At 44.0% G+C, this 60,948-nt stretch overlaps 7 protein-coding genes and 1 long non-coding RNA gene across 8 annotated transcripts in view; 7 read left to right on the top strand and 1 right to left on the bottom strand.

The window, feature by feature from the left end:
• Positions 1–9,788: 9,788 nt before the first annotated feature.
• On the bottom strand, positions 9,789–18,616 carry LOC147983467 (uncharacterized). Its single transcript, XR_015614971.1, has 3 exons — positions 18,236–18,616; positions 10,303–10,421; positions 9,789–10,026 (listed from the first exon to the last, which is right to left on the bottom strand). It is a non-coding gene; the product is annotated as an uncharacterized LOC147983467 (long non-coding RNA).
• LOC147983468 (uncharacterized) lies at positions 15,542–17,248 on the top strand. The gene has a single exon (XM_087545652.1). It carries the CDS (start codon positions 15,542–15,544, stop codon positions 17,246–17,248), a length of 1,707 nt encoding a protein of 568 aa, XP_087401778.1.
• Positions 18,617–18,860: 244 nt separating the features above from the next.
• Positions 18,861–24,421, top strand: LOC147983466 (uncharacterized). The gene is made up of 17 exons (XM_087540738.1): positions 18,861–18,914; positions 19,337–19,462; positions 19,621–19,704; positions 19,805–19,981; positions 20,083–20,268; positions 20,370–20,522; positions 20,607–20,759; positions 20,847–21,026; positions 21,120–21,245; positions 21,343–21,473; positions 22,846–22,921; positions 22,997–23,289; positions 23,373–23,559; positions 23,627–23,746; positions 23,832–24,061; positions 24,135–24,210; positions 24,290–24,421. The coding sequence occupies exons 1-17, from the start codon at positions 18,861–18,863 to the stop codon at positions 24,419–24,421; spliced, it is 2,484 nt and encodes an 827-aa protein (XP_087396864.1).
• Positions 24,422–25,106: 685 nt separating this feature from the next.
• On the top strand, positions 25,107–26,513 carry LOC125535360 (ribulose bisphosphate carboxylase small subunit, chloroplastic 2). Its single transcript, XM_048698413.2, has 2 exons — positions 25,107–25,337; positions 25,931–26,513. The coding sequence occupies exons 1-2, from the start codon at positions 25,191–25,193 to the stop codon at positions 26,309–26,311; spliced, it is 528 nt and encodes a 175-aa protein (XP_048554370.2). The 5' UTR covers positions 25,107–25,190; the 3' UTR covers positions 26,312–26,513.
• A 3,487-nt stretch (positions 26,514–30,000) lies between these two features.
• LOC147983465 (ribulose bisphosphate carboxylase small subunit, chloroplastic 2-like) lies at positions 30,001–31,475 on the top strand. Its single transcript, XM_087542954.1, has 2 exons — positions 30,001–30,234; positions 30,856–31,475. Exons 1-2 carry the CDS (start codon positions 30,088–30,090, stop codon positions 31,234–31,236), a joined length of 528 nt encoding a protein of 175 aa, XP_087399080.1. The 5' UTR covers positions 30,001–30,087; the 3' UTR covers positions 31,237–31,475.
• Positions 31,476–33,245: 1,770 nt separating this feature from the next.
• Positions 33,246–34,806, top strand: LOC125535361 (ribulose bisphosphate carboxylase small subunit, chloroplastic 2-like). Its single transcript, XM_048698415.2, has 2 exons — positions 33,246–33,529; positions 34,142–34,806. The coding sequence occupies exons 1-2, from the start codon at positions 33,383–33,385 to the stop codon at positions 34,520–34,522; spliced, it is 528 nt and encodes a 175-aa protein (XP_048554372.2). The 5' UTR covers positions 33,246–33,382; the 3' UTR covers positions 34,523–34,806.
• A 3,394-nt stretch (positions 34,807–38,200) lies between these two features.
• LOC125535358 (ribulose bisphosphate carboxylase small subunit, chloroplastic 1) lies at positions 38,201–39,390 on the top strand. The gene is made up of 2 exons (XM_048698411.2): positions 38,201–38,462; positions 38,752–39,390. The coding sequence occupies exons 1-2, from the start codon at positions 38,265–38,267 to the stop codon at positions 39,130–39,132; spliced, it is 579 nt and encodes a 192-aa protein (XP_048554368.2). The 5' UTR covers positions 38,201–38,264; the 3' UTR covers positions 39,133–39,390.
• A 20,913-nt stretch (positions 39,391–60,303) lies between these two features.
• Positions 60,304–60,948, top strand: part of LOC125535359 (ribulose bisphosphate carboxylase small subunit, chloroplastic 2-like) — a 1,325-nt gene continuing 680 nt past the window's right edge. The window contains exon 1 of the mRNA XM_048698412.2: positions 60,304–60,520. Coding sequence (XP_048554369.1) covers positions 60,329–60,520 — 192 coding nt within the window. The 5' untranslated portion in view covers positions 60,304–60,328. The remainder of the gene's footprint in view (positions 60,521–60,948) is intronic.

Below are 60,948 nucleotides of genomic sequence, written 5' to 3'. Positions count from 1 at the left end.
TAAATAAAAAAACAAAAGAAAATAAATAATGCAAAAAACAAATCAAAAAATAGGAAAAAACTATTTTTATAGTAAAGTTAATCACAAAATAAAATAAATAAAGCAACAAAGAAAACAAAAAAACTAAAAAAGTGTTTTCAAATTTGAAAACTAATGGCACTAACAAAAAGTTTATAATTTTTCTAAAACTAATGGCACTAATAGAAAGTTTATAATTTTTCTAACCTAAAAGCAAACATAATTAAAAATTAAAGCAAAAAACAAAAGAAAATAAATAATGCAAAAAACAAATCAAAAAAACAGGAAAAAACTATTTTTATAGTAAAGTTAATCACAAAAAAAAAGCAACAAAGAAAACAAAAAAACTAAAAAAATGTTTTCAAATTTGAAAACTAATGGCACTAACAGAAAGTTTATAATTTTTCTAAAACTAATGGCACTAACAGAAAGTTTATAATTTTGCTAACCTAAAAGCAAACAGAATTAAAAATTAAAGCAAAAAACAAAAGAAAATAAATAATGCAAAAAACAAATCAAAAAAACAAGAAAAAACTATTTTTATAGTAAAGTTAATCACAAAATAAAATAAATAAAGCAACAAAGAAAACAAAAAAAACTAAAAAAGTGTTTTCAAATTTGAAAACTAATGGCACTAACAGAAAGTTTATAATTTTTCTAAAACTAATGGCACTAACAGAAAGTTTATAATTTTGCTAACCTAAAAGCAAACAGAATTAAAAATTAAAGCAAAAAACAAAAGAAAATAAATAATGCAAAAAACAAATAAAAAAAACAGGAAAAAACTATTTTTATAGTAAAGTTAATCACAAAATAAAATAAATAAAGCAACAAAGAACACTAAAAAACTAAAAAATTATTTTCAAATTTGAAAACTAATGGCATTAATAAAAAGTTTATAATTTTTCTAAAACTAAAAGCATAAAGAATTAAATAATAAAGCAAAAAACAAAAGAAAATAAATAAAGCAACAAAAAAACAAAAAAAAATGCCACCTATTGGGCCACCACGGCCTGAATACGACTAGAAACCCTACCATGGGCCAGGATTCAGGCCCGCAGCAGGCCCAGTAGGCCCACAGGCATTGCAGTGACAGATTAGGCCCGAAAGCCTGCAGTTGAGAGGAGCTCGGAAGGAGGGCGCAGCAGCGCTTATAAACCACTCCCGAGCCCTAAAAAAGTGTTTTCAAATTTGAAAACTAATGGCACTAACAGAAAGTTTATAATTTTTCTAAAACTAATGGCACTAACAGAAAGTTTATAATTTTGCTAACCTAAAAGCAAACAGAATTAAAAATTAAATAAAAAAACAAAAGAAAATAAATAATGCAAAAAACAAATCAAAAAATAGGAAAAAACTATTTTTATAGTAAAGTTAATCACAAAATAAAATAAATAAAGCAACAAAGAAAACTAAAAAACTAAAAAATTATTTTCAAATTTGAAAACTAATGGCATTAATAAAAAGTTTATAATTTTTCTAAAACTAAAAGCATAAAGAATTAAATAATAAAGCAAAAAACAAAAGAAAATAAATAAAGCAACAAAAAAACAAAAAAAATGCCACCTATTGGGCCACCACGGCCTGAATACGACTAGAAACCCTACCATGGGCCAGGATTCAGGCCCGCAGCAGGCCCAGTAGGCCCACAGGCATTGCAGTGACAGATTAGGCCCGAAAGCCTGCAGTTGAGAGGAGCTCGGAAGGAGGGCGCAGCAGCGCTTATAAACCACTCCCGAGCCCTCTCAACTAGCGAGGTGGGACTAAACTTTTGGGCGCGGGGCAGCACAAGGCCATTGGTCCTGGTTGGTGGCACCAACCGGGACTAAAGGGGGCATTGGTCACGGTTCGTGTCACCAACCGTGATCAATGCCCCCCTTTAGTCCCGGTTGGTGCCACCAACCGGGACCATAGGCCTCTGCTTCCCGCCCTTTCGGCTGCTGAAAAGAGACCTATGGTCCCGGTTGGTGCCACCAACCGAGACCAATGCCCCCTTTAGTCCCGGTTTGTGCCACGAACCGGGACCAAAGGCCTGGGTATATAAGTAGCACTTGGGAAAATTTGACGAACTCATCGCCAGTTGCCCCCCGGCCTGCCCGACGAAGCCGAGCTCATCAACGCCGCCAGGCTGCCCAGATCGACGCTGATCCGCTGCCCCGCCGCCGCCGGCCGCCCAGACGCCGTCCGCGCGCTGCCCCGACGCCGTCCGCGTGCCCCCGTCGTCGCCCCTGCCCCGTCGCTGCCAGGCTGCCCCGAAGCTGCCCGCCGCCCCCGCCGACGCCGTCATTGTCGCCCGCACCGACTCCGGCCGGCGACCTCGACCCCTCCCGCGCTGTGAGCCCCTGCCTCCTCCCCTTTTCCTTCTCATTGCCGTCCCCGCACGTTATCCGTAAGCGCGCGCCACCGCCAACCATCGTCGCCGTCGCCGTATAATGCTCATGTATATGCTCACTGTATGTATGTATGTATGTATGTATGTATGTTCACTATATAATGCTATGTATATGCTATATATATAATGCTCGTTTTTGCATTTTTTTTGTTACCAAGAAAAAGGTCTATTTTTTGTTGATATGTATGTTCATATGCTCATTAATATTTAAAAAGATGTTCATATGCTCATTTAAGAAAATGTTCATATGTAACATTTAAGAAAAAAAGTAAATGTATGTATGTTCATATGCAAAGAGTTATTTTTGGATGAAATGAGATGAGATGAGATGTGTTTTGTGTTGGAGAAGAAAAGAGGAAGAAAGAAGAAGGAAGAAGAAGTAAAAGAGGGTCGAGGGGGGGGTCGATATACTCCCTCCCCGATAACAATTTTTTCCATGTATATATGCAAAAGTTACATTTTTAGAAAATTTTTATATATCTAGCTAGAAAGAAGGAAGAAAAAGAAAAAGAAGAAGAGGAAAAAGGAAAATAAGAAGAGGAAGAAAGGAGAAGAAGAGGAGAGGAAGAAGGGGAAAAATAAATAAGAAAAAGAAAAAAAAGAAGAGGAGAAGAAGAGAAAATAGAATATATTCCCTCCCCGATAACAATTTTTTCCATGTATATATGCAAAAGTTACATTTTTAGAAAAGTTTTATATATCTAGCTAGAAAGAAGGAAGAAGAGGAAAAATAAGGAGAGGAAAAAGGAAAATAAGAAGAGGAAGAAAGGAGAAGAAGAGGAGAGGAAGAAGGGGAAAAATAAATAAGAAAAAGAAAAAAAAGAGGAGAAGAAGAAAGGAATAGAGGAGAAGAAGAGAAAATAGAATATATTCTATTTTATCTTCTTCTCCTCTATTCTTTTCTTCTTCTCCTCTTTTTTTCTTCTTTTTTTTCTTTGATCTTCTCCTCTAGATATTCCTTTCTTCTTCTCCTCTTTTTATTTCAGGGTCGTCTAGGGGTCGAGGGTTCTAGGGTCGTCGAGGGTTCCAGGGGTCGAGGATCGCCGAGGGGTCGAGAGAGGTTTCGTAGTGTCAAAGTATTGAAGAAATCCATGGCTTCATCATTAGCCGGAAGTAACCAGGGCATGACGAAGTCCTCGAATGGTGTCCCGGATAGGATAATTTGCCATTTTGTATGAATTTCAGCAAAGGCCTTCCAAATCACGATATTTGGAAGGTTCTTGCTGAACTTTGTACCAAAAAGCGAATTATCCTATCTAGGACTCCGTTCCAAAATAACTTTGGAGAGCTTCGTACCATCATGCACCTGTTACTTTCGCCTAATGATGAAGACATGGTTTTGTTGAATCCTTTGACACTAGGCAACCTTCCGACCCCTCGGCGATCCTCTCGAACACGAGAGGAAGAAGAGGATAAAAAAAGAAGAGGAAGAAGAAAAAATAGAGGAGAAGAAAGAATAGAGGAGTTCTTCTCCTCTATTCTTTCTTCTCCTCTTTTTTCTTCTTCTTCTTCCTCTTTTTTTATGGGGAACGAGGGTCGTCGAGGGACATATAGATGTAGTGTCGTCGTTGTCGATATATACCCCCTCCCGATAGCTTCAACACGTGGGGGGGGGGGGCGTCGAGGCCACTAATTAATATATATGATTCCTTACTATGATTAGGTAGCTAGTTCTACGTTTGGCACTAATATATCCATCTGTCATGTTTGAATAATAATTGCCATGTTGTAAATATTTGTAGAAACTATGGACACCGCCCGAGACAAAGCAAAAGAAGCGTTGTTGAGGGACATAATCGCAGAAGGAAGTGATGCCATCTTGTTGTTTCTCAACGACACCGATGGTCTGGAAGGAGAGGGTGAAGAAGCTGGCTACGGTGACCTAATGCCGGTGCAAGAATAAGAACATGAGGACAGCTCCGGTGACCCAATGCCGGTGCAAGAAGGAGACCGTGATGACGGCTCCGGTGACCGAACCGAGTCCGGCCAGGTATATATATTAGTTAAGCCTGTGCTGACTAGCTGATTGATGCATTCATTGTTTTGGTATGTACACATATTAATTAAGTCTTTGTTCTTTTTTCTAGCCCTCCAGATCGAGCACAACTTCGGTAAAGAGACGAGGCCCAAAGAAAAAGTTGAGCTCGGATGAAAAGTTTGAGATCATAGCAATCGCGCCCGACGGCCAACCGATTGAACCCCTCCAGACAAAGAGCGCATTTGTTGCTCAGTGCGGGGTTCTGGTTAGGGACAAGATCCCGATAAGCATCTAGCAATGGTTTAAGCCGGCTACAGAAGACCCTGAGGTGTCTTATGTCAATGATATGCAGAAAAATGATCTTTGGACTGAGCTGAAGTCAAATTTCACCCTACCGCCAGAGGATAATCCAGAGAACCCAGTTAAAGAGCAATTAATCAAGTCTTTTGCTCTTAAGAGGATGGCAGAACTATTCAGGAGGTGGAAGAAAGAGCTGAATAAGTTTGTCGAAAATAATGAGACACCAGAATTCAAGGGCAGATATGAGAAGATCAGAGATCACTGGCCCGCATTTGTGGCCCACAAGACATCGGAAAAGAGTAAGAAGATGTCGGCGACAAACAAGCAAAATGGTGCGTAGAAGATGCTTCACCATCGCACGGGGTCAGGTGGCTACCTCGTAGCCCGGCCTAAGTGGGCCAAGACTGAGAATGATCTGGTTGATAAAGGGATCGAACCAGAGACAATTAGCTGGCTAGACCGTTGTCGGACTTGGTTCTTCGGGGCTGGCGGAACCTTGGACCCTGTAACAGGGAAGTGCATTTGGACGAACGATCAAATAGACCTACCAGTCAGGAAGCTTAAGCAGTATACCGAAGTAGCGCAGCAAGGGAAGTTCTTTCCAGACAGAGAGAACGACGAGCTCACAATGGCCCTCAGGAATCCTGAGCACCCTGGACGGACACGAGGCACGCCAGGCTCCATTCCGTGGAAGGTTGGGTTTCCGGACGCAGGCGGTTACAAATCCCATGAGAGGAGGAAAAAAGTGCAGCAGACCCAAATGCAGGCGCTGCAAGCAAGGGTAGACGCGATAGAGGAACGAGAAGCAAATCGCAGCAAACGTACTGCCGAAGCTTCCCCCGAAGCTACCCCGCCATCTCAGCGCAGAAGCAGCGTGGCTTCCACCGAGCTGCTTCAGCCGAAGCATGCCTTGATGGCTCCTGCCAGCTATCCCGTGGATGCTATCACGGAGTCTCAAAATTGCCACCTTATGACGCAATGGATGAATTTGAAGGTCGGCTGTTGGCTCTGTTTATCCTACTGAACCCGGCGCAACTTTTCACTGCCGGCCGATTCCAGAAGGATATGCTAGGGTGATGGTGGATGAAATAACGGAGGGATTTGAGGACCTCCAGCTTGACCACCCTACCGGTGAAGGGGAGACTCAGCTGGGGTCTGCTCTGAAGACTCCATGCCTATGGCGGAAGGAGCTCATCAACCTTCCGAACTGGACGCCTCCGCCTCCTCCTCCTCCTCCTCCGGCGAGTCAGGGCACTCCGCCTCCTCCACCGCCTCCTCCTCCGGCGAGTGACGATCAGGGCCCTCGGCCGGCTCCTTCTCCGGCGCGTGGCGGCACTCCGCCTGCGCCGGCGCGCCCGAGCAGCCAGCCTCCTCCTTCTCCGCCTCGTCAGCAAGGGCGGAAGAGACCCGCTGCCGCTCCAACAGCTGCTCCGGCGCGTCGTAGTCCTTCTCCTCCGCCTCGTAAGCAAGTAAAGAAGACAACCGCTTCATCTGCTCGGCCGGTGTCTAGCAGTACAACCAGAGTCGGGAGGACATACAGATTCGGTCCTTCTCTGAAGAGTCCACAGAAGTTACCATACGAGAGGACCCCAGAGGAGAACGCGAAGATCGCGCGAACCGAAGTGGATGACTGGTTTCAAGGGTTGAGAGCAAAGAGACATCCACCTCCGGAGGAGAAGGTAGATCCGGTGAAAGTGAAGCGCACTTTGGCTGCCCTGGCAAAACCACCCAAGTCTCCGCCGAAAGGCAACTATGAGCGCATTATTGCAAAGACATGGGCCGAAGCGGAGCGGTCGGGAAGTACAGTCAGTGATCAAAGGCTGAAAGAACGACGAGCAGCTGGGAAACAAATTGCCCAGCTCGGTGAACAAGCGAAGCAATCGTGCCCCCCCTCAAGGTGCCTAGCGACATCGTCGATCCGAGGATGGTGCCCGGTTATGGCAATGTTGACGATTACCTGCCCGACGATGTACATTATGATCCCATGGAGGTGCAGATACACAGATACGAGTAAGGGAAGCCTCTCGTCAAAGATGAAAAATCTTTAACAACGATGATGCGAAGATTACATGATTGGTACTTGAAAATCTGCAGAGAGTCTGGGGGGAGGAGTACTTTGTATGCGAGAGTTAAACCGGAGCATGACCTCGTTGGAATTGAACTGTTGCCTATTCCATTTGAGGAGTTCTATCAGTTTTTCAATCAATTGGCCCTCGATAAAACAACGATCACCTGCTACTGTCTGTAAGTACTACTACTTCTGTCATTAAGTCTCTCTATATAGCTCATCTCTTTCATTGCATGTATTTATAATTATCCTCACTATATTATGCAGAATGAAGATCGCTGAATTGAAGAAAAGACAAATCGGTGATATTGGGTTCGTTAACACATATCTCATAGATGCAACTGAGGTTGAATATCGTCCCAGAGATACCGAGGCCAACTTGCTACGATCATTCAAAAAAATGAAAACAAAGATATAATACTCTTTCCTTACAACTTCAAGTGAGTGTTACTGTCTTGTGCATATTCGGTTTCCCTTATATATTAGTCCAGGTTATAGTAATGTAATTGATGAGTTATGCATGCGTGTGCAGTTTCCACTATATTCTCCTAGAGATTAGGCTTGAGCAGGGAGTAGTAACTGTCTTGGACTCTAAACGAAAAGATCCCCAGGAGTATGCGGACATAACTGAAATCCTCAAGAAGTAAGTTAAATCGATCATTATCCACCATATCAGCAACTTTGTTCATTTCCTGATATCAAGTAATTGTTTTCTTTGTCCGGCAGGGTTTGGAGAAAATTCACCAGAAAAGTTCCGGGACTGCTGAAGGAGCTGGAATTTAGACACCCGAAAGTAAGTACTATAGTAGCATGTTCCGCGCATCTCCTAGTGATTCAAGCGCTAGTTTCATCAATACCATTTAGCATTCTTGCTTATCAGTTTGATTGACCTCTATTTCTTGTAAAGTGGTTGTGGCAGGAACAAGGAAATGATTTCTGTGGATACTACGTCTGCAAGTCCATCCGCCACACGACCTGTGAGCGGAGCGGGTACTCTGACGAACAATATGAAGTACGTAAATAACAACATTCACAATTTTATTTTATTACCATCATTTGTATTGAGTTTCATTCATTCATATATATATGTATTGACCCCCTTCTTCAAATTAGATGTTTCGGAAGCGGGATGAACTCCTAGCACCAGCTCGCATGCGAGCAATTCAAGAGGAATTGGCGGCATTCTTTCTTGACCACGTGATCGCTGAAGACGGAGAATACTATGTGGACCATGAGTCTGTATGATTATATTTGTAAGAGATAATTGTTGTATATATATGTAGCCGGTAGTGTCCGATAGATATACGAGAACTTGTTGTTCGACCAATCTCTCGGAGAAGGAGAGGTGGTCGATATCACTTCTCTCTGTATGCATATATGTTCATGACAATATTCTGTTTCCTTTGTTTGCTTACTAGCTAGCTAGCGTGTCTAGTCCTTTCTATACGTATGTATAGTACGTAGCGTCGACCAAGTACGGACATAAGAGATGACACTTCTCTCTATTAATTATAGCTAGCTAACACAATATATGAAACACCTAAATTAACCCCCCAAAACCCCCAACCCCCCCCTTTCAAAAAAACAAAAAACCCAGCTACAGAAATGCTGACGCATGGATGCCTATTGGTCCCGGTTGGTGCCACCAACCGGGACCAAAGGGTCTCCTGCTTGGGCTCCGCGCACAGGCCACGTGGAGGCCCATCAGTCCCGGTTCTGGATTGAATCGGGACTAATGGGACAGGGCATTAGTACTGACACTTTAGTCCCGGTTCAGGAACCGCGACTAAAGGCCCTTACGAACCGGGACAACAGGCCCTTTTTCTACCAGTGTGTTTAAAGATGTCTAATTATTAGATCCACTATAAGAGGTAATTGATGCAATAAAGTTAGTAATGCTAATTCTATTAAATTGCACAACGCCCCAGGTGCCTTCTCTGCATGTTGTACTTCGTGCCTTCGAGTGTTTGGTGTATTCGTACATTGATGAACTCCGTCCAAATGACCTAGTGTACTTGGCTCGTTCGAGTGACTTGGTATCGTCCAAGTGGTTTGTCAGGTCGACTACGTTTGGTAGGTGAGCATCTTGCATTAGGATCCCCATATGTTGTAGCTTGTTTGGTGCTGATGAGTCTATCCCTTAATAGGTGATCTCATCAGACTGAGGACTGCTACGATCCCCTATACTATCAATGTGCGACCATTATGTGTTGGTCGGTGTTTCGCCGCCTATCTATCCATGTATTAGGCGGCAGGTGGATGGGTACACGTCATCGGACAGTGCGTGGTATCTGTGTGGCCAACTTGGCGCGCTACTTATACAGACGTAGGGTGCATCTTCACAGGCACAGCGTTATCCTCCCCACTGCCCCCACCACATGTAGAGAGACACAAACACAAATCTTGGAGGAGTAATTTTCGGGAGCAGTAACCTTTTGAAAATAAAATAAATCAAAATTAGTGGGAGCCTTGACAGCCACACGGTGGGACCCGATTGCCACATAGAGTATGCTTTGCAAGTAGTCACGTCACTGCAAGTGGGCCCTGCGCCATGCTGACATGCCTAGTTAGCAACACATATGTATGCGAACGAGGTTTGAACCATATCTCTACTACTAATAAACAAGCAAACAAGAACTTCGCTAAGTACACCCGGCAATTTGTCCCACAAAACGCACGGAACAATCAGCACCATACAATTATACCCGCACATCTAAATCTAACAGCCATCATTCATTTGCTGCCTGTACGGTGTGGACTTAGGAAATACCCTTGACTGACCATGCTCCACCTCCAGCACCCCCCATCCACCCCCTACAATCATGCTGTTCTCCTGGTAAATAAGGAAACAAAATTAATTCGTGATCGCACCATCGCACCACGCTGTTCTCCTGGTAAAATAAGGAAACAAAATTAATTCGTCATCGCATCGTCGCACCATCGCCAACGTCATCGCCATTGTTGCCGAGCAACGTGGAGACTGTCCGCGAGCAGCGTCGCATCCTTCCCCGAGGTCGCCAGGGCAGCGACGCCACGGAACGCCCAGCAAGGTCGCCAGGGCAGCGACGCCACGGAACGCCCAGCAAGGTCGCCAGGGCAGCGACGCCACGGAACGCCCAGGACCCTGCCCTCGCAGCGTGGCATCCTGTCGGGAGATCCCCACTGGTACAGCCCGCCCTGCCCGTCGCAGCCAGCCGGATATACGCAGCTGTAAAATTCTTCTCTCCACTTTAGTCTAAACTTCTTCCGTGGCCTGCTTCTTCCTTTGACCTGTTGCAGCAATACTCGGAATTGTAATTTTCAGAATATATATAGTTCTAAAATATACACATGTGCACATCACAATACTACACATCTGTAGCGATTTCCAGCCTAACTGATACATGCATCCTATGTCCTAGACCTGGTGTGAACTAAAATAGCCATTCATAATTTAGATTACATCTAGCTATGGGGATAAAAAATATAACTTCATTGTCCCAAGTAGATACGTCAGGATAAAGAATAGAAGTTAATTTCCGCACCAATAACTCACAAATTCTGTACCTGCCAAAGCAACATTCTATGTTTGCGGCTCAACAGCAGGGCCAATATCATCTTCTGCCTTCTGTCACCGTGGAACTGAACAGGAGGGCCAACCACTGAGAGTGGTCCTGCAAGGGGACCTGTCATTACAATTTCCTATTAATAACGTAAATACAGCTTTGATGAAGCACATTATCAACTTCCCAATTTTTTATGATAACAATATTCATATGTAGGCCAAGGGTATGTCATCTCCCAAGAGTGCGGGAGTGCGCACCCCATTTCAGGATCTAAGTAACAACCGACTATTGGGTAATTATCGTCAGCCTTTTCCTAAAATGTCATACTGTATTTGTTGGTGCTTATATCCTAACTTGCGGTATGTACTTATATCCTAACTTGCGATATGTACTTATGCAGACCCCAAAGAATTGAAGAGGCAGAGGAACAGAGAGTACTATGCACGCAATAAAGATGATATCCTTCAAAGACGGCGTGAGGCCCGTGAGAAGAAACAGGCTTCAACAACACTGCTTAATGTCGATCAAAATGTACCTCATACACCCCAGCAGTTGGCCCGAGGTAGAATTTCCCTTACAATGCATTCTTCTGTATTGGTCACAAAACTTATGACATGCATGTACCAAACTAACAACAATATGTCATAGATATGGACCCTAACGAACTGCAGAGCCAACTGGTTGGGAAACAGTATTCACAGAACATGGATGGTGTCTTTGAGAGACAACATCAAGCCTATAGTGATATAGAAATGACCGGTGTGGATGGCGATGTCAATGAACAAGAAAATGAAACAGATACACCGGTGCCCATGTACATCGGTAATGCTGATCAACAAATTATATATAGCCCTATGTGTTCATACTAATTAACTTTATTACACATATATGCAGACCCTAAGGAGTTGAGGAGGCAAAGGGACAGGGAGCGGTATGCACAAAATAGGGATGAGATATTAAAACGACAACGCCTATCCCGTGAAAAGAGAAAGATTACTACTGGCCTCAACGATGATAACACTGTGTCGCAAACACCACCTACAGGACAATCCAATGTCACCCAGCTACATAAATTGACAGGTTCGGGTGTACCATGAAATATTGATTGCATGTTCACACCTCATCGAATATGCCAGAACAACTGGGTACTCATGTGGTGCTGCAATTTTATGGCAGGCTTGTCAAATATACAAATTTCGTCTCATGAACAAATCCCTCACGACAAGGAAAATTATTTAACCTACGATGATGAATCCAATTGGTTGCACAGGAATGATGCGTATCAGAGACAACTAATAGCAGGAAGCTCAAAAGGAACTATTGTTAGGCCTCAAGTACATAAAATGCAAAGCCTCCTCAGAGATATTGCACGAGGTATATTTAACTGGCTTTGCCTTCCGGTCCAGCCACCATTCTGATTGTACTCATCTTCTGTGCAAAAATTAATTGTACATGCAGGACCTCCCACCCAAATTTCTGGAGTTCAGGTACCACAAATGAGCATAATACGTGAGCCAGATTGCACAACTGAGCATGCTGGTTAGTTCGTCCGTATAGTTATGATTGGGGTGCCCAAAGTGTATATTTGATAAAAAACTCCCTGATTTTCGATTGTTTCTTCAGGTATACAACCTTTTAGCGGATCCAACCAACTTCAAAATACGCCAGAATATGATACGATCCGGCCTGTGCAACTGGATCCACTAGGTACTAATAACACTACTAATGATATGGGATTTTGAAGATCCAGCATGCTTATGCTCTACTAATCTTATGATTTTTCATAGTGTGCAATGACCAGAAAGATGATCCATATGGGATTTTTGAACCTGTTGTTGAACTAGACAATTTACAAGGTATATTGTATAATATACTATCATACACACATAAAGGTCATCATACATAAATTTGAGTCATTTCTGTATGACCAATATATTCCCTACTAGACTGCTTGGAGCCATTGCATAATGGAGAAGCTGCATACCATGAGCCTGATGAAGAAGCTAGAATTTTTATGGATCAAGGTATGTGCATTGCGTATTTTCTAATTTAGCAATCTAAAATGCACATGTTATGGGTATTTACTGATAAAATACATGTGTTGTCCTGTGCTAGATGTTGCTTTTGAATCGTACCAAATTGGACACCATCCTATCCGAGAAGTACCCGTAGAAAATACCGATGACTTCATATACCGAAACCTACCTACAAGGCACCATGTCCTAAGAAAGGTTGCGGACTGTCGCCACTGTGGGGCGTTGCGGTTTCCATTCGAGGGGCCAGCATTTTGTTGCAGAAAAGGAAAAGTCGATTTGTTTACTCCAGATGTTCCAGAAGAGTTGAAACGGTTGTTTACAAGTCAAGATGATGAGGACGCTAAGTACTTCAGAGAACATATACGGCATTTGAACTCGCACTTCTCATTCACAAGTCTAGGCGTCACCCTTGATCGTCGAGTAAGCACTGCGGCAGGAACTGGCATATATACATTCCGTGCATGTGGTGGGCTGTACCACGCTCTTGACAATCTGGTGCCGGCTGATAATGGCCCTCGGCATTTGCAACTCTATATTTATGATACATATCAAAACTTGTTACACAGGGCTAATAGGTCTCCAGATCTTAATATAGACCTCATACGGAAGATTCTGAGAATACTACAGCATAACCCTTATGCGCAAGTTTTGAAGAGCCTAGGGTCTGTTCCGAATCTTCATGAGTATAGAATCTCACTAAACACGGATATCAAGTTAGATCAGCGAAGGTACAATGCCCCAACGACTTCCCAAGTGGCAGCCATATGGGTTGAAGGGAGTGACCCACAAAATTGCTTTGACAGGAGTGTTGTTGTGCATGGAAAAACAGGAAACCGGCCACTGTATATTAGAGCATACTATGGGTGCTACGACCCATTGTCATATCCACTATTTTTCCCACGTGGAGAGACTGGCTGGAATCGTTGCATGCCATATATTCGGCCACCAGATGACACGAACCAAAATTCATTACATACTCCTGCATTGCAAGGAAACCAAGCCTCTGTCGAACATATAGGTATGATGTTCACTTTTATTTTATATGCAAGCTATTTGTGAATGATGATGACAGCTTTTATGTATCAGTTGAAGACTTGATTAAAGAAAGAAAAGAAGATGGTAATTTGGCAGTGCATGAAGCCGTTAATCATGCACCACAAGGAAACCAAGCCCCTGAATTATATACAGGTATGATGTGAACTATTAATTTATATACTTTATTTTTTCCACAATGATGCTCAAAACTTGTGTTTTCATATACATCTGTCATATATATCAGATGGGAACTTCATTAGAGAAATAGAACAAGATGGGAATTTTACACCGCATGACGCCCATGGCACTGATTTACCTTCGGGTATTAATCACTTATTCTTCAATTATTATGTTGTCGATCATTATGAATATTGTTGATGATTACAAGTCCACCCACCATATTGATATTGATCTCAAACTTGTAGATGACAATGAGGATAACCCAGATGACGAATTTGGTGACAATGAGGTCAATGCAAAACAATCCAGAAAATTTGTTAGTGCAAGGGAGTACTACTGCTTCAAGCTGCAAGTCAGGAGGAAGCTTTTTAACATCATCTTGTTCGGTCACCGCCTTTTCCAACAGTGGGCTGTTGACATGTATATCAAGATTGAAACTATGCGGCTTGATTGGTACTCAAAGCCGGAAAATCAAAAGGTTATACGCGCCGACCTCTACCAGGTATTGTTCTTGTGTTTATTTTAATACATCATAATGCAATGACATTATGGACGTTCCATGAATTTCTATAACGTTCTATGCTATTATAGGGTCTTGTTGACACCGTCGTTGTCGGCGAGTCACGCGGAGATCGAATTGGCAAAAGAATTGTGCTTCCACGTACATTTCCTGGTGGTGATCGCAACATGCAACGGAGGTTCTTGGATGCTATGGCAATAGTGCAGCGGTGGGGTAAACCGGATTATTTTATCACGATGACGTGCAACCCATATTGGGAGGAGATAACCGATAAGTTGTTGCCTGGACAACTGCCGCAGGACCGTCCAGACCTGGTGGCAAGAGTATACAAGGCTAAACAGCGAGATATGATGGCCTTACTAACTAAGGGTAAGCATTTCGGAGAAGTAGCAGCGTATGTACATGTAACTGAGTTCCAGAAGCGAGGTCTCCCGCATGAGCATATACTTCTAATCATGAAAGCAAAAAGCAAGTTATCGACACCAGATGACTATGATCGAGTGATATGTGCAGAGATACCGGACAAAGAGAAACACCCCGTTCTACATGAACTGGTCGTCAAACACATGCTGCATGGACCATGTGGCGAGTTGAAAAAAAGTTGCCCTTGCATGATTGATGGTCAGTGTTAGTTTCATTACCCGCGAGATTTTTGTGATGCCACACAACAAGGGAAAGACTCATATCCCATCTATAGGCGGAGGGACGATGGGCGTCGAATTAGGATCAGAGGAGCAGATTTGGACAATAGGTGGGTGGTCCCTTACAACCCTTCACTACTTATGCGATACAACTGCCACATTAATGTGGAAGCATGCTCGAGCATCAAGGCAGTCAAGTACTTGTTCAAGTACATCTACAAAGGTCATGATCGTACATCCTTTGCATTCGAGCAGGATATCATCAATGATGGTGGAATCATCAATGAAATCCGACAATATAGGGATGCACGATATGTATCTCCTCCAGAGGCTATTTACAGGATTTTTGGTTTTAAAATGTTTGGTGTCAGTCCATCTGTGCTACAACTCCAGCTTCATTTGCCAAATATGCATACAGTTGCATTTAAAGCATGTGAGAATCTTGCAGATGTTGTAGCTCGACCATCTTCTTCAAAGTCCATGCTTACAGAATACTTTGAGATGAACCGGAAGTTTCCAACTGCACGAAAATGGTTGTACAGAGAGTTTCCAGAACATTATAGATGGATACCTGGAAATAAGAAGTGGCAGAATAGAAGAAATAAGAGATCATAGATTGGAAGACTTGTGCATGCACACCCTGCTGAAGGAGAGAGGTACTACTTGCGTGTGCTCCTAAGTCATGTCCGAGGTGCCACTTCATTTGATGATTTAAAAACAGTAAATGGCAAGCCATGCAGTTCCTTCAGGGAAGCATGTGAGCACTTAGGCCTCATTGAGCACGACAGGACTCTTGATAATTGCATGACGGAGGCAGCCACATTTCAGATGCCTTCTGCCCTAAGACGGTTATTTGCAACTATACTGGTGTTTTGCGAGGCAACAGAAATCCGGCAGCTGTGGGACAAACACCTGGCATCAATGTCTGAGGATTACCGTCGTAATCAATCCAATGAGGCAACACTTGAGCAGATGGTCCTCAGAGATATCAGGGATATGTTGCAATCCATGGGAAAAGATATTACAAGCTATGGACTTCCGGATTTGTTTGAGCACGATGGTTCTTCTGACGGTGAGTACAAAGAGGTAATAGAGGAGAGGCAAATCAGCGTGGACAAAGAACACCTAGATTTATTTAGCAGTTTGAACAATGAGCAGCTGGCTGGTTTCAATGAAATAATGGATCATGTGATGAAACACAAAAGCCAGATATTCTTTGTTGATGGTCCAGGAGGCACCGGCAAGACATACTTGTACAAGGCATTGCTTGCAAAGGTGCGTTCGATGGGCCAGATAGCGATTGCAACTGCTACATCAGGTATAGCGGCGTCGATAATGCCCGGAGGACGGACTGCGCACTCCAGGTTCAAAATTCCAATCAAGCTCACTGACAACAGCATGTGTAGTTTCACAAAGCATAGTGGTATAGCGGAGTTGCTTAAACAAGCCTCCTTGATAATTTGGGACGAGGTCGCTATGAAAAAACGTCAAGCAGTTGAGACGCTTGATAGATCCCTGCAGGACATAATGGACTGTTCTTTGCCATTTGGGGGAAAGGTTGTCGTCTTTGGTGGGGATTTCAGGCAGGTCCTCCCCGTTGTGACACGTGGGACAAGAGCACAGATCACAGATGCTACACTTCTAAGATCCTATCTGTGGGAGAAGACCCGGAAGATACGCCTCACGCGCAATATGCGAGCACAGGCTGATCCTTGGTTCTCTGAATACCTCCTAGGGATCGGCAATGGAACAGAAGAGACAATTGGCGACGACTATGTGCGTCTCCCTGACGACATTGTGATCGGCTATACCGAGGATGAGAAAGCTATTAACACACTCATCGACAATGTCTTCCCATCGTTGCATGCCAATGCTAGATTGAGAGAGTATATGAGCACACGTGCTATTCTTTCCACCAAGAACGATCATGTCGATGACCTGAATGACAAGATGATCTCCAGGTTTCCAGGCTCAGAAAAGTTATACCATAGCTTCGACTACATCGAGGATGACTTGCAGAATAATTACACGATTGATTTTCTAAACTCGATCACACCAAATGGCTTGCCCCCGCATGTGTTGAGATTAAAGGTTAACTGCCCAGTCATTCTGCTCCGGAACCTCGACCCTCATAATGGCCTATGCAATGGGACGCGACTTATGATTAGAGCCTTCCAGGATAATGCAATTGACGCAGAGATTGTTGGTGGTCAGCATGCTGGAAAGAGGGTCTTCATACCTAGGATCCCTATGTCGCCCTCGGAGGACATCTCACTTCCTTTCAAACTTAAGAGGAAACAGTTCCCCATTCGCCTGAGTTTTGCGATGACAATTAACAAGGCGCAGGGTCAGACTATCCCAAATGTCGGTATTTACCTTCCCGAGCCAGTATTCTCACATGGTCAGCTATATGTTGCATTGTCAAGGGGAGTGTCCAGAGAGACGATGCGGATTTTGGCCAAGCCAAACAACGAGGTTGATAAATCTGGGAAAAGCACCAAGAACATTGTCTATAGAGATGTTTTGGGGAGATGAGGCAGGTGCGCTATTCCGGCATTTATTTGCACCTTGTTATTTTATTTGTAACTACTTGTGGATCTAACATTATTTATTTTTATTTGCAGGTTTAGCGAAGGAGAATAAGCAGCAGAAGAGGAGGTAAGGTGGATGAACACAAGGGTATCTTCTTCGATCGAGCAAAAGGTGAGAGCTCTGCTTCTCCATCTGACCCCCCCTGATATGTATGTAATGACCAGATGGGGTACACACATGATATGTAATAATCAGATGGAGTAGGCATACATAATGATAGTGCCTACACCTTTTTTCAGATGATAAGAGCAAAATGTATGCTACTGTGTTGTTTTTGAGCTTCCATGCAAAATATTTTTCTATGAGTATAATGTGCTAATGTGATGATGTATTGCAATATTTCAGGTTTTCAAGTTTGTCAGGTGAGAAACACTGCATGGAAAAAAGGTTGAATAGACATTCATGCCAGGAAGAGGCAGAGGACAAATTGAGTGTCGAGGTACTCCGTGAGAAAGAGGATAAAGAAAGGAGTCAGCACATGAAGAGAGGCACCCAAAGTTAAAATGATACAGTCCTAATAACATCAACAATCTATCATAGTTATTAGCTTTTGCTATTCACTTGCTGTTTAGCCTATAGTTCAGCATCAGCTAAGATTGTGCTCCACTTTTGGGCCATCAGATTTCCATGTTCTGATAATTAACCGAATGGGTTATGTTTTAATGTAACTAATTTGGGTATGCAACTGTTGATGCATATAATTCTGAAGAACACACATCATTGCTGTTAATAATATATTGTACAGGACTTGCTTCTTGATAATGTCAAGCATTATTACTACTATATTGAACATACGTCCAGGACAAAAGTTTGTTTTACCAGAAAAATTTAAGCTGGCTGAAATAACTAGCGTGTATCTTCTCATTGCAAAATTTTATTTTACACGTGATCAGCAATAATATAATAATAAAACTTAAGTACGAAACACACCACAGTGGAAATCTGCTATGTCATCGTTTTATCAGGCTCACATCTCTTGGAACAACTTAAAGCACTTCCCTGGCCCCTCCTGTCCAGCACAGCCACTGAACTAAACCTTCTGTATCTGTATATAAAAAGGTAAGAGAAGACACACAAAAAATCAAAGATACGTTCCGATGAGCTGAAACCAATATTTTTGTATTAAAATGTATTACGAAAATAACTCCATTAATTCTGTATGCGTGGTGAATAAAAAAAGAAAAAGAAAAGCATTGGGCCTGAGATAAATCAAAGCAAAAAAGGAAAAACATTGGGCCTCAGATAAATTAAAGGAAAGTGTGGGTCCTGAGATAACGCTATGGAAGTATACTTCCCGTGATTTCCACCTTCCATATCCCAATCCTCACGCTATGGAAGTATACTTCCCGTGATTTCCACCTTCGATATTGTCTACAACAATATATCTCTCGATCAGGAGCAGAAAGAAGCAATGGGTTTTGCATTGTAGGGTTTCCTTCCACCTCTCCTTCATCATCTCTCGCAAAGGACTGCCGCATCTCACACCACTCCACCGCGCCGGCCTCCTACACCGCAAGTCTCTCCAGCATCTGTCCGTGAACTACCATCGTCCTCCATGTCTGGGTCACAATCCCCGGTGGCCTGTGCGGATCAATCTGCTATCATCACGGTAATGATATCTCTCTGTAATTACATCCTATTCACGATTTCACATCTACAAGGCAACATAGTCACTAGAGGGGATCCAACAAAGTGAATCAACATGCCCTGTGTGACCCCACAAAATTGCCAAGATGCTTTGTGTGACTGTAGAAATTCTTTGGGCAACATCCACCTGATTACTTGAGAGAATATTCACGCAAGTGAATATCAAAAAGTTGATTGAATGAACAATTAGACAAAGAAACAGATACTGAAATTTTGTTGGAAAGAATGTCCTGATGCCACTAAGTTAAAGTAAACATGTCAAAATATGTGCACCCAATTGTGATGTATTCCCTCCGTCCCAACATATAAGATTGTTTTTCAAGGTAACAGAACTTAGGGGCCTAATGTTAACAGCGTGACAATAATATGTGCTTCGGTTTTCAGGAAAACATCGACGGGGGAGCCAAGAATGAGCATACCACAAAATACGAGGATATGAACACCGACTCAACAAAGGCAATAGAAGAACAAACCATCATCGATGATACAGAAAATATGCAGATTGATGAGGTCATACCCTAAGACAAGCATGCGAAACCCCAAGTCGAAAAAGGCGGTTTTTATTTTCACATGACACTATTATTTTTATTCTGCCAGGACAAAACAATATGTAATTTGTAGTATAATAATATCATGTCTACATAATATTATATTATTGTGTGTTTCAGTTAGTAAGCGAGGAAGAACCAAATGGAATAGACGACAAAGACGAAATAGAGAAAAATAATAGCATGCAGACCACTGATTGCGAAGTGATAAAGGCATGCTTTCTTTTCAACTATCCCAAATAGTTCTAATTCTAATTATATTATATCCTGCATAGGAATTATTCTTTGTAATATTTGCTCTCAGGAATTAAACTTCAAGGAAACAAGTCAACAAATGCAGCCACCTCAAGACGATAAATTAGCACAAACATTCAACACCGAAGAGGCAGAAACTATATGGGACAAGCTGGCAGAATCAAATGAAATAGCCGACAAAGGAGAAGTGGAGAAAAAGAAAAGCACGCGGGGCACTGATTCCGAGGTGATAGACGCATATTTTCTGCCCAACTATGTCTCAAATAGTTTGAATTCTAATTATATTATATCTTGCATACAAAATATTCTTTGTAATGTTGCTCTCAGGAATTAACCTTCGATAAAACAAGTGAACGAATGGGGCTAGCTCAGGATGAGGAATTAGCACAAACATTGGGCACCGAAGGGGCGGAAACTATATGGGACACTCTGGTAGAATCAAATGGAATAGCCAACACAGAAGAAGTGGAGAAAAAGCAGAGCACGCAGTCCACTGATTCCGAAGTCTCCGAAGTGACAGAGGCATCTTTTCTTTTTCAACTATGTCCCAATAGTTCTAAATCTAATTATGTTATATCCTGCATACCAATTATTCTTTGTATTGTGGCTTTTAGGAATTATCCTTTGATGAAACAAGTGAACAAATGGTGGAAGATGAGGACGAAGATTTAGCACAAACGTCCGGCATGAAAAGGCCACAAACAGTGAAGCCTATCCGACTACATAACAAACCCAAGAAAGCACCAGACTATGTGGTGGCTCCAGAAGGCACGTACAAGTCCTTCTATGCCTTGCTTTTGCTACATTTATTTTCTTCGTTGTTAATGAATGTTTTGACTTACATCATGATTGATTATGCTTGCACCGGCGATGATTGGTCCGTGATTGAAAATATCATGGCTGAACCAAGCGATAAAAGAAATTTAGTGAGCATCAACGACTCATATCTCAAAAAATTACAATTACTACGCCTTTTAACCGAAGGAGAATTTGTTGGCGACGAAGTAAGTATATGTAGCTTTATGATAAGAGGATGTTATTAACATGAGTTCCTGTTATATCCTAACCAAGGTGTGCACTTGATATTGTAGATCATAGACGCATACATACATTGCATAAGTGCTAAGCAACATCTACAGATGAGGTCAGGTGGAAGTGTGTTCTTAGAGAATGCATGCATCTCTAAGATGATAAAGGAATTTAGCTCTATACGGGATGACGCACCAAAATGGGTATTACAGAGAGCTAAAACTTATTTGGAACATGATATGGTGAGTCTCAGTTCCGTACATATTACTATAAATTCAATAGAGGACAAATGTTTGTATACATGGGACCTAAACTAACAAAAAACCTATTTTCAAATATTCGTTCCAGTTAACATTGAAGAGTTTCATTGGTACCTAGCAGTTATAAATACCGGGAAGCGATGTATCCAGGTGCTCGACTCGGTAGGCCCAGGAATGAACCGCAACGACCTCACTGCTATGGTTAGTTATTAGTCCCACTGCACCTTCTTTTGATAAGACAATTTTCTATTATTCTTCGATTGTGATGCTAATACTTTGTCATTTATTCATGCAACAGCTGAAAGGACTGGAAAATGCATTCCAATATGCTAAGCTTCAGATGGAACTAAAATCTGATAAGTGTAAAGACTTAAACATCAGTGCATGGCCAAGGGAAGAGTGTATTAAGAAGAGACTGCAGACAGATGGGTATACCTTCTAACTCAAAGCAATCGACATTATGTGTTTTTTGTGTGTCCCCATTAGTTGCATCACAAAACAAATTTTTCCACAATAAGAATAAAAGTATACAAGCTCAAAGGATACAGACTGCAGAATAAAATGAGGCTATGCACCGATTTGACGAGCGATGAGAAGGGAGGGCCCCGAGCAGCAGCACAGCACGCAGAGCTCTTCGTGGTCATCCATGGAAGGAAGGAACTGCAGATAGCGAGCTCCTGCTCCGGACCGAATCGAACAGCCAATTGAAGTTGTTATCAGAGAGCAAAGCATCTGGATCGAGGGGATAAGAGTTGAAACCGGACCTTGTTGGCGTCCCGAGCAGTGGGGAAGGGAAGTTCATGGCGCGGGAGAAGGTGGAGACGCTCATCGCGGCGACGGCAAGTGCGTCAGGAGGAGGGAGGGCCCCGGCGTCGCCGGCGCGCATGACGAGCTTGAGCGCCTCCTCGAGCACCTCGGCGACCTTATATGAAGAAGGGGCGGGGCAGATCAAGGGCCTGCGCGCCCGCCGACAGTGGTGACGAAGGGGCGGGGCAGTTCAAGGGCCTGCGCGCTCGCCGACAGTGGTGACGAAGGGCCGGGGCAGATCAAGGAACTGCGCGCCCGCTGGCAGCGGTGACGAAGGGGAGAGGCGGGGCACATCGCGGGCCTCCGCGCCCGCCGGCAGCGGTGACGAAGGGGAGAGGCGGGGACATCGCGGGCCTCCGCGCCCGCCGGCAGCAGTGACGAAGGGGAGGGGCGGGGCACATCGCGGGCCTCCGCGGCCGCCGGCGGTGCTGACGAATGTGAGGGGCGGGGCACATCGCGGGCCTCCGCGCCCGCCGGCAGCGGTGACGAAGGGGAGGGGCGGGGCACGTCGTGGGCCTCCGCGGCCGCCGGCGGTGCTGACGAAGGGAAAGGGCGGGGCGCATCAGGGCCTCCGCGGCGGCTGGCAGTGGTGACGAAGGGGAGGGGCGGCCACCACAGATCGCCGGCTGTGGATGGGGAATCTGGCGTGTGCCAGTGAAGGAGGATAGAGGGAGGGAGGGAAGAATGGGCAATCAGTGTGTGCCTGTGGAGGAGGGAGTGAGGGGGCAGTAGAAGGTTCACTAACTGAGTTTTTGTATTTAATACTACTACTTCACTAATCTCCACTGTTAAGCACGTTTAACCAAACTATATTAACTTCTTACATTATTTTTCATACATTCCAGAGAGGGATTATGAGTGAGCGCAGGATTTTCTTTATCATCACTTCTTTGTTACAGTCATGATCATTTGATGATTTAAAAGTCTTCTTATATAAATATCTATAAATTGATAAAAGAAACTATTGAATATATTAAGTTTTGTAATCATACAGGTCATCGTGTGGTTTGTGGATGGTAAATTTTATGGAGTACTTCACAGGAGAAATTTTGTCTGACTCTCCTACACAGGTATTTTTCGATGTGTATCATTATACTTACATTCTATGGTGTATCACTATTTAACTATGAGTTCTGTTTTAATAGGATCATATCACAGATTTTAGAACAAAATTAGCTGTCATTTTAGTGGACTCAGAATTGAATGATGATAATATAAGAAATCGAGACATTGAAGATGACGAAGACAACACAGATCCCACGGATTGTATGATTTTGGAAACACCCCCTGAGAACCTCAAACCATCGAATACATCGTCAGAAGTTGAGCAGGAGTCGCAATCATTTATCCTTTCGCCCTCTCTCACTCCAACAAATGATGACTTAATAGATGAACTTTGTTTGTTCATCGGTATGGTTGATGATGTCGCTCTACTAGAGTAAGCCATATATTTTTAGTTCATTTTGTATTTTAATAAATTAGTATGAATTTATTATAGTTTACATAGTTTCAATTTTACAGAAGCGAATGGGTGAAAAGCTCTGATCCTTATCCCATTAGTTTGAATTTGAGACAAATAAAAAACATATTAAATAATGATGAATGCATGGATGTTGATTGCTTCAATATGGCTGTACGGATACTAGCGCGCCATGAAGTCCAGCTTTTCAGAGACATTCCATGTCACTACATGGATCTAAATTTTTGTGTAAGTCATTATAATCATGTATTACATTTTGCCTCATGTAACTAATATTTTGTTTTTCTTATTTTAGTTCATGTCCTACTATGCACGAGACTCACGTCATCGTGGAAATATGGACATTGCTATGTTGAAATGGATGTTTGAGAGCTGGCCAGACAGTAATGAGTATCATATTTCACAGTGTCATACAGTAAGTTTTAAAATTTTAATTTGTAACAATGGTTTGTCATGTCTTAACTAATGTTTTAAATTTTTAAATGTATGCATCGTTGCAGATTTTATTGCCTTGGGATATTTGTGGGATATTTCTATTGTTTGTTTTCGATCAAAATAAAAAAGTTGTCTCAATTATGGATCCGATACCAATACCTATTTTGGGAAAAATTGTACTTAAAACTGTGGTCAACAACCTAAACCGTGTGCTCCAAGTTGCAAACCCTGCATTCAAAGACGACATCTCTAAATGGGAATGGAAAGTTCCTGTTGTTCCAACAAACTCACATGGGTATGAATCTTTTCAATGCATTACAAGATTAATTGATTTATTCAATAGACAATGTAATATTTTATAAATGCAGTGCCTTGTCGGGTTATTTGGTGTTTAATTTCATGCACTCATTGTGCGATGGACAGCTATATTTTCCCATACCCCAGGTTAGTATTTACACCATGCTTATTTGTATACACATTGCGCATTATTTTGTTATAACAATGTTGCATAATGCATATGTAGGATGATTTTGAACTGAGAAAACAATTTTTGGTGCATATTTTAAAGTATGAAGAGAATGAAGCTCAAGACAATATCCCATCAATTGAACGAAGCATCATAGATCGCATCAATAGATGGACCTTCATTGCTTGAAACGATGGACCTTCAAGAGATGCATAGTTATTGACTCTAAAATATCTTTTTGTAACAAATTATAATACAATTATTATGTCATCGTGCATATTATGTGAAGACATGCTTTTGGATCATGTGTTACACGCGCGCTCATATCGTTGGCATAAGACAGTTGGCTCGGTAATAAAAACTCACTAACATAAAAAATAGATTCACAAAATATGTCACTCTTTTGAAAATATATTTTAATATTATATTATATCAACTCATTTTGTTTGAGACGTGCGTTGCACGTGCATGCTTACTACTTCGAACAAGTGTGCCAAGTACTATAACTAGTTGGACGTATTTTTCAAGTTCAAGTATTAAAGTGAACATCGATGACAAGTTCAAGCACCACCCGTGCAATTACCTCAGACACAAATCTTCGAGGAGTAATTTCTGGGAGCAGTGACTTTTTGGAAACAAAATAAATCAAAATTAGTGGGAGCCTTAGATGAAAACTACGGCAGATTAGGGGAGAGAGGCGCAGGTGCTAATCTAACGATCCAAAAATTATTATACCATTTGTACAGCAGTCACACGCACGCAATGCATCGGAGGGCCACCCCTCTTCCGCTGATCCAGAGGGATAAGGCACCTTGCAACAGGCAAACGACGACCACCCCTTGGAAATCTTGTTGGGGCGTCATATGGTGATATATACTGGAGCGGCATGAGGAGAGCTCAAGTCAAGTGTGGCCTAGCTAGCTATCGCCTCCCCACCTAGCAATTTACGTACTCCGCCATGGCCCCAGCCGTGATGGCTTCTTCCGCCACCACCATCGCGCCCTTCCAGGGGCTCAAGTCGACCGCCGGCCTCCCCGTCAGCTGCCGCTCCGGCAGCACCGGCCTCAGCAGCGTCAGCAATGGCGGAAGGATCAGATGCATGCAGGTATGAAAACTAATTATTATTTTTGCGAAGGATGGAGCGGTCAAGGCACATCATCGTACTTGTAGGTGTAACAATTTTGTCCATCTCGAAAATGGCTTTGGTTTAAAATCGTACTTGTTAAGTTACACTCTGTTGAATAACATAATAAAAATGACAGTGTGCATCGCTTGATGCAAAGGCTGGGGACATGCTCCTTTTTGAATTTTTTTGACGAAGGATTACGGACACTAAGCTGTCAGATTAATTTATCGGGTATTTCCACTGCACATAGGCAAAGCTATCCTTAGGACGTGTAACCCACATACCAGGCCAAAGTAAACCTCACAATGTAGTCCGTAAGCAGGTTCACATGTGTAGGAATATTTAACTCATAAACTTTGTGAATGGAAAACGTTTTTATTGCAATGTGTACTGGATAATATCATTTTTAATGCCCGTACACTACCCATAAGCAAGAGCTGCCCATGAGCTTTCTTGCTTGTGGAGACCCCCCACAATGTATGGACAGACCATCAGGAGTAATTTTTGCCTTATGGCTAAGTCTTTCTTAAAGCACTAAGTGTTGATCAATTGTGTTCATTCCATCTATTCAGGTGTGGCCAATTGAGGGCATCAAGAAGTTCGAGACCCTGTCTTACTTGCCACCCCTCTCCACGGAGGCCCTCTTGAAGCAGGTCGACTACTTGATCCGCTCCAAGTGGGTGCCCTGCCTCGAATTCAGCAAGGTTGGCTTCGTCTTCCGTGAGCACAACAGCTCCCCCGGGTACTACGACGGTCGATACTGGACAATGTGGAAGCTGCCTATGTTCGGGTGCACCGACGCCACACAGGTGCTCAACGAGGTGGAGGAGGTCAAGAAGGAGTACCCTGATGCCTATGTCCGCGTCATCGGCTTCGACAACATGCGCCAGGTGCAATGCGTCAGCTTCATTGCCTTCAGGCCACCAGGCTGCGAGGAATCCGGCAAGGCCTAAAGTGCAAGTTGAAGTAACCGATATACATGTCATGTTAGTCACATTTGTCGGCGGCTCTGCTTTCTCAGTTTTACTTCTCGTTCTACTCATATGTGAATATATGAGCATATGTATGTAAGCACTTACCAATGTAGGTCGAGGAGGATGCATATGAGAATTATAGCACCGGCTATACATATACATATATATTATATGCAATCAACGGATTAGTGTCTTGCCATCAATCGATGGAATGGTTACTTTCCTTGCACCCGGAAATGCCTATGTCTTGCATTGTTTTCTTCTCATGCATTTTTTGCTCAATCATATGTTGTGTATTGTCTAATACGGAAATTGTTATGGAATACCAAAGTACTTCAAAAAATACTGTGGAGAAACACATAAAAGATGGTGAGACCACCTTGAAAACTAATGGCAAAACAATAGGGAATTGACGAGAAACAGATAATAACAAAAAAACAAAAAAACAAATAAGAAACTAGAAAAAAGGACAAACAAAGGTGTCATAACAAGACAAGGACAAACCTACCATAATGCACTTGTCATGTGAGCCATATTCCTGCATCGGTTCATGAAAGACATGTCACTTTTTCTAACCATTTTACACCACAATTATATACTATTTTTTTGCAGTATTACAGAAATTCCAATAAACCAAAGAACGTGTAGAGGGCACAAATATGTGCAAATTACATATCCAATTGATGAGCCCTAAGATAGCTTGTACTAGTAATATTTTGGCCTTCTACGATGAATTAACTGCGATGTTTGGTGTTCGTGCCATAAACATGGGACCTTCCATGACGAAACTATCAATTTTGTCATAAAACCTGCCTAAGAGGCAGAAACCCTATATGTCTCATGAGAAAATCCATATTCAGTCATAACATTACGAAACAATTAGTTGCAAACACCAGCAGCCCATTACATCGATATCGTGGAGGTACACGCATGCCAGGCTAAAATTATATTAACTTGAATTATTTTTTGGGTGGATGATTGTTGGGGGGGAGGCTAATTCGCACGCGCGTCCGCGTGGTCGATTTCTGACTGGCTGTCCACGCCCCTATTAGGAAAGTGTGCAGTGATATTTCCGTTCCCTTGGATTATTCATTATTTTAGGGAAACTAGCCCCCACCTGGAATTTAGTGGGAGATTATATATTGATCACAGGGTGGGCCTGCATGCCATGGCACCCATGTTTTTTCATTTCAGTACCTACCAAAATTACTAAGTTCCAGTAATGTCAGTTTTCATTTTGACCAAAAGACCAAAATATTCACTCGAAAATTTAAAAAAATGAAAAAATGTTGAAAAATATTTGAATTCATGTGTACAATTGAAATGACTGATATATTTTGGCCGAAAGGTAAATATTTCGCTGTCTACTGAAATTTGATGAAATTCAAAGATATATCATTAAAAGTCAAAAGCATGATGCCACCACAACTAGCCCTTCTACGAATGCGCGTATCAGGTGGGGTGGGCCCAACACATTTAATTCCATGGCATTGGGCTGCTATACCATATGGGGCCACCATTCTCAATTAAAAAAACATGTGAAAAATTGGAAAGGAATATAGCATGCGGTCGGAACCTGACTTATTCTGCGGAGCACTTCACCCACCCAACGCGCGCGTGCGAATGAGTATTTTCAGATTGTGAGACCTATATGAAGAAGTTTTACTAAATTAGAAAAAAATGATGATATCACATCGTATAGGAAAATGCCACATCTAACACCATGGTGGAGCCATACCAACACTTTAAATGAAGAAATAATTACCGTCTCATATAATGAAACATAAGAGTATGGATGACTTCCCTTCATGAATTTTAGTGTTGGCGTGGTTTAGTTTCGCGCCAAAGAATTTGTTCATAACAAATTCAGTGACCTTAGATTTGGATGACCAATGGTGATCCTATATAACGTTTTGGGGTCTTTCCGTGGCGAGATAAATACACTAGCAGTCACTGAAATTGAGGCCCAAGCAAACTACGGTCACTGAACCTCAAAATACACTCAATACAGTCATTGAATACGAGTTACGATGATTATATGGCCACTGGCTCACCATAGAGCTTCGTATTTTGCCCAGTTGACCCGTCAAAGAGTCTATGGGGCAGTTAGGGCTCCATCAGCGCTGAGTTGTCTCCCTGCTCTATAGGTCCCACCTATCATGGAGTATAAGAGAAAAAATTAAGGGATGTAAATTAACGCGGGCTTCGAACCTGAGAATCATGGTCGTATGCCTCACGCGCTAGCCGAGGCTTCATCTTTAATAATTACAGCACCTACGGCACAATCCGAGACTGCATGGAGTCCTACTCGTGCATGAGCCACTCTTGATCACCTGTCGGATCGTCCCCTCGGAGAACCTGTCGGATTGACGTCTGGCAGGAGCACGAGGTGAAGGGCGGGAGCTAGGGGCCATGGTGGCAAGGCGATGAGGTTCTCCGAGGGGATGATCCGACAGGTGATCAAGAGTGGCTCATGCACGAGTAGGACTCCATGCAGTCTCGGATTGTGCCGTAGGTGCTGTAATTATTAAAGATGAAGCCTCGGCTAGCGCATGATGCATTCGCCTTCATAGACAATGTGCGCAGTAGGAGTAGAGGCGCGGCTGGGGACGCACGACCTAGTGGGTACTCCGTACATGCGCGTATGCTTTCCATCGGTGCTAGCTCTAAGGCCGAGGCCACGGTCACCTTGGTCTCCGGCCAGTCGTCGAGCAATGACGACGAAGAGGTGCTGCAAGAGATGGCGTATGGCACTGCTGTGGGCAAGCTTGGACGTACCACGACGAACCAACGTCGTCGCAGATGGCGCACGCCACCATGCAGCCGAGCGTGTGCGGATGCATGTGTTGTGTACTCCCTCCGTTATTTTTAGTCTGCATATAGTATTTGGTCAAAATCAAACTTTGTAAAGTTTAACCAATTTTGTTGAAAAAAATATCAACATCTACAATACTAAAAGTTATATTGTACTTCATCCGTTCCAAAATATAGTGTTTCCTTTATTCCCGTGTTTCAACTTTGACTATAAATTTAACCAATAAGACCGACTGCGGTGGGAGCAAAAATTATACCAGTGAATTCATATTCAAAAGAGGTTTTCAATTATATAATTTTTTCTCTCGTCGCAGTCGGTGTCGTTGGTTAAATTTATGGTCAAAGTTAGACCTCGGAAAACGCGGGCGCACTATATTTTAAAATAAAGAAAGTATAAAACTTAATTTCATGATGCATCTAACAGTATTGATTTCATATTATGAATCGTATATTTCTTTTATAAACTTAATCAAAGTTGACAAAGTTTAACTTTGACCATATCTTATATGCAGACTAGAAAAAAAACGGAGGAAATACGGGCATTCTACGGCTGAGTGTGTGCAGTGACTGTAGTGTGCCACCTTCTCCGTGTATGCAGACTAGAAAAAAAATAGGAAGCACACTACAACTCGTATTCAATGACCGTATTAAACTTATTTTGAAGTACAGTGACTGTAGTGTGCTTCGGCCTCAACTTCAATGACCGCAGGTATATTTATCTCTTCCGTGGCATTCATTTTGATTTTCCAACCCTCTTCCGCTGATCCAGAGGGATAAGGCACCTTGCAGCAAGCAAACGACGACCACCCCTTCGAAATCTCGTTTGAAAGGAGCGGCGCTGCGCATACGCTGATATATACTGGAGCGGCATGAGGAGGGCTCAAGTCAAGTGTGGCCTAGCTAGCTATCGCCTCCCCACCTAGCAATTCACGTACTCCGCCATGGCCCCCGCCGTGATGGCTTCTTCCGCCACCACCGTCGCGCCCTTCCAGGGGCTCAAGTCGACCGCCGGCCTCCCCGTCAACCGCCGCTCCTGCAGCGCCGGCCTCAGCAGCGTCAGCAATGGCGGAAGGATCAGATGCATGCAGGTATGAAAGCTAAATATCATTTTTGCAAAAGATGGTGCAGTCAAGGCACATCATTGTATTTGTAGGTGTAACGATTTTGTTCGTCTGGAATGTGGCTTTGGATTAAAACTGTATTCGTTTTGTTAGACTATGTTAAATAAACAACATAACAAAAATGGCAGTGTGCATCGCTTGATGCTCAGGCTGGAGTTATCCTCCTTTTCAATTTTCTTTTTGGCAAAGAATGACGGACACTAAGCTGTCATGAATGTTCTTGTCGGCACAATTGATTAATTTATCGGGTATTTCCACTTCACATAGGCAACGCTATCCTTACGACGTGCAACCCACATACCAGGCCAAAGTAAACCTCACAATGTAGTCCGTAAGCAGATTCACATGTGTAGGCATATTTAACTCATAAACTTTGTGAATGAAAATCATTTTTATTGCAATGTGTACTAGATAGTATCATTTTAATGCCCGTACACTACCCATAAGCAAGAGCTGCCCTTGAGCTTTCTTGCTTGTGGAGACCCCCCACAATGTATGGGCAGACCATCAGGAGTAATTTTTTCCTTATGGGTAGGTCTTTCTTAAAGCACTAAGTGTTGATCAATTGTGTTCATTCCATCTATTCAGGTGTGGCCAATTGAGGGCATCAAGAAGTTCGAGACCCTGTCTTACTTACCACCCCTCTCCACGGAGGCCCTCCTGAAGCAGGTCGACTACTTGATCCGCTCCAAGTGGGTGCCCTGCCTCGAGTTTAGCAAGGTTGGCTTCGTCTTCCGTGAGCACAATAGCTCCCCCGGGTATTATGACGGTCGATACTGGACAATGTGGAAGCTGCCTATGTTCGGGTGCACCGACGCCACACAGGTGCTCAACGAGGTGGAGGAGGTCAAGAAGGAGTACCCTGACGCCTATGTCCGCGTCATCGGCTTCGACAACCTGCGCCAGGTGCAGTGCGTCAGCTTCATCGCCTTCAGGCCACCGGGTTGCGAGGAGTCCGGCAAGGCCTAAAGTGCAAGTTGAAGTAACCGATATACATGTCATGTTAGTCAAATTTGTCGGCGGCTCTGCTTTCTCAGTTTTACTTCTCGTTCTACTCATATGTGAATATATGAGCATATGTATGTAAGCACCTACCAATGTAGGTCGAGGAGGATGCATATGAGAATTATAGCACCGGCTATACATATACATATATATTATATGCAATCAACGGATTAGTGTCTTGCCATCAATTGATGGAAATGTTACTTTCTTTGCAGCCGGAAATGCCTATGTCTTGCATTATTTTCTTCTCATGCATTTTTTGCTCAATCATATGTTGTGTATTGTCTAATACGGAAATTGTTATGGAATACCAAAGTACTTCAAAAAATACTGTGGAGAAACACATAAAAGATGGTGAGACCCCCTTGAAAACTAATGGCAAAACAAACGGGAATTGACGAGAAACAGATAATAAAAAAACAAAAAACAAATAAAAAACTAGAAAAAAGGACAAACAAAGGTGGCATAACAAGACAAGGACAAACCTACCATAATGCACTTGTCATGTGAGCCATATTCCTGCATCGATTCATCAAAGACATGTCACTTTTTCTAACCATTTTACACGGCAATTAGATACTGTTTTTTTGCAGTATTACAGAAATTCCAATAAACCAAAGAACGTGTTGAGGGCACAAATATGTGCAAATTACATATCCAATTGATGAGCCCCAAGATACATTGTACTAGTAATATTTGGGCCTTCTATGATGAATTATCTGCGATGTTTGGTGTTCGTGTCATAAACATCGGTCCTTCCATGGTGAAACTATCAATTTTGTCTTAAAACCTGCCTAAGAGGCAGAAACCCTATATGTCTCGTGAGAAAATCCATATTCAGTCATAACATTACGAAACAATTAGTTGCAAACAACAGTAGCCCATTACATTGTGGAGGTACACGCATGCCAGGCTAAAATTATATTAACTTGAATTATTTTTTGGGTGGATGATTGTTTGGGGGGGGGGGGGGGGGGGGGGGCTAAGTCGCGCGTGCGTCCGCGTGGTCGATTTCCAACTGGTTGTCCACATCCCTATAAGGAAAGTGTGCAGTGATATTTCCGTTCCCTTGGATTATTCATTATTGTAGGGAAACTAGCCCCCACCTGAAATTTCGTGGGAGATTATATATTGATCACGGGGTGGGCCTGCATGCCATGGCACCCTTGTTTTTTCATTTCAGCACCTACAAAAATTACTAAGTTTCAGTAATGTCAGTTTGCATTTTGACCAAAAGACCAAAATATTCACCCGAAATTAAAAAAATATGAAAATATTTTGAAAAATATTTGCATTCACGTGTACAACTGAAATGACTGATATATTTTGGTCGAAAGGTAAATATTTCATTGTCTACTGAAATTTGGTGAAATTCAAAGATATATCATTAAAAGTGAAAACCATCATGCCACCACAACTAGCCCCTCTGCGAATGCGCGTATCAGGTAGGGTGGGCCCAACACATTTAATTCCATGGCAGTGGGCTGCTATACTATATGGGGCCACCATTCTCAATTAAACGACATGTGAAAGCTGGGCTTGACTTATTGTGTGGAGCGCTTCACCCACCCAACACGCGCGTGCGAATGAGTATTTTCGGACTGTGGAACCTATATGAAGAAGTTTTACTAAATTAGAAAAAAAATGATGATATCACATCGTATAGGAATAGGAAAATGCCACATCTGATACTATGGTGGAGCCATATCAACACTTTAAATGAAGAAATAATTACCGTCTCATACAATGAAACATAAGAGTATGGATGACTTTCCTTCATGAATTTTAGTCTTGGCGTGGTTTAGTTTCGCGCCAAAGAATTTGTTCGTAACTAATGCAGTGACATTAGATTTGGATGATCAATGGTGATCTTATATGACGTTTTGGGGTCTTTCCGTGGCACTCATTTTGATTTTCCACCCCTCTTCCGCTGATCCAGAGGGATAAGGCGCCTTGCAGCAAGCAAGCGACGACCACCCCTTCGAAATCTCGTTTGAAAGGAGCGGCGCTGCGCATATGCTGATATATACTGGAGCGGCATGAGGAGGGCTCAAGTCAAGTGTGGCCTAGCTAGCTATCGCCTCCCACCTAGCAATTCACGTACTCCACCATGGCCCCAGCCGTGATGGCTTCTTCCGCCACCACCGTCGCGCCCTTCCAGAGGCTTAAGTCGACCACCGGCCTTCCCATCAGCCGCCGCTCCGGCAGCGCCGGCCTCAGCAACGTCAGCAATGGCGGAAGGATCAGATGCATGCAGGTATGAAAGCTGAATATTATTTTTGCGAAGGATGATGTGGTCAAGGCACATCATCGTACTTGTAGGTGTAGCGATTTTGTTCGTCTTGAAGATGGCTTTGGTTTAAAATCGTATTTGTTTTGTTAGACTCTTTCAAATAATATAATAAAAATGACAGTGTGCATATCACTTGATGCAGAGGCTGGAGTTATCCTCCTTTTCGAATTTTTTTCGCGAAGGATGACGGACACTAAGCTGGCATGAATGTTTTTGTTGCCACAATTGATTAATTTATCGGGTATTTCCACTGCACATAGGCAAAGCTATCCGGAGGACGCCCACATGCCCGGCCAAACTGTGCATCACAATGTAGTCCGTAAGCAGGTTCACATGTGTAGGAATATTTAACTCATAAACTTTGTGAATTGAAATCGATTTTATTCCAATGTGTACTAGATAATATTAATTTTAATGCCCATACACTACCGATAAGAAAGAGGTGCCCTTGTGCTTTCTTGCTTGTGGAGACCCCCCACAAATGTATGGACATAAGGAGTAATTTTTGCCTTATTATGGCTAGGTCTTTCTTTAAGCACTAAGTGTTGATCAATTGTGTTAATTCCATCTATTCAGGTGTGGCCGATTGAGGGCATCAAGAAGTTCGAGACCCTGTCTTACTTGCCACCCCTCTCCACGGAGGCCCTCCTTAAGCAGGTCGACTACCTGATCCGCTCCAAGTGGGTGCCCTGCCTTGAGTTCAGCAAGGTTGGCTTCGTCTTCCGTGAGCACAACAGCTCCCCAGGATACTACGACGGTCGATACTGGACAATGTGGAAGCTTCCTATGTTCGGGTGCACTGACGCCACGCAGGTGCTCAACGAGGTGGAGGAGGTCAAGAAGGAGTACCCTGACGCCTATGTCCGCGTCATTGGCTTCGACAACATGCGCCAGGTGCAGTGCGTCAGCTTCATTGCCTTCAGGCCACCAGGCTGCGAGGAATCCGGCAAGGCCTAAAGTGCAAGTCCGATATACATGCCATGTTAGTTAACATTTGTCAGCAGCTCTGCTTTCTCGGTTTTATTTCTGGTTCTACTCATATGTGAATATATGAGCATATGTAAGCACCTACCAACGTAGGTCGAGGAGGATGCATGTCAGAATTATAGCACCGGCTACACATACACATATATATTATATGCAATCCGCAGATTATTGTCTTGCCATCAATTGATGGAAAGGAAACTTTGTTTGCAACTGGAAATGCGAATGCCTATGCCTTGCAATGTTTTGTTCTCTTACATTTTTTGCTCAATCATATGCTGTGTATTATCTAATGCGAAAATTCTTATGGAATACCAAAGTACTTCAAAAAATGTTGTGGGAAACACATAAAGAGATGGTGAGACCCCATTGAAAACTAGTGGCAAAACAGTAGGACATTGATGAGAACCATATAATAATAAAAAGCCAAAAACTAAAATTTAAAAACTAGAAAAAGGACAAACAACAGGTGTCAAAACAAGACAAGGACAAACTACCATAGTGCACTTGTCTTGTGAGGCATATTCCATCATCGATTCTTCAAAGACATGTCACTTTTTCTAACCATTTTACACCACAATTAGATACTATTTTTTTACAGTATTGCAACAATTCCAATAAACCAGAGAACGTGTGGACGACACAAATATGTGCAAATTACATATCCAATTGACGAGTCCCAAGATATCTTCTACTAGTAAAGTTTTGGCCTTCTATGATGAATTATCTGTGATGTTTTGTGTTTTTGTCATAAACATAGGTCCTTCCATGACAAAACTATTGATTTTGTTATAGAACCTACATCGGAGGTCAAAACCCTATATGTTTCATGACAGAATTCATATTCAGGCAAAAACACTACTGTTGTTTCAGTACCTATCAAAGTTACTGAATTTCAGTAATTTCAGCTTGCATTTTGGCCAAAAGACCAAAATATTCACTTGAAATTCAAAAAAATATTTAAAGATATTTTGAAAAGTATTTGAATTCATGTGTACAACTGAAATGACTGAAATATTCTGATTCAAAGGTAAATATTTCTGTGTCTACTGAAATTACTAAAATTCAGTGAAATCAAAGAAATCACACTGAAGTGAAAACCAAGATGGCACCACAACTAGCCCTTCCGTGAATGCATGTAACATGTGGGGTGAGCCCAACACATTTAGTTCCATGACAGTGGGCTGCGATACTATGTGGGGCCACCATTCTCAGTTAAACGGCATGCCAAAGTTTGGAAAAGAATATAGCGCACGGTCGGAACCTGACTTCTTGTGCGGAGCGCTTCACCCGTCCCAATGCGTGCGTGCAAAGGAGAGTTTTCGGATTGTGAGACCAATATGTAAGACTTTTTGTTAGATTAGAAAAAAATGATGATACCACATCGTCATAGGAAAGGCCACATCTAATACCACGGTGGAGCCATATCATCACTTTAAATGATGAAATAACTAGCGTCTCATATAATGAAACATAATATTATGGATGACTTTCGTTCATGAATTTTAGTGTTGGCGTGGTTTAGTTTCATGGAAAAGAATTTCTTTATAACGAATGCGGTGGACTTAGATTTGGACAGTCAATGGTGATCTTAATATGATGTTTTGGGGTCTTTCCGTGGCTTTCATCTGATTTTCAGATGACAAAATTATACATTTCATTTGATGTCTGCTATTTTTTCCCCAAGTAATCTTGAGAAAAAAATGTATTTACACTGAAAGATGTATCACTTATAGAAATTATTTATAAACTAAACACTTTGATATCAAGTTCAATTCAACAATATAAGTGTTCCTACAAAATATGGATCAATGTTGTGGACCATCCAATTGGAATGGTAAACTGAAAGTAGTGCCCCAAGAGGAGGAGATAGGTGGTCAAGGAGGCGCCGCAGAGCAGAGAGGAACTGGGAGGAGAAGGCGCGGGAGAAGTGGCGGCGGTGGCGGCGTATGGACGCGTAGCATTCGTTGAGGAGAGCGATGCGACAACGAGGTTGCGTGTGGAATTGGAGATTGCTTAGTGAGAAAGGAAAAGCAGATCGAGAGGCATGTGTTATCTGGCGGCTGCCCAACCGACCATCATTTTTTCTCCCAGCAATCTTTTTTTTTGCAGCGATCTGTTTTGTCTTCCAGCTATCTGACGTGGCATAGCCTAGGAAGCGCCCAACCTGCGTATCTTAATGTGTTTGATGATTGGAAGGGAGATTGCAGTTTCACATGATGAACCAATCTCAATTCTCAAAGCCGCACTAGCTAGCCCTACTGCTGCAGCTAGCCCCGTGTTTTACTAGTACTTGCGGGTTAATTTGACAAAAAAGGGGGTATATGCAAAATGGAACACAACGACCTGAACAGGCCAGCTGGCGCCACTTGGCCGCCTCTCATTAGCTTTGGACTAAATTTGCACGTTGTGTACAAGTTATAGGATTACATAGTTCACTTTTGCAAGTTTTAGGACTAAACCATCACATGTTAGACAAGTTCTAGGACCTCTAGTGCTTTTACCTCCTAGTTCAATTTCCTTTTTTTTGCATAAAGAATAAGATCTAATATAAAGATACACCGAAAGTCGCGCCTTAGGCTAGCGCTTTGTACAGCAGTGTTTTGTGCAACTGGATCTCTTTTCTGGTTTTTTTTTTATGTTTTTCTTCTTTCCTTTGGCACTTTAGCCCTCCCCTATACCTTCCTAAACATCAATGAAAAGGCAGAGCACCTGCCTTAAAAGAAAAGATTCACTGAAAATAGAAAGCACCTCAAACATAGTAAAAAGTACATCTAGGTCTATGGACCATCGAACGACACCGAACGACCATTGCCTCCGTCAAAACGAGCCGTTGTCTTTGCTTCCACACTGGATCTAGCCAGACCTTGTCGATGGCAGCGAGGAAGTCTTCATGCACACGCCCCTAAGAATGAACGCTCTGGAGCCGTAGTCATCGTCGTCGAATCCCTGAATCAGTCTAAAGAACCTGACACCAAATCTCGTTTTGCATATGCCCGAGGAGCGGGAAGGAATCTACGTCGGACCTCCATCTAATCCGTCTAGACAGAGGAACTTGAAGACGACCGGATCCCGGAAGATTGACTCAAAAAAGAAGGGCCGCCATCTGTCCAAGCGCCACTCCTACGAGAACTAAAATCCTATTCCCTCCGTAAATAAATATAAGAGTGTTTAGATCACTACTTCTTTACAGAGAATTTCCTTCCCTCCAAGGGGAGGCGAATCCATAGGCACATCGACGGATATTGAGGGGGGAAACATATATTTTACTATGCTAGTTCAGTTAATTCTACCAAGAAAACATATATTTTATTTTGACAAACATTGTATAAATGTAGACATTCACATACACGTATGTACACCACCCTCTATGATTGCACACCCGCACACTATATGCCTATGAGCATACTTTCAAGAGTGAGCCAGCAAATTTTATGATAAAATGAAATATTTTGCCCACCCAACTCAGTCGCATCCTCGGACAATTTGTTATCAAGGAACTCACCCAAAAACAAGCAAAGCTAGAAAAAGGTTGTGTGGCAGCCACCTAATGACATGAAGGACTGAAATTTCCAGCACACACAATGTATCCGACGGCAATGCTTCTTCCACTGATCCGGAGAAGATAAGGAAACGAGGCAACCAGCGAACGTGAGCCATCCCAACCACATCTGTACCAAAGAAACGGGGCTATATATACCGTGGTGACCCGGCAATGGGGTCCTCAACTGTAGCCGGCATCCTCCTCTCCTCCGATAATACAAATACCATGGCCCCCGCCGTGATGGCTTCGTCGGCTACCACCGTCGCACCCTTCCAGGGGCTCAAGTCCACAGCCGGCCTGCCCGTCAGCCGCCGCTCCAGCGGCAGCCTCGGCAGCGTCAGCAATGGCGGAAGGATCAGGTGCATGCAGGTATGTTGGGGCACTAATTAAACTGATACGAGTTTCTTTGTCAGTGCAAGTAATTCACTTACAGAACATCCCCAATGTATATAACCAAACCCATCCTCGAAATAGGACCCATATACTAGAACTAAGTACAACCAAAGCTTTATTGATTGTGAACAACCCAGCAATGCATATGAGAGCTGCCCATAAGGAGCAATTTTTGGCTTGTCGACTGATTTTTTCTAGCATTGTTAGTACAATTAATTGACTCATCACCAAGTATTGAGCATCTGTGCGCATTCTATTCATTCAGGTGTGGCCAATTGAGGGCATCAAGAAGTTCGAGACCCTGTCTTACTTGCCACCCCTCTCCACGGAAGCCCTCCTGAAGCAGGTCGACTACCTGATCCGCTCCAAGTGGGTGCCCTGCCTCGAGTTCAGCAAGGTTGGCTTCGTCTTCCGTGAGCACAACAGCTCCCCCGGGTACTACGACGGTCGATACTGGACAATGTGGAAGCTGCCTATGTTCGGGTGCACCGACGCCACACAGGTGCTCAACGAGGTGGAGGAGGTCAAGAAGGAGTACCCTGACGCCTATGTCCGCGTCATCGGCTTCGACAACCTGCGCCAGGTGCAGTGCGTCAGCTTCATCGCCTTCAGGCCACCGGGTTGCGAGGAGTCCGGCAAGGCCTAAACTATGAGTTGAAACAATGGCCTATCTCATATGAAGATCTTTTGTGAACTTCACTTTTGTCCACGACCTCTGTTGCACGACTCTGCTTTCCGACCGGAGCATACCTTTTGTTCTATATGATTTGTGTATGTATGTAGGAACCTATGTTCTCGAGCATGCATACATAATTCCTCATAGGTCTATATACACCGGCTATACATATGCAAAACCTGTGTAATATTTGTTATATACAACACGCGGACCATTCTCTTGCTGTTATTAATTCTTTTTTCCGGCAAAAAAAGGAAAAGTTTCTTTATTTGGCACTGCAATGGATATGCCTCACAGCTAGTGGGTGGAGAATTCAGTATTTGACATTAAGATTCCCTGATTTGCAATTGCAAATTTCAGTTTCTTTACTTATATCACTACAAAAGTCTTATTGTTTCTTTTCCACGTCATTACCATCTGCTCCATTGGTTTTTGCTAGTAGAATAGGATGAAGCATGGACACGGATTAACTGAGCTCGAGCTCATATGAGCTCAGGTGAACAATAAAATCTGAAAATACTTAGAAAGAATTCAAAATTTTCTGTTTTTTGTGGCAAAATTTGACAAATGTTATAAACACTTGCAAAGTTTCATCATAGAACGACATTCGTGGATGTCATGGCAAAAAACAAATTCAGCACTCTGATAATAACTTTTTTGAAGTATCGATTTTGTTTTTTGGGCCACGACTTTCACAAATGTCATTAAATGATGAAACTTTGCAAGCATTGAAAACATTTGTCACCAAAAAATTGCAATTTTTTTTGTAATTTTGTTTCAATTTTTTTTCAGATTTTACTGTTCACTCGAGCTCATATGAGCTCGATCTGAGGACACTTTCGATGAAACATATTCTTGTCAGAGACCCTTACTAAAGAACTTTTGTTGGTCTGGATAATTAGCATCTAATTAGAGTTCCATGAGCTTCATGTTTTATACTAGGATGGGGAATTTATCGTGTTTTATACTTCGTATTGCAAAACTTTCCCTGTATATCTCGATGATGAGCTTTCTCAAATGCTCGAGGTCTTCATGAGCCAACAAGTCGGACACACCCCCACTTAATCCTTGGGAGAGATTTCATATATTCATAGATATGTTTGCATCCTAGTTGCATGACGATTCCTACTCCTTGCGTTAACATCAATTATAAGGCCTTCCCGTTTGGTTGCGGAGGCTGAAGCCAAAGGCCGGTTAATGCAAGCGTACGCTAAACAGGTCGAAGCAAACCTATCATGTTGTTGGTATAGAGAAAAATAAACATGGCTGAAGCAAAATTCGAGAGGTTTCTATACAACTTTTCGTCCTTGACATTCCAGGGTAACCGATCCTAGCCTATTCAATAATATTTTCCAAACGACAAACCTGCTCGGACATCCTAGCATAGGGAATGACCCGTTGGAAATTGCCATTAAGCATAATCTCCTTACCGTCAGGTCCTTTTGGACCAACTAGGGCAATAGGGCAGATGTTCAAGCCCGGATAGTGGGTCTGGAACATGGCCCAAGCTTGACGAGCATCTCCTCAGGCCACTGACGCCTTTCACCGGGCAATCCGAGCATGCCCCTCCTGGAGGCGGCGGGAGAGGTCAAACTGGTTTTCCGACAACCTTTCTCCAGGCCATAGGGCCTTGAAAATACCCTGCATTTCCCGCCTTGCGATCTTGTTCAACTCTCCAAGCTGCTGCGGTTTCTTCCTAAGGGACGCTCCAGCAGCACTGGCTGGCAGGTCGGAAAAAGATGCCGGAAGTAATGAATTTCTATGTCAGATCGGCAAATAAAATTTCCACCTAGATTATGAGTTGAAGCACGGAAAAACTCACTGACTATGATCTCAAGGGCCTGCCGCATCGCTCTCCGCATCGGCCAGGCCAGACTTAGGGGCTGTTTGGTTTGAGATTAAGTTTGCTTAAGGTTGCCACATTTAAGGTTAGACAAGTTTGACCAACTTAGGTGGATGTTTGATTCAAGCCACACCTTAGACAAGCCACACTAGGGCCCCACATCACATACACTCAAAAAGTGTGGAAAGATTTTCTTAGACTTGTCAACTTGTGGCTCTCATTTTGAAGAACTAACCTTATACAACTGTGACAACATTGTATGGCAAAATGTGGCATGGTTAGGCCTAAAATCAAACAACCCCTTAACTTTCACCAGCTCCAGCTCTTGTTGTCTCGTTCTCTCGGTTAGGGACGCCTTCTCTACTCGGAGGTTGTTGCATTCTTGGATGCACCTCTTAGGGACCTCCCGTCCGGCAACCTGCTGAGCCCGGGCCGCCTGAGCTCCTACATGCTTCTTTTGAAGCAGGTCGGTGATGGGAATTGTTGCATGAAAAATAATTTATTTTCCTACGAGACAATAAAAACATCCAAGATCTAATCAACTGATCAATCAATCAATCTATCTATCTACCCTCTCGCGTCGGCCCCCTCGCAGGCGGCACGGAAGGCCAACCTCCGCCCCCAGCGACCCTCCCCACGTCCCGACCTCCCCTCCGCCGCCGCAGGTAGTCGGCGCCGGGCAAAGCCCATGCGTGCGACGCGATGGAGGAGGGCCTCTCCCCTCTCCCCCGGATCCATGGGTGGCGCGGGCGCCCAGATCCGTGGAGGTGCGGCCCCCACTTCGGCCCACGGCGGCGCTGCGTCCCAGCGGCGGCGGCTGTGGTGGTGCCAGTGGGAATCGGCCGGATGCACAGGGGGCGGCGGTGGCCGGGGCGGCGACCCCATGGCTGGGTGGCGGCGCGCCCGTTGGTCCGACCGGTTCCAGCTCGTCCCGGATCTAGTGACTACCGGACGGCGCGGGGGTGGCGGCGGCCTGGCGTGGCCGGCGATCTGGACACGGTGGTGCCGGCGGTTCGCTGGTCTGCCGGAGATCCAGGAGTATCATCGTCTCCGACTCGATTTGCTCCGGTTCGTGCTAGCTCTGGTACAGGGAGACTGTCGTCATCTCCCGGTGCTGGCTGCATGGATCTGGCGGCGGCTAGATCCTTTTGATCTAGTCTCCGACAGAGAAGGCGGCGGTCCGTGCACAAGAAGCTGGATGGAGTTCTTCCAACAGATCTGGGTGAAAACCTGCTCTTGCCTAGATGCCAAAGCCGGCGGTGACGGCACTCTACGACGTCGTTCCCATCTTGAAGGCATCGCAGCGGAGAAGTTCTAGACTACTATCTGCTACCTCCGGGGAAAACCCTAGATCGATAGATCAGAAGATGGCGGCGCGATTGTGTCGTTTCCCCCCTGGGGGCATCTTTCTTGGAGGTGTACGCAGGCTCGAGGGACCAGTGGACGACGTCTTTTGGTGGAGCGGTGGTTCATCATACACATGGATGGTGACAGATCTCGCTGGCATGGCGCCCTGGAGATTTGGAGTCTGATGTGCGATGATGGACTCGCGCAGGAGGGTGACGTTGTCTGGCGTCGTGGTAGCGTCGACGGCAGCTACACCGAGTAAGGTGGATGCAGCAGTGCAACACTGAAGATGGATTAGTGGCAGGTGACTGCGGCGGCCTCATACCCGGCAGGCGTCCTGGTTGAGGAGTGCGCCGGACTGGTAGGTGCCCCATACCCGGCAGGCGTCCTGGTTGGGACCTTAGTTCTTAGATGTTTAGGTTTGACTGTGATGTCTGTTTGGTATTAGGCTCATGCTATCAGCGCCTCTTCATCAATTGGATAGGACTAGCGACAGTTGTTGCTTAGACGGTGGCTTTAGTCTTACTGTTGTATGACTTTATAAGGTCTTGTTAGAATAATTAATAAAGTGGTCGTATGCATCACCCAGATGCAGAGGCCAGGGGTCCTCCTCCTTTTCTAAAAAAATATCTAATCAACTAGATGCTAGCAACGAGGGGAAAAAGTCTACAAACCCTTGTAGACCTAAAACGGAAACGTTCTAATGAATGTGGTTGGCGTAGTCATACACTTTCCGTGATCCAATCCGATCCAGCACCGCACGAACGACACCTCCGAGATATGCACATGTATGGCTCGGTGATGTCTCCTTCTTCATCCAGCAAGCGACAGGATAGGTAGACGAGATCTAGGCCAACACGATGGCGTGGTGGTGGATTTTATGGTGGAGCTGTGGTAGGGCTTCGCCAAGTGTCTATGGAGGAAGGAGGAGTAGTGCTACTTGTAAACTGCATTGGGATTTCCCTCGAAGAGGATGGGTGAAGCAGTATAATAGAGATAAGTATTTTCTTCAGTGAGAACCAAGGTTATCAAACCAATAGGAGAACCACGCAAATTCCCTTTTTAGCACCTACACACACAAAAGCAAATACTTGCACCCAACGCGGCAAGAGTATTGTCATTCCCCTTAAACTCGTTATTTGCAAGGATTAATTCTGATAGTGATACATAGATAAAAAGAAAAGTAAAATAAAAAGTATAAAATTGCATGAAGGTATTTTTGGTTTTAATAATATGATAAAAGTAGATCCGGGGGTCATAGTTTTCACCAGAGGCTTCTCTCTCGAACACGTAGCATATTATGGGTAAACAAATTACTATTGGGCAATTGATACAAAAACACATAGTTATGACGTATTCATGGCAATGATCATGTATATAGTCATCATGTCCGTGACAAGTAGATCGACTCCTGCCTACATCTACTACTATTACTCCACCAATCAACCGCTATCCAGCATGCATCTATCGTATTAAGTTCATAACAAACAGAGAATGCCTTAAGCAAGATGACATGATGTAGACAAAGTAAACTCAAGAAATATGATTAAACCCCGTCATTTTATCCTTAATGGCAACAATGCTATATGTGCCTCGCTTCCCCTTCTGTCACCGTGTGAGGACACCGCAACATTGAACCCATTACAAAGCACCTCTCCTACTAAAGATAAGTCAATCTAGTTGGCCAAACGAAATGAATTGATCAAAGGGTAATAGGAAGCTATAAAAATCATGCATAATAAAGTTCAGAAAAGAACCAATTACTTTCAATTAATTTGATCATAAATACACAATTCATTGCATCCCAATAAACACACCGCAAAAGAAGATCAAATAGGATAAAACTCTAAGAATTCGAGGAGAACATTGTATTGAAGATCAAAGAGAAAGATGAAGCCATCTAGCTACTAGATATGGACACATAGATCTGTTGTGAACTACACATGCATCATCAGAAGGCAGCAAGGATGATGTAGAAGCCCTCCGTGATCGATTCCCCCTCCGGCAGAGTACCGAAAAAGGCCTCCAGATGGGTTCATGGAAGAACAGAAGCTTGTGGTTGCAAAAAATGTGTTTTCGGGTGACTCTCTGTTGGTTTGGAAATATATGTCAATTTATGAAGTTGAAATTAGGTCAAACGGAGCTGCATGGGGCCCATGAGCTCAGGGGGCGCGCCCTACCCCCCCCCCCCCAGAGCGTGTCCTGCGAGCCCGTGGCTCTTCCGTAGATCTTCTAGCCTCCTCCCAAACCTTCTAGGGCCCCTTCTGGTCCAGAAAAAATTGTTGTAAAGTTTCATCATGTTTGGACTTCATTTGGTATTGATTTTCTGAAGAGCAAAAAACAAGAAAAAAACATGAACTAGCACTGGGCATTGGGTTAATAGGTTAGTCCCAAACCACGTGACACATGTGGTAAGCAATACAAACAATTCAAAAAAATTCAAAATAATAGGTTAGTCCAAAAAATATATAAAATAGTATAAAAATGCATATAAAGCATCCAATATTGATCATATAATAGCATGAAACAATAAAAAATTATAGATACGTTGGACACGAATCAACATCCTCAAGCTTAATTCCTGCTCATCCTCGAATAGGTAAATGATAAAAACGGAATTTTTGATGTGTAATGCTACCTAACATGTGTATCATGTAATCTCTTTATGGTATAGTTATTGAGAAAGAATGAAGTAACAATATCAACATAATAATATCCATGAATATAAGAAACATAATCATTACTTTTTCAAAATATACGATCCTTAATGAATGTTATCCCCACTCATTTTATCATGTTAGCATGTCATGACTCCGCCTTCATTGCATAAATATAAATCATGAGCACCCCGGTGTCAAACCAGGCAAATGGATCGTACTTCTAAGGCGCTTCAGCATTTTCAGCTCCATGCAATACATGAGCGTGAGCCATGGCTATAGCACTATAGGTTCAACTTGATGGCATTGCAAGGCCATGGGTTCAACTTGCATTTCTTTTCCCGCATTACTTTTCTTTCATTGTTATTTGTTGCTTCCCTTTGCTTATGTCAAGTTTGTTGTGGTTGAAATAGCATAGTGAGTCACTAGAAAGGATACCTTTATTTGGTCCTAGTGGAATAGAAGTTTAACTATGACTCGTAACCGGTAATTATTTTGCGAACATGAATCATAAGCTAAATAGGTAGCAACATTCATGAAGGTTCTTGGGGAAAGCCTTTACTTAGGATGATGAATCCTCATGAATACTTCACCCTAGTAAGATAACAAGTTGTGGATTTCAGTAGCTAGTACAAAGTTATGGTTTTACTTTCCTTCTTAACCCAACTTTAAATAGCTGGTCAATCCAAGTGCCACGAAGCGGAACAGCCTCAGTATAGCCACATCTTCCCGAATGGGAGGGCCTTATTCCGTTTGTAGTTATGTATGTTTCATGTGTCTCCGAAGACGGAAGCTAGAATGTGTAGGCTTCCTCTGGCTTGGAAGTTGCCATTTAGTCAAGATAGTCTGGGTCTGTGGATGAGCTCAACAGAAAATATTCCCAAGGGAATACAAGTGGTGCAACATGGGATGGCAAGGACCCAGATCCTCTCTCCCAGGGCTAGCCTGCAGGAGGTCAGAGGAATAGTTAGAGTGCCATGCTATAAATGAGATTCGTTAGACAAAGAGTCTATGGTGTTCGTAAATTAAAGTGTGTGACCTTTGCAGAGTGTGTGTTGAAACTATTCGAATAGGTGAGTCTCCGACAATGGGACACCATTTGTGTTAGGTCACACTATTTGACCAAGTACCCAAATTCCTTTACTTTAAACTCTAATAACTGTGGTAACAGGTAACTTATGTTGACGAGTCGTTTGAGCAGGACTCGTTCCAGGAAGAGGTCCAGTGGACGTTAAACGAGCAGACGAGAAGTTTATGGAGTAGTCTTGATAGTAGTAGCTTTACTAGTCTTTACTTCGTTGCTATGTTTATTTGCGTTGTTCTTGCTTGCTTTGGATTGTTTGTGAGCTTGCGAGTACATTCAAAGTACTCACATGGCTTATCAGGCTAGATACTAGATAGCCGATAGAAGAGTTCCCCGAAGAGTTCGTGTACCTGGACTAGATGGTGTCCCAGCAGTGTCTCTTTGGATTGGAGCCCCGCCGGTACCCCCGTCTTCCGTTGTGTCATTAGTATTATTTTCGTCTTTAGTACTTCCTTAAGTCACTCGTAGAATAAAGCCGTCGAGCTTTTGACACTTAGACGTGTCCCCTTAATCTACATAAGTACTTATTTATTTTGGTCTTTCTATACCAAGCTATAGTCGTGTTCCAGAAGAATGGATTTCTGGGCTGGAACGCGGGGACCTCCAGTTCTCCGAATCGGGGTGTCACAAATGCATTGCGGATTCTACCCCAATAGTGCCTCCTTATAAACCCATGCGTACTATCTCTGGAAGTCTGCCCAGAGATGCTATGTGAGTTGTAATTTGGTGTGTGCATTAATATAATATGGCCCTTGTTGGAAATATGCCCTAGAGGCAATAATAAAAGCATTATTATTATATTTCCTTGTTCATGATAATTGTCTTTATTCATGCTATAATTGTGTTATCCGGAAATCATAATACATGTGTGAATAACAGACACCAACATGTCCCTAGTAAGCCTCTAGTTGACTAGCTCGTTGATCAACAGATAGTCATGGTTTCCTGACTATGGACACTGGATGTCATTGATAACGAGATCACATCATTAGGAGAATGATGTGATGGACAAGACCCAATCCTAAACATAGCACAAGATCGTATAGTTCGTTTGCTAGAGTTTTTCCAATGTCAAAGTATCTTTTCCTTAGACCATGAGATCGTGTAACTCCCGGATACCGTAGGAGTGCTTTGGGTATACCAAACGTCACAACGTAACTGGGTGACTATAAAGGTAGACTACGGGTATCTCCGAAAGTGTCTGTTGGGTTGACACGGATCAAGACTGGGATTTGTCACTCCGTATGACGGAGAGGTATCACCAGGCCCACTCGGTAATGCATCATCATAATGAGCTCAAAGTGACCAAGTGTCTGGTCACGGGATCATGCATTACGGTACGAGTAAAGTGACTTGCCGGTAACGAGATTGAACGAGGTATTGGGATACCTACGATCGAATCTCGGGCAAGTAACATATCGATTGACAAAGGGAATTGCATACGGGGTTGATTGAATCCTCGACATCGTGGTTCATCCGATGAGATCATCGTGGAGCATGTGGGAGCCAACATGGGTATCCAGATCCCGCTGTTGGTTATTGACCGGAGAGTCGTCTCGGTCATGTCTGCTTGTCTCCTGAACCCGTAGAGTCTACACACTTAAGGTTCGGTGACGCTAGGGTTGTGAAGATATGTATATGCAGTAACCCGAATGTTGTTCGGAGTCCCGGATGAGATCCCGGACGTCACGAGGAGTTCCGGAATGGTCCGGAGGTAAAGAATTATATATAGAAAGTGCTGTTTCGGCCATCGGGACAAGTTTCGGGGTCACCGGTATTGTACCGGGACCACCGGAAGGGTCCCGGGGGTCCACCGGGTGGGGCCACCTATCTCGGGGGCCCCATGGGCTGAAGTGGGAAGGAACCCAGCCCAAAGTGGGCTGGGGCGCCACCCCCCTAGGGCCCATGTGGCTAGGGTTGAGGGGAAACCCTAGAGGGGGCGCCCCCTTGCTTGGGGGGCAAGCCCCCCACCCTAGGCCGCCGCCCCCCTAGTAGATTCAATCTACTAGGGCCGACGCCCCCCCCCTTGGCACCCCTATATATAGTGAGGGAGAGGAGGGACTTCATACCTTAGCCCCTGGCGCCTCCCTCTCTCCCCATTACATCTCTCCTTCGTAGTATAGGCGAAGCCCTGCTACTGTGACGCCCTGCATCCACCACCACGCCATCGTGCTGCTGGATCTTCGTCAACCTCTCCTTCCCCCTTGCTGGATCAAGAAGGAGGAGACGTCTCCCGTCCCGTACGTGTGTTGAACGCGGAGGTGCCGTCCGTTCGGCGCTTGGTCATCGGTGATTTGGATCACGTCGTGTACGACTACATCATCACCGTTCTTTAAACGCTTCCGCACGCGATCTACAAAGGTATGTAGATGCATCTGATGACTCGTTGCTAGATGAACTCCTAGATGGATCTTGGTGAAACGAGTAGGAAATTTTTTGTTTTCTGCAACGTTCCCCAACAGTGGTATCAGAGCTAGGTCTATGTGTAGTTCTTCTTGCGCGAGTAGAACACAATTTGTTGTGGGCGTAGATTTGTCAACTTTCTTGCCGCTACTAGTCTTTTCTTGCTTCAGCGGCATTGTGGGATGAAGCGGCCCGGACCAACCTTACACGTACGCTTACGTGAGACCGGTTCCACCGACTAACATGCACTAGTTGCATAAGGTGGCTGGCGGGTGTCTGTCTCTCCCACTTTAGTTGGAGCGGATTCGATGAACAGGGTCCTTATGAAGGGTAAATAGAAGTTGACAAATCACGTTGTGGCTTTAACGTAGGTAAGAAGACGTTCTTGCTAGAACCCTAATTCAGCCACGTAAAACTTGCAACAACAATTAGAGGACGTCTAACTTGTTTTTGCAGCAAGTGGTTTGTGATATGATATGGCCAAAGTTGTGATGAATGATGAATGATCTATATGTGATGTATGAGATGTTCATGCTATTGTGATAGGAATCATGACTTGCATGTCGATGAGTATGACAACCGGCAGGAGCCATAGGAGTTGTCTTTATTCTTTTGTATGACCTGTGTGTCATTGAGAAACGCCATGTAAATTACTTTACTTTATTGCTAAACGCGTTAGCCATAGTAGTAGAAGTAATAGTTGGCGAGCAACTTCATGGAGACACGATGATGGAGATCATGATGATGGAGATCATGGTGTCAAGCCGGTGACAAGATGATCATGGAGCCCCAAGATGGAGATCAAAGGAGCTGTGTGATACTGGCCATATCATGTCACGTTTATTATTTGATTGCATGTGATGTTTATCATGTTTTGCATCTTGTTTACTTAGAACGACGGTAGTAAATAAGATGATCCCTTATAATAATTTCAAGAAGTGTTCCCCCTAACTGTGCACCGTTGCGACAGTTCGCTGTTTCAAAACACCACGTGATGATCGGGTGTTTTATTCAGACGTTCACATACAACGGGTGTAAGACAGATTTACACATGCAAACACTTAGGTTGACTTGACGAGCCTAGCATGTACAGACATGGCCTCGGAACACAGAAGACCGAAAGGTCGAGCATGAGTCGTATAGAAGATACGATCAACATGAAGATGTTCACCGATGCTGACTAGTCCGTCTCACGTGATGATCGGACACGGCCTAGTTAACTCGGATCATGTAATACTTAGATGACTAGAGGGATGTCTAATCTAAGTGGGAGTTCATTAATAATTTGATTAGATGAACTTAATTATCATGAACTTAGTCTAAAATATTTTACAATATGTCTTGTAGATCAAATGGCCAACGTAGTCCTCAACTTCAACGCGTTCCTAGAGAAAACCAAGCTGAAAGACGATGGCAGCAACTATACGGACTGGGTCCGGAACCTGAGGATCATCCTCATAGCTGCCAAGAAAGATTATGTCCTACAAGCACCGCTAGGTGAAGCTCCCGTCCCACAGAACCAAGACGTTATGAACGCTTGGCAGACACGTGTTGACGACTACTCCCTTGTTCAGTGCGGCATGCTTTACAGCTTAGAGCCGGGGCTCCAAAAGCGTTTTGAGAGACATGGAGCATATGAGATGTTCGAAGAGCTGAAAATGGTTTTTCAAGCTCATGCCCAGATCGAGAGATATGAAGTCTCCGATAAGTTCTTCAGCTGTAAGATGGAGGAAAATAGTTCTGTCAGTGAGCACATACTCACTATGTCTGGGTTACATAACCGCTTGTCTCAGCTGGGAGTTAATCTCCCGGATGATGCGGTCATTGACAGAATCCTCCAGTCGCTTCCACCAAGCTACAAGAGCTTTGTGATGAACTTCAACATGCAGGGGATGCAAAAGACCATTCCTGAGTTGTTCTCAATGCTGAAATCAGCGGAGGTAGAAGTCAAGAAGGAACATCAAGTGTTGATGGTCAATAAAACCACTAAGTTCAAGAAAGGCAAGGGTAAAAAGAACTTCAAGAAGGACGGCAAGGAGGTTGCCGCGCCCGGCAAGCAAGCTGCCGGGAAGAAGCCAAAGAATGGACCCAAGCCCAAGACTGAGTGCTTTTATTGCAAGGGAAGCGGTCACTGGAAGCGGAACTGCCCTAAGTACTTAGCAGACAAGAAGGCCGGCAAAACAAAAGGTATATGTGATATACATGTAATTGATGTGTACCTTACTAGTGCCCGTAGTAGCTCCTGGGTATTTATACCGGTGCAGTTGCTCACATTTGTAACTCAAAGCAGGGGCTGCGGAATAAGCGGAAACTGGCAAAGGACGAGGTGACGATGCGCGTCGGGAATGGTTCCAAGGTCAATGTGATCGCCGTCGGCACGCTACCTCTACATCTACCTTCGGGATTAGTTTTAAACCTTAATAATTGTTATTTAGTGACAGCTTTGAGCATGAACATTGTATCGGGATCTCGGTTAATTCGAGATGGCTACTCATTTAAATCCGAGAATAATGGTTGTTCTATTTATATGAGAGATATATTTTATGGTCATGCTCCTATGGTGAATGGTTTATTCTTTATGAATCTCGAACGTGATGCTACACATGTTCATAATGTGAGTACCAAAAGATGTAAGGTTGATAATGATAGTCCCACATACTTGTGGCACTGCCGCCTTAGTCACATAGGTGTCAAACGCATGAAGAAGCTCCATGCAGATGGACTTTTAGAGTCTCTTGATTATGAATCATTTGACACGTGCGAACCATGCCTTATGGGTAAAATGACCAAGACTCCGTTCTCAGGAACAATGGAGCGAGCAACCAACTTATTGGAAATCATACATACTGATGTGTGCGGTCCAATGAGTGTTGAGGCTCGCGGTGGCTATCGTTATGTTCTCACCCTCACTGATGACTTGAGTAGATATGGGTATGTCTACTTAATGAAACACAAGTCTGAAACCTTTGAAAAGTTCAAGGAATTTCAGAGTGAGGTTGAGAATCAACGTGACAGGAAAATCAAGTTTCTACGATCAGATCGTGGAGGAGAATACTTGAGTCACGAGTTTGGCACACACTTAAGAAAATGTGGAATAGTTTCACAACTCACGCCGCCTGGAACACCTCAGCGTAACGGTGTGTCCGAACGTCGTAATCGCACTCTATTAGATATGGTGCGATCTATGATGTCTCTTACCGATTTACCGCTATCTTTTTTTGGGGCTATGCTTTAGAGACTGCCGCATTCACTTTAAATAGGGCTCCGTCGAAATCCATTGAGACGACACCGTATGAATTATGGTTTGGGAAGAAACCTAAGCTGTCGTTTCTGAAAGTTTGGGGATGCGATGCTTATGTCAAGAAACTTCAACCTGAAAAGCTCGAACCCAAGTCGGAAAAATGCGTCTTCATAGGATACCCAAAAGAAACTATTGGGTACACCTTCTACCTCAGATCCGAAGGCAAGATCTTTGTTGCCAAGAATGGGTCCTTTCTAGAGAAAGAGTTTCTCTCGAAAGAAGTAAGTGGGAGGAAAGTAGAGCTTGATGAAGTATTACCTCTTGAACCGGAAAATGGCGCAACTCAAGAAAATGTTCCTGAGGTGCCTGCACCGACTAGAGAGGAAGTTAATGATAATGATCAAGATACTTCTGATCAAGCTCCTACTGAAATTCGAAGGTCCACAAGGACACGTTCCGCACCAGAGTGGTACGGCAACCCTGTCTTGGAAATCATGTTGTTAGACAACGGTGAACCTTCGAACTATGAAGAAGCGATGGCGGGCCCGGATTCCGACAAATGGCTAGAAGCCATGAAATCCGAGATAGGATCCATGTATGAAAATGAAGTATGGACTTTGACTGACTTGCCCGTTGAACGGCGAGCCATAGAAAATAAATGGATCTTTAAGAAGAAGACAGACGCGGATGGTAATGTGACCATCTATAAAGCTCGACTTGTCGCTAAGGGTTATCGACAAGTTCAAGGGGTTGACTACGATGAGACTTTCTCACCGGTAGCGAAGCTAAAGTCCGTCCGAATCATGTTAGCAATTGCCACATTCTACGATTATGAGATATGGCAAATGGACGTCAAAACGGCATTCCTTAATGGTTTTCTTAAGGAAGAATTGTATATGATGCAGTCGGAAGGTTTTGTCGATCCTAAGAATGCTGACAAGGTGTGCAAGCTCCAACGCTCGATTTATGGGCTGGTGCAAGCATCTCGGAGTTGGAACATTCGCTTTGATGAGATGATCAAAGCGTTTGGGTTTACGCAGACTTATGGAGAAGCCTGCGTTTACAAGAAAGTGAGTGGGAGCTCTGTAGCATTTCTCATATTATATGTAGATGACATACTTTTGATGGGAAATGATATAGAACTCTTGGACAGCATCAAGGCCTACTTGAATAAGAGTTTTTCAATGAAGGACCTTGGAGAAGCTGCTTATATATTAGGCATCAAAATCTATAGAGATAGATCGAGACGCCTCATAGGTCTTTCACAAAGCACATACCTTGATAAGATATTGAAGAAGTTCAATATGGATCAATCTAAGAAGGGGTTCTTGCCTGTGTTACAAGGTATGAAATTGAGCTCAGCTCAATGTCCGACCACGGCAGAAGATATAGAAGAGATGAGCGTCATCCCCTATGCATCAGCCATAGGTTCTATTATGTATGCCATGCTGTGTACCAGACCTGATGTAAACCTTGCCGTAAGTTTGATAGGAAGGTACCAAAGTAATCCCGGCAAGGAACACTGGACAGCGGTCAAGAATATCCTGAAGTACCTGAAAAGGACTAAGGAAATGTTTCTCGTTTATGGAGGTGACGAAGAGCTCGTCGTAAAGGGTTACGTCGACGCTAGCTTCGACACAGATCTGGATGACTCAAATTCACAAACCGGATATGTGTATATTTTGAATGGTGGGGCAGTAAGCTGGTGCCGTTGCAAGCAAAGCGTCGTGGTGGGATATACATGTGAAGCGGAGTACATGGCAGCCTCGGAGGCAGCACATGAAGCAATATGGGTGAAGGAGTTCATCACCGACCTAGGAGTCATACCCAATGCGTCGGGGCCAATCAAACTCTTCTGTGACAACACTGGAGCTATTGCTCTTGCCAAGGATCCCAGGTTTCACAAGAAGACAAGGCACATCAAGCGTCGCTTCAACTCCATTCGTGAAAATGTTCAAGATGGAGACATAGAGATTTGTAAAGTACATACGGACCTGAATGTAGCAGATCCGTTGACTAAACCTCTCCCTAGAGCAAAACATGATCAACACCAGAATTCCATGGGTGTTCGATTCATCACAATGTAACTAGATTATTGACTCTAGTGCAAGTGGGAGACTGTTGGAAATATGCCCTAGAGGCAATAATAAAAACATTATTATTATATTTCCTTGTTCATGATAATTGTCTTTATTCATGCTATAATTGTGTTATCCGGAAATCGTAATACATGTGTGAATAACAGACACCAACATGTCCCTAGTAAGCCTCTAGTTGACTAGCTCGTTGATCAACAGATAGTCATGGTTTCCTGACTATGGACATTGGATGTCATTGATAACGAGATCACATCATTAGGAGAATGATGTGATGGACAAGACCCAATCCTAAACATAGCACAAGATCGTATAGTTCGTTTGCTAGAGTTTTTCCAATGTCAAAGTATCTTTTCCTTAGACCATGAGATCGTGTAACTCCCGGATACCGTAGGAGTGCTTTGGGTATACCAAACGTCACAACGTAACTGGGTGACTATAAAGGTAGACTACGGGTATCTCCGAAAGTGTCTGTTGGGTTGACACGGATCAAGACTGGGATTTGTCACTCCGTATGACGGAGAGGTATCACCGGGCCCACTCGGTAATGCATCATCATAATGAGCTCAAAGTGACCAAGTGTCTGGTCACGGGATCATGCATTACGGTACGAGTAAAGTGACTTGCCGGTAACGAGATTGAACGAGGTATTGGGATACCGACGATCGAATCTCGGGCAAGTAACATATCTATTAACAAAGGGAATTGCATACGGGGTTGATTGAATCCTCGACATCGTGGTTCATCCGATGAGATCATCGTGGAGCATGTGGGAGCCAACATGGGTATCCAGATCCCGCTGTTGGTTATTGACCGGAGAGTCGTCTCGGTCATGTCTGCTTGTCTCCCGAACCCGTAGGGTCTACACACTTAAGGTTCGGTGACGCTAGGGTTGTGAAGATATGTATATGCAGTAACCCGAATGTTGTTCGGAGTCCCGGATGAGATCCCGGACGTCACGAGGAGTTCCGGAATGGTCCGGAGTTAAAGAATTATATATAGGAAGTGCTGTTTCGGCCATCGTGACAAGTTTCGGGGTCACCGGTATTGTACCGGGACCACCGGAAGGGTCCCGGGGGTCCACCGGGTGGGGCCACCTATCCCGGGGGCCCCATGGGCTGAAGTGGGAGGGAACCCAGCCCAAAGTGGGCTGGGGCGCCACCCCCCTAGGGCCCATGCGGCTAGGGTTGAGGGGAAACCCTAGAGGGGGCGCCCCCTTGCTTGGGGGGCAAGCCCCCCACCCTAGGCCGCCGCCCCCCTAGTAGATTCAATCTACTAGGGCCGGCGCCCCCCCCTGGCACCCCTATATATAGTGAGGGAGAGGAGGGACTTCATACCTTAGCCCCTGGCGCCTCCCTCTCTCCCCGTTACATCTCTCCTTTGTAGTATAGGCGAAGCCCTGCTACTGTGATGCCCTGCATCCACCACCACGCCGTCGTGCTGCTGGATCTTCGTCAACCTCTCCTTCCCCCTTGCTGGATCAAGAAGGAGGAGATGTCTCCCGTCCCGTACATGTGTTGAACGCGGAGGTGCCGTCCGTTCGGCGCTTGGTCATCGGTGATTTGGATCACGTCGTGTACGACTACATCATCACCGTTCTTTGAACGCTTCCGCACGCGATCTACAAAGGTATGTAGATGCATCTGATGACTCGTTGCTAGATGAACTCCTAGATGGATCTTGGTGAAAGGAGTAGGAAAATTTTTGTTTTCTGCAACGTTCCCCAACAGCCCTACTACTTAAACAAGGCTCCCAGTTGAGATCTCCAGAAGTGATGATTCTTGGTAGATGATAGCTTCAAACTATATGATATACAAAGTTCATCCCCCAACCATGATGACCAGAGTGCATAGAGAAATACAAACCTCTCTTGTCTCTCTATAAGGGGCGGACATACATTTCAAAACTGAAGTAGGAACATCAGCTGACAATTAAATGTGTCTGTTTAACTAATATCAATATCGATCAAATTCGTATTTGAACAAATAAGCTCCGAAATTATGAGTGACATGTTGTTTAGCTTGAAGGGTGGAGTGTTGCTACTGCGACACAAAGCACGTAGGCAAATCACCATCTATGTAAAAGGTGGTTATAACCCTTCTTTCTATACAATGCAATGTTCGTTGCCCATCCATGATGTACGAGATCACACAAAAAAATAATATTCACTCATGTCTCTCTATAAGTGGTGTACATGTATTTTGAAACTCAAGAAGGAACATTGGCTGACCAACTACCTGTGTCTATTTTAAACTAATATTAGTACCATATCAGATTCTTACTTGAACAACTAAGCTTTGAAATTATGGGTGGCACTTCGTTTATATTGATGGCTGGATTAGTGCTAGTACGACACGAAGCACCTAGGCTAGTCTTGCTGTATATAAAAAGGGTGAACCCTAAGCATGGCGAGTATAGTGTTGACAGTGCCATGCCAGATCTGAAGGTACGAACCGCACTAAGGCTACTTAGCAACCGATATTTGCTTTCAACTAACAACTAATCCCTGTAACTAGCAGGACAAGAAGCTTGACGACCTTCTTGAAACATTGGGGGCAAGATTGTTTTGTGTTTGGTGTGCAGGTACCGAGGACTTGGGTTGTGAAATAAATTCCTACTGGTTCGATAAACCTATCGAGGAAAATGCTTATTACTAGGTTACTCTGTCCTTACACTTGGGGTTTACCCAACCACTCTTACGAGAGAGCAAGCGGGAAGCCACAACCCGCGCCATCACGAGTAATCGAAGAGTAGTGACGATGATCGCGGGAATGAGACGGTAGCGTTGTTACGGCATATCTCTCTCAAGGTAGTTTTGGTGATTGATGACAACATGTTTGCGGACTAATCTTGTGCTTTGAATAATTCACAGATTCTCCCCTGGCACGAGACGTTTTCTTCCCCTCGAAGTGTATTTCAAGACGGTGTAGCTCTTTCGTTTCTTTCTCGGTGGACTAGTTGCGTAGAGGGCACCGTACTATCAAGAGGGGGTCCGCTGGGGTATTGCATGGGTGGAATCAACACGTACACATCAGCTTCTCACCCTCCGAGCTTTTCCATTCCATTGTAGAGATCTCTCATCTCTTCCTTGTCCTGTCTGGGTCCAAGCGGTAGTACCGCGCAACCCAGCGGTAGTACCAATGAGGAGCCACAAGTGGCAGTACCGCTCTACAGCGGTAGTACCGCCCGTGGCTCCACAGCAGTAGTACCGCTGGGGTGCCTGGCACCTCCGCCTCGTCCTCAGCCTCTTTGGAGAGATTCTCTCTCTCTCTTATGTGCCCCAGTGGTAGTACCGCACTACCAGCGCTAGTACGGCCGAAGGGTCACAAGCGGCAGTACCGCTCCATGGCGGTAGTACCGCTCCATGGCGGTAGTACCGCCCGTGACCCCGCTGCTGTAGTACCGTTGGGCTGTGTGGCTCCTACCGCCTCGACTCGAGGGGTCTTTTTCTCGTGTCAGGTTTTGCGGCACTAGTTGCGGTTGTAGAGGCGGTAGTACCGTTCTAGGAGCGGTAGTACCGCCCCTACCACCGCGGTAGTACCGTGTTGGGTCCTATTCCCTACTAGTCTCCTCTGCGCGGCAGTGCCGCTGGCTGGCGCGGCAGTACCGCTGAACTGGCGGTAGTACCGCCCCCTCTCAGCGGTAGTACCGCCCTGTGCGGGGCTGGTTGGTGAGGGGCAACGGGGGATTGTTGCCCCCACTATAAAAGGGAGTCCCCTTCTTCTCTTCCACCTACCTCTTCCTCCCCCAAGCTCCATTTATTGCTCAAGCTCCATTAAATGCTCCAAGCTCCATTTTCGCCCAATCTATCTCTCTAGCCAATCAAACTTGTTGATTTGCTCGGGAGTGGTTGAGAAGGCCCCGATCTACACTTCCACCAAGGGATTTTCGATTCCCCCACTCATCCCTAGCGGATCTTGTTACTCTTGGGTGTTTGAGCACCCTAGACGGTTGAGGTCACCACGGAGCCATAGTCCATTATGGTGAAGCTTCGTGGTTTTGTTGGGAGCCTCCGATTAAGTTGTGGAGATTGCCCCAACCTTGTTTGTAAAGGTTCGGTCGCCGCCTTCAAGGGCACCAATAGTGGAATCACGGCATCTCGCATTGTGTGAGGGTGTGAGGAGAATACGGTGGCCCTAGTGGCTTCTTGGGGAGCATCGTGCCTCCACACCGCTCCAACGGAGACATACTTCCCCTCAAAGGGAAGGAACTTCGGTAACACATCCTCGTCTTCACCGGATCCACTCTTGGTTATCTCTTACCTTTACTTGTGCAAGCTCTTTAGTGTTACTTCTCTTGCTTGCTTGTTTGCTTGTTGGAATTGCATCATATAGGTTGCTCACCTAGTTGCACATCTAGACAACCTACTTTGATGCAAAGTTTAATTTGATAAAGAAAAGTTAAAAATTGGTAGTTGCCTATTCCCCCTCCCCTCTAGTCAACCATATCGATCCTTTCAAGTGTTGGACCAGATCAATGTGGAAGAAGGAGGGGGCACACATGTAAGGAGACGAAAACATTGGATGAGGTGGTGATGACGTTGGGGAGGAATAGATTGGGGGCGATGGCATGGTTTTGTTTAGGAGAAAGAGAAAGCGCATATAAGGCCAGTTCGTCTTCAGTAGATAGAAATACCTTACTTTAGCACTAACGGGCCGCCCAACATTGACGGGTGGTGTGGTATGACCGTCAGTAGAGATGGATCATCCATTCAGTTGGATCTTTGGGCCCCATGGGTGCCCCTCCATTGATGACCAACTTAAGGGCCCGTTAGTGAAGGTCCTCCTACTTGGCTGGCGTTTTGCGGCCCATGAGTGATGAATCTCTCTAGCGACAGGCCCAAGTGGAGCGGTCTATGGAAGGTTCATTCTGCAATAGTAATTTATTGATTCGTTCATGATAATTATGGATATTTTGTGAATATCTGGGCCATGTTAATTATCATTAAGGATTCATAAAAAGTAATTAACTACAAACTCAGCTTTATCATCTTACATGCAGGAAATTCGCAAAAGAAATGGAAGAATGTAAGATTCGATTTGCATCTCAAATCTATGAGACAGTCACACAAGAAGATCATGACATCTATCTTGAACGACTAGATGATCACGATATTCATCCTACATGATTGCCAAATCACTGAGTGGTCACGGTCGATCGCATCTTGCTTCATCATCATGAAATGAATGAACATACATCTACCTTTTTTTGTGGGCTAGATTCAATGATGTTACAAAATCATGATGAATCATGATGGGCTCACCATATGTAATTTATGAGTTCGCTGGGGATGGCATGAACTGAGCAGATGGATAACAGAGGGATCTAAAACTTTAGCTCATAGATTAAAACAAAGTTATACCTTTCTTGGACACCTAATTAAATAGCATTTCCAATACTAAAAATCCTCCAAGGCATGTAAATGGTTATGTGCAGAAAATAATACAACACTTTGGTGTTCCAATGAATAATTGTGAATAAAAGACATAAAGGTTGTTGGGTTTAGTCCCACATCGGTTGTGGGAGGAGACATAACACGATTTATAAGGGCGGGGGTGTCCCCTCCTAACAGGCTAGTCTTTTTTTTGGAGGGGGGGGGGAGCATAAGTTGGTGTTGCTCTCCGGTTGGGCCTGGTTGACGCATGTGGGTCGGAACGCTGGTGATAGCGGACCTGGGATTGCGTAACAATTGGTATTAGAGCCCAGGTGCCCGGAATAAATCTTGGTGAACTCATGGGTGGTCGGTCATGGTTGCTGGGCTGGAAATGCTTGTGTTAGCGGGCCCATGGATGACCGATGTGTGAGGGGGAGATTGTTGGGTTTAGTCCCACATTGGTTGTGGAAGAAGACATAACACGATTTATAAGGGCGGGGTGTCCCCTCCTAACAGGCTAGTCTTTTTTTGGGGGGAGGGGCGAGGGACCAAGGCCTCTCATAAGTTGGTGTTGCTCTTTGGTCGGGCCTGGTTGACGCATGTGGGTCGGAACGCTGGTGATAGCCGACCCCGAATTGCGTAACAAAGGTCATGATGGCACACATCACACATGCAGCAAATATATGTTAATTACCTGTATAAAATTTTATAAAATGAAGCACCAAGGATTACAAGCAAGCATAATTGGTTGACAAGTTTGTATTATAAAAGTGGATAAAGGACGTACTATAACATTCCTTATGCCTGTGCCACTGAACTTAAATCGCAAATCAACAAAGGAGGTTCTTCGTGCACCTTTCAAGCGTTACCTTTAGCAAGATGAAATGAAAAGAATAATACAGTACATGCAAGGCTGGAAAAAAAGGGTTTGTGGCAATCACACAATGACATGGACGACTGAAATTTGCAGCACACACAACTCATCCAACGGCCATGCCTCTTGCACTAATCCGGAGAGATAAGGAAACCAGGCAACCAACGAACGCCAGCCACCCCTTCCACATCTTGATTAAAGATAGGAGCTGGCCATATATGGCTATATATACCGTGGTGACCCAGCAATGGGGGCCTCAAGCGTAGCCTGCCACCTTCTCTCCTCCAACACCATGGCCCCCACTGTGATGGCTTCCTCGGCCACCTCCGTCGCACCCTTCCAGGGTCTCAAGTCGACCGCCGGCATGCCCATCAGCCGCCCCTCCAGCAGCGCCGGCCTCAGCAGCGTCAGCAACGGCGGAAGGATCAGGTGCATGCAGGTATGTCGGTCACTAATTAAACTGATATGAGTTTCTTTGTCATTACAAGTAATTCACTTACAGAACATCCCCAATGTATAACATAATTTGGTCAATAGATTATTCCGAAACCTTATTATCTGTTTGTTTTGTTGCCTATGGAAACCATTTGGCTTTGGATGCTCATTTAGCCTTGTCCATAAGCTGGGATCCGTGTGTAAAAGCAATCAACTCATAACTTAGTGAATGGAAATACTTTTTATTACAGCATGGACTAGATAAAATTATCTTAGTACCTCCAGAGTGCCCATCAGTTTAAGGGCTACCCTTAAGCTTTCTTCATTGTGGACAACCCAACAATGCATATGAGACCTGCCCATAAGGAGCAATTTTTGGCTTATCAACAGATTTTTCTAGCATTGTTGGTACAGTTAATTGACTTAGCACCA

This window comes from Triticum urartu, chromosome 2A (assembly GCF_056163025.1).
Source record: "Triticum urartu cultivar PI428250 chromosome 2A, HENAU_Tu73, whole genome shotgun sequence".
In the NCBI taxonomy this organism is placed as follows: domain Eukaryota; kingdom Viridiplantae; phylum Streptophyta; class Magnoliopsida; order Poales; family Poaceae; genus Triticum; species Triticum urartu.
This window is presented reverse-complemented; position numbering and strand designations above follow the sequence as displayed.

Coding starts and splice junctions, on each gene's coding strand:
- LOC147983468 (XM_087545652.1), top strand. CDS start 15,542: ATGCCTTCTGCCCTAAGACGGTTATTTGCAACTATACTGGTGTTTTGC.
- LOC147983466 (XM_087540738.1), top strand. CDS start 18,861: ATGTCTGGGTCACAATCCCCGGTGGCCTGTGCGGATCAATCTGCTATC. Junction 21,246..21,342: donor GCAACGACCTCACTGCTATG/GTTAGTTATTAG, acceptor TTCATGCAACAG/CTGAAAGGACTGGAAAATGC. Junction 23,560..23,626: donor ACATGGATCTAAATTTTTGT/GTAAGTCATTAT, acceptor TTCTTATTTTAG/TTCATGTCCTACTATGCACG.
- LOC125535360 (XM_048698413.2), top strand. CDS start 25,191: ATGGCCCCAGCCGTGATGGCTTCTTCCGCCACCACCATCGCGCCCTTC. Junction 25,338..25,930: donor GAAGGATCAGATGCATGCAG/GTATGAAAACTA, acceptor CCATCTATTCAG/GTGTGGCCAATTGAGGGCAT.
- LOC147983465 (XM_087542954.1), top strand. CDS start 30,088: ATGGCCCCCGCCGTGATGGCTTCTTCCGCCACCACCGTCGCGCCCTTC. Junction 30,235..30,855: donor GAAGGATCAGATGCATGCAG/GTATGAAAGCTA, acceptor CCATCTATTCAG/GTGTGGCCAATTGAGGGCAT.
- LOC125535361 (XM_048698415.2), top strand. CDS start 33,383: ATGGCCCCAGCCGTGATGGCTTCTTCCGCCACCACCGTCGCGCCCTTC. Junction 33,530..34,141: donor GAAGGATCAGATGCATGCAG/GTATGAAAGCTG, acceptor CCATCTATTCAG/GTGTGGCCGATTGAGGGCAT.
- LOC125535358 (XM_048698411.2), top strand. CDS start 38,265: ATGGGGTCCTCAACTGTAGCCGGCATCCTCCTCTCCTCCGATAATACA. Junction 38,463..38,751: donor GAAGGATCAGGTGCATGCAG/GTATGTTGGGGC, acceptor CTATTCATTCAG/GTGTGGCCAATTGAGGGCAT.